The sequence below is a fragment of the Patagioenas fasciata genome, chromosome 2 (genome assembly GCF_037038585.1).
Source record: "Patagioenas fasciata isolate bPatFas1 chromosome 2, bPatFas1.hap1, whole genome shotgun sequence".
NCBI lineage: Eukaryota > Metazoa > Chordata > Aves > Columbiformes > Columbidae > Patagioenas > Patagioenas fasciata.
This window is the reverse complement of record NC_092521.1, coordinates 139,969,513-140,032,491: the sequence shown is the minus strand read 5'-3', so window position 1 is coordinate 140,032,491 and position 62,979 is coordinate 139,969,513. Positions and strand designations below refer to the sequence as shown.

The 62,979-nt window shown below is 38.6% G+C and overlaps 2 protein-coding genes across 5 annotated transcripts; one reads left to right on the top strand and one right to left on the bottom strand.

Annotated features, from left to right (window-relative positions):
* The first annotated feature begins 4,230 nt into the window (after positions 1 to 4,230).
* Positions 4,231 to 14,899, top strand: LOC136098507 (uncharacterized). The gene is made up of 5 exons (XM_065831985.2): positions 4,231 to 4,550; positions 9,090 to 9,185; positions 12,177 to 12,281; positions 13,045 to 13,140; positions 14,456 to 14,899. The coding sequence occupies exons 1-5, from the start codon at positions 4,304 to 4,306 to the stop codon at positions 14,563 to 14,565; spliced, it is 654 nt and encodes a 217-aa protein (XP_065688057.1). The 5' UTR covers positions 4,231 to 4,303; the 3' UTR covers positions 14,566 to 14,899.
* Positions 14,900 to 18,575: 3,676 nt separating this feature from the next.
* VWDE (von Willebrand factor D and EGF domains) lies at positions 18,576 to 61,475 on the bottom strand. Of its 4 annotated transcripts, XM_065832164.2 has the most exons (32): positions 61,208 to 61,475; positions 55,501 to 55,685; positions 52,396 to 52,627; positions 50,383 to 50,448; positions 49,420 to 49,679; positions 47,819 to 47,908; positions 46,491 to 46,635; positions 45,650 to 45,864; positions 45,219 to 45,292; positions 43,177 to 43,450; positions 41,558 to 41,766; positions 40,136 to 41,121; positions 38,799 to 38,935; positions 35,209 to 35,364; positions 34,270 to 34,374; positions 33,784 to 33,898; positions 31,700 to 31,950; positions 31,360 to 31,579; positions 30,673 to 30,810; positions 30,025 to 30,087; positions 27,840 to 28,514; positions 27,427 to 27,522; positions 27,246 to 27,341; positions 26,595 to 26,690; positions 25,315 to 25,410; positions 24,884 to 24,979; positions 24,332 to 24,427; positions 24,136 to 24,231; positions 22,724 to 22,819; positions 22,052 to 22,155; positions 20,441 to 20,502; positions 18,576 to 20,251 (listed from the first exon to the last, which is right to left on the bottom strand). In XM_065832164.2, the coding sequence occupies exons 1-31, from the start codon at positions 61,458 to 61,460 to the stop codon at positions 20,482 to 20,484; spliced, it is 5,742 nt and encodes a 1,913-aa protein (XP_065688236.2). In that variant the 5' UTR covers positions 61,461 to 61,475; the 3' UTR covers positions 18,576 to 20,251; positions 20,441 to 20,481. The 4 variants fall into 4 exon arrangements, with proteins under 4 accessions (XP_065688236.2, XP_065688235.2, XP_071661200.1 ...); XM_065832163.2 differs by lacking the exon at positions 18,576 to 20,251 and having other exon boundaries at positions 20,273 to 20,502; XM_071805099.1 differs by lacking the exon at positions 18,576 to 20,251 and having other exon boundaries at positions 20,273 to 20,502; positions 50,383 to 50,439.
* Between the last annotated feature and the right edge of the window lie 1,504 nt (positions 61,476 to 62,979).

Here is a 62,979-nt window from a genome sequence, read left to right as displayed (position 1 = left end):
GCATACAAGACTGGCATCCTTCAAATTAATATATACATTTCACGTAAATTAAAATAAGTCTTCATATTATGAAATCAGGGCTAGGTGCACTACTGGTGACAATCTGTTTATGCAGTCCTTAGAGACCCTTAATTTTGGACACCAACAAGAGATGTGCATGGCAGTTATGGATGAATGTTTGTACACAGCCTGTACATATACAGTATTTCTGCTCACCTAATCCACTCATGTGCATGTTTCAAAATAAACCCATATATCTTTTTCCTTCTTTTACCAGAATTATAGTGACTTTCATACATATTTTTCAAATGATACGGTAGCCCAATTGCACTGGAAGACAGATTCAAACTGTCAATGAAGAAGACTGATGTTGGTTATAAGTCCCTATTATCTGAAAGATTTGATGTGGACTTGAGTTGGGATACAGCCTTGATCAACACTACTTAACTGTATCTTTACCTGACGGCTCATATATACACAATAGAATGAACATCACATTATGCTGAAAAGTACTTATAAATGTGGATGCTAATTGTGATGCTGCCCTGATAAACAAAGTGGCAGCTCTGGATGACATTATTAGATGTAATTAAGTTCAGCTGTAACAGTGCAGCTATATTTGTCAGAACTTTGAACCACATGTACTGCACAGTGCTAAAAACAAGGTTCACTGTATAATACACCTTCTCATGTTATCTCCCACCCCAGAAAATGTACATGACTAATGAGACATTGACATTTTATTAGATTATTGTGCTTCACCACTGCACAAGCACCCTCTAAAATTTCATATCCCAATTTCATATCCCAGGTTGTGCTGTGTTACAGCTGGCTGACTCATAAAATCTCATGGCACATGAAGATCTGACCTTATACTTGAATATTTTTCACACTGTAATGAAATAAAAGTCTTTGAAATAAGCAAGAGACACATGCACAGGCTCTGGGATGGCCAGAAGTGGGGTATGGAGTGGCCATGGAGTTGTGGGAGAGCCCAGGCCTTGTACCTGCTCTGCCTCTGTGGAATCCCAAACTCCAGGTGAGCATCCTTATTCCCACACTGTATCGTCGAGCACCTTAACTCAGATCATAGTGCAGGTTTCACTTCTTCCCTGTCTTCTCCAAACTGGGCAGCAGTGCCCCTCAAGAGGCTGTTACATGTTGCTGTCTATGATACAGGCAGCTGGTATAGCAGGAAGACGTTGACACTCCTTTGTCTACTGTTCAAATAGACAAAAATGAGCCTGTGAATGTCCTAGTCCTAAAAAGGCTTTATATTGGTTTTAGTTTGAAACTAAGTATCAAATATAACCATTCTGACATGAGTGAATGAATGAATGTGAATTCCCTTTGTCTAACTCTCTACTTAGCAACTACATTAGCTGCCATCATTTTTTTAATCAGATTGTGCTTCTAAGGCTAAAACATGTTGGATGCCTGGAAGCGTTTCTGTTTTCAGTGAGAACCTCTGTTAACATGACACAATGCCTTCAAAATGCAGACATGCACTCAGCAAATTTGATAAGCCCTGAGATGAATTTAGATGCACAAAGATGGTGAAACAGTCTAATCCTTCCTACAGAAGATAAAGTTTAAACAAATTTACTTTATTCAATGAAACACCTGGGTAAGCTTATTTAATATAGTCTTTGCATTTAATTATTTCCACTGAAGGGGCACTTACTGTATTTCAAAATATGATTATTTTATTCCATATTAATTACTTTAACATCCTCAAGGGAAACCTGCAGAAAAATTTTAAAAAGGGATTCTTAATTAACCTGAGTCACCAGAAGTCATCTTTTTGGAACAGGGAAGCTGGGATATGGGACTGCAAATAAATAGTGCTGCAAAAAATCAGACTCTTCACATGAATAATGAAGAAACCTGAAAAGAATTCTGTATGAATGAATTGTTGCTAGGCATTAACATTAGAAAGGCACACTTACACATTAAACTGGAGAAAAGACAAAAATAGAAAAATAATTCTGTGAAGAATTCTATATGGGCAAAGTTATTGGCAGAAGTCAAGGAAGTGTACAGCTATTGTATAACCAGAGAACAATAAAGCCCAGAGTCAGTATCTCTGTTATTTTCTTCTCTCCTTCTGCTCTTGTGGGGTTGTCATAAACAAAGCTCTTCCTTTTGGTAAGAATTTATTCCCCAATATATTTCTGGAAAGGAATTTTACCAAGAGTGCTCTCACTGCACAATCCAATTACCCTGGTACTTGCAAGAAGGAATACTGTCTACAAAACTAGGAGACACTGTTCTCCCCACCACAACTGGAATTGTAATATGAATAGGATTTGGATGTCTGTTTTCCTAGATAGCAAATTTACAGACTGTGGTAATTTACACATGAGTACTTAGATCACTGTGGGTTTGGGATTTTTGTGTGTGTGTTGTTTTTTTCTGTTGTTGTTTGTGGTGGTGGTGGTGGTGTGATGTTTGTTTGTTTGTTTGTTCAGCATCAGTACTACATGAAAGGATATTTCCAACACAGGTTTGCACAGGATGAATGTAATTTTTTGTACGTTTCATCTAAAAGATGCTTTGGTGGCCTGGGTACAAGTAAGAGGGGAATTGTGCCTGTTTCAGGCAATAATTTGGTAGCGCTTCTGGGCTTCTCTTGTTTAATCATTTAACATGTTACTTTGCTCCTTGAAAAGCTAAATAGAGTCTCACAAAGATCACATTATGAGTGCCTTAATCTGTGCAAGAAACTGACAGCACCTCATGCTATCAGTAATAGATTTGCCTTGTATTTTACTCCCTCCAGGAACTGTATGTTTGACAGTCTGTAGGTGTGAAAAGGGATCAAAGCCAGTTTTCTAGCAGAAGTACTTTTGCCTTTTATTTTATAAAGCAATTACACAAATTTTGATTTCAAGCCAAAATGAATTCAATTATCAGATCATGCTACAGCTTCATCTGGGCAACAAATTGAACTGTTTTATGCCACTCACAAAACTAATTCAAAATCACATTTCACTGTTGCAGACCAGTTTTTTCCTTAGTTTTTTTCAAAAGGCATGAGGTTTGCTTCACTTTTCTGTAGATGCTTTGCATAGGTGTTTATACTATCTTTTTATTGCTATTCGACAATCAAACTCATCTGAAAAAAATCCCTTGGGCTCAGTCTTGGCACTGGAAGTGTGTGCCTTCTCTGGGAAACATTTAAAATTATAGGAAGTGCTTGTGAAAGACAGGAAATAATGAAGGAAAAAAGGTTTTCTGATCATCTGTGTTTGTGTTCCTGCAACTGAGTATATTTTCATAGCTGAACTATGTTGCTATTTTGTCATAAAAATGTATTCAAGCCATAACCAGAGATGGCACACTGGATGAGGTGGTAGCATGAAAGCCATATTCCTCCCGTTTTCTCATCTGCAAAATGGCAGTGAGTACAGCACATCAGTCCTGTCTCTCAAATCACCCTCAAATATTGTGTCATGATCATGGAATCATAGAATAGTTCGAGTTAGAAGGGACCTTCAAAGTTCATCTAGTCCAACCCCCTGCAATGAGCAGGGACATGTTCAACTAGATCAGGTTGTTCAGAGTCTTGTCCAGCCTGGCCTGGGATGTCTCCAGGGATGGGGCATCCACCACCTCTTTGGGCAACCTGTGCCAATGTTTTATCACACTCACTGTAAAAAATGTCTTCCTCAAGTCTAGCCTGTATCCTTTAGTTTAAAAGCATTACTCCTTGTCCTACTGTAACAGATATTTGTATGATATTCACATCTTACAGTGACTTTGAAGATGAAAATTATTAGAAGCTAGAGATGCTGGAGGCTCACAAGAGAGAGGGAGGTCACTTCCATGGCAAGAGCAGTGCCATCCTGGAAAGGGGTGGAAGGGTCAGCAAAGTCCTTCACCTGTGGGCACTTCAGCCCCACTCAGGGGTTGCCCACGGCTGATCTCTGCCAGCGCGAGGCTCTGGGACAGCATGCGGCCCGAACACCCCCCGGGCCTGGTTTATTTCAGCCGCTGCGGCCGCGTCCCGGGAGCGTCCTTGGCCGCCTGACATGCGGCCGCTGCCGCCCCGGCCCTGCCCGCGCACGGGCATCCCGCTGCCCGTTCCAACACCCGCTGGGGCTCCCACCCGCCGTGACACGCCGCGGGGGGCGGTGGGGGGCCGGCGCTAGAGTGAGGGTGAGGAGGAGGAGTGGAGGAGAACGGAGAGGGGAAAAGCGAAGGGGGCGTGAAGGACCGAGGGATGAAAGGGGAGTGAGCAGAGCGGGACAGCGGCGAACTGCCCGAGCCAGCGGCTGCCGGCGGGCGAGGCGCCCGGGCCATGGCGCGGCGGGACGGCGGCGGCCGGGGGCTCTCCTGGGGGTTGCCCCGGCTGCTGCTGTGGCTGGCGCTGTGCGGGCTGTGGCGCGGCGGCGAGGCCGGCACCCTGCCCGCCCGCGGGGCCGCCCTGCCCTTCGGTGCAGGCTCGCCGGCCGCCTGCAGCCCGCGCTGCCAGCACGGCGGGCTCTGCCTCGGCAACGGCACCTGCCTCTGCTCCAAGGGCTACGAGGGCGAGCGCTGCCAGCACGGTAACGGCCCGGCCTCGCCCTGCGGGAAGGGCGCTCCGGGGAGCCGCTGGGTGGGGAGACCGGCGGGGTGCAGTGGAGTGCGGCAGCGAGGAGCGGCCGCGGGGCGATGGCGGGAAAAAGCGAGGGGCAGCGTGGGCTGCGCCGCGCACGGCACCCGGGCTTGCTGGGAGACGGGGCGTCCCGCCGTGCATCGCCTGCCCGCGCCTGGGGCAGGTACGTGAGGGTCTTTCTTCAGGGACGTGGCTTGACCCGAACGAGCAGGACGCAGGCACCTGTGTGTGAACGCTCGGGGCTGTCAGCCTTCCCGCAAGTGACCCCTCCGCGAATGTCTGAGGAGCCCGGCTCTGGAGATGGTGTGACGGTGGTTAGATGCCGGGAGGATGCAAACAAGGTGGGGTGGAAGAAGAGGGGTAGAAACACCCAGGTTCTGGTGAGGTGAGGCAATGGCAGTAAAACTGACAGAACACAGCCAAGAGCCAGCTCCCTTCTGAAGACGCTCATTCACTTATGTGAGTAGACCCAGCTGTTGGAAATGGCTGTGTTGTGAGGAGGTTGCATTTTACCATTTGAACGTTGAGCAAACCTCCACTTACAGGATAGGGTTCTGCATCAGCTTCCTTTAAGCATTTTCTCTGTGCATGTTTAAATACTTGCCTGAGTAGGGAATGGTGCTTTTAGAGGCCTGACCGCTTTCTGAGCCAGACACAGACTCATTTGTATATCACATTTCTATAGTGGGAGGCGTAAAGCCAGGGGGAACTGAAGTCTGTTCCTGTTGGTTGCCCAGGGGAGACAAAGGATTTTTGAAAATGTCACCCAATATGAAAAAGTAAACAGTGGCAAGAAGACTTACAGTTTAAACCCTACTTAATTTAACGTGCTCAATTTCTAATTCCTTTATTCAAAAGTTTAACCACAGACCGTTGTGGCTAATTGCTAAGTAACACTCCATATCGGGAGATGTTCTTCTGCCTTACCTCTTGTCCTGTGTGAAGAGGTAATATAATTTGCATGGTATTTGTTGTAGTTCTCAATGACCTTCATCTATAATATGTTTTTTTTTTTTTAAACTCTGAAATGGGATGCTGAAAATTTCTTTCAGCACCATAATCATTCATGGGGTGTTGTTTTATGTAGAAGCTGATGCTAGCAGTTGGTGACAAATGATGTGCAGTTAATGCGCTGCGTGGTGGGAATGAATAGCTACACACTATGTGCTGTTCCAAACAACTGTTTGATCCTGGACATTTTGGGGTTTAGAGAAGGTGTGAAAGATTGTCAGAGATGCAGATCCATTTTTGAACTAGAGAGGTGAACTGTCTGGTATTGTTAAAAGAAGCACTGAATGCTGATAATGTCATCAATGCAGAAAAAATGGATAAAGGAAGTTTCATTTTCTGTCAAGAATACTCAGATAAGTTCACTTTTTTCCTCCTTTCTCTCACCAAAAACATACAAATGAGCGGTGGGACATGTCTGTCTGACTGGAGGCAGGGAAGTATTTTTCAGTTTTGCACTGTGCTTTTTGCTTGAAGTGTCATGTTCTTGAAATAGTGGGTTGAAAAAAGTATTTGTGATGCCTCTAGCCTTTTCTGGCCATTGAGATGGCTTAGAGGGAAAGGAGAAAAATCTGTTCTGTAATTAACAAAAGGTGAATTTCATTAAAGTTGAAGGCAGTTTGGAAAAAGTTATATTTGCTTTCGTTTTAAGTAGGTGATCTTCAAACTTATTTGAATTTGTGGTTAGAAGATAAATGGATGTCGAGAGAGGTTCTCCTTCCCCTCTACTCTGCCCTGGTGAGACTACACCTGGAATATTGTGTCCAGTTCTGTGCCCCTCAGTTCAAGGACAGGGAACTGCTGGAGAGAGTCCAGCGCAGAGCCACAAAGATGCTGAAGGGAGTGGAGCATCTCCCTTATGAGGAAAGGCTGAGGGAGCTGGGGCTCTTTAGCTTGGAGAAGAGGAGGCTGAGGGGGTGACCTCATTAACGTTTACAAATATATAAAGGGTGAGTGTCACAAGGATGGAGCCAGGCTCTTCTCAGTGACAATCAATGGTAGGACAAGGGGTAATGGGTTCAAACTGGAACTCAAGAGGTTCCACTTAAATTTGAGAAGAAACTTCTCAGTAAGGGTAACAGAGCACTGGAACAGGCTACCCAGGGGGTTGTGGAGTCTCCTTCTCTGTAGACATTCAAAACCCACCTGGACACCTTCCTGTGTAACCTCATCTAAGTGTTACTACTCTGGCAGGGGGATTGGACTAGATGATCTTTTGAGGTCCCTTCCAATCCCTAGCATTCTGTGATTCTGTGATGTAATTATATAGACAGATGCTGTGTTGAGTGTAGGTTAGCCTGTGGGCTAGCAAAATATGGATATAACAGAGGGAAAAAGTTGGGCAAGACTTTTTCTAAGACTGGTTGTCTCCAGCTGGGTGGCTTGCTTAGAAAAGAGTCATTCCTGCTAAGTCTTCTTGCTCAAAGTTGGATTGCAATAACGCAGAAGTGAAGTGTAGAGGTAGTTCTGGGGGACTCAACTGTAACACCTGCGAACAATCCAAAGGGGGGTCTGAAGACAGGTATATTGGAAAATACTTCAGGATGCTTGTGGCATAACCTTTCTTGTGGTGAGGCCAGTGGTATCGTGTTGTGCTATGAAGCTGCAGGTCAGATCCCTCCCGTTCACTGGAGGTACAGTCTTGCTTATTCTTAAAAGTTTGGGAGGAGTTGCAGATGTTTTGGCAAGGGGTAGAACAAACATTAAAGAAGTGTGGTTTGGAGACTGTGGAATTGAGGACAATATTTAATTTTTTCATACAGCTCCTGCCCTTTATTGAAATCCCTGCTTTATGAAACATGTGCCTCATGGAGAGTCTTTCTTCAGCTCTCTTTAAATACATGTTTTGCATGGGAAAGTATCCAGCAGTCCAAATGGTAAAAGTTAGTATTAATAGATGAGAACAGTGGAATAGGATCGCAGTACTGCACAGTGTTTAGGATCTCATTGCTGTTCTCTTCCTCCCCCCCTCCTCTGTTTCATGCTAGTGCTTTCCACCTCTGATACTTTATTTATGCAAGTGGCATCAAATTTAATGATTGGATCTTCTCGGCAGGGCTGCTCTGTTACTCTGTGTATGTGACTTCACAGTGACATTCTGATGCTGCTGCCATATTAGTATCTTTTAACATAAATAGGTAAAGTGAACTTTATAAAATTATGTGAAATAACACAGATATAGAGTTTTTCTTAAATTAAGAGCTATGGCATTTCCGATTAACTGAAACCATCTGGGAAAATAGTTATGCAGAACTGAATGCTAAATGGTACTTTCCTACACATCTGTGTCCTTTATTTGCATGCAAATATACGTTCTGCAGATACTGATATGAAAAATCCTTTATTCTTCTGTTGGATTGCTTGAAAGTGCAATAACTATATGTTAATTATATAGTTATATGTTAATTATATAATTATATGTTAATATATGTAATAACTATATCTATATGAGGTCAAAATCAGTGTCGTGTTATTCACTACTTGTCTTTTCCCTCTTATTCCCTGTTTCAAAATTCTCACCCACTCAAAGGATAAAGCAGTGCGGTGTAGAGAACTCATCTCACACCTGCAGTTAATGCAGATGAGACTCTCTGAAATACATGGGTTTATAAAATTTTTGTTTATTCTCACAGGTTTTCTCAGATACTAGGCCTGATTCAGGAATGATTTATGAGTAGCAGGGTGGACTATGGGATAAGTAATTTATTTTTTATCTGACTGGATTTATTCAGAATTTTGCAAAATGAAGATATTTTTATTTGTGCCTTGTCCAACTTGTCCAAGCTGTCAGCGATGAAAAAGTTGCAAAATCTGTGATGATCATAGATGCTTTTCTCCCAATAGATAATTACAGTTACGACAAAATTTACATTTATCTTGAATGATTTCTAAACAAACACTGTACATTTCAGAAAGGTCTCTGAGAGGTCAACTGAGGCAAAAAAAGAGGGTGGAGGAGAAGGAAGTGCAGACTTATTCCTGGAGAAATTTTAGAAAATAGGTATGATGAAGGAAGCATGTGGGTTTTTTTGCTGGAGAGGTATATGGGAATCCAGTGAAGAGTGAAGTCTAATATTACATCTGAAGAACTGGAAGGCACCACTAAAGCTGCAGCACTTTTTATTCAATCATTTCTTCTTATCACCTCTTTTCTCACTTGTCATTTCTTGATTCAATTATCAAAGGCTTCTTTGGCAGGCCAGTTGTGTTCCTTTGTTCCCTTACAATATGGCTCTCTTCTGTCTAGGGTCCAAAAGCTTCCTTAGTTTTGAGTGTTGGAATGGTGGAGTGCTCTCTGTGCAGGGAAGCTATTGCACCTGATTGATGATGTGGGATGGTAGGGCAAATATATCTTTGGAAATGCGAAGACAAATTGAGTGCTCAGAGACTAAAATAATGCCAATCTCTTATGTACTTAAGAAGTAATTTTGGTAAGCTTCACCAGTATTTATCCAAGCTTTGTTTGTTGTGTGTCTTACAGCAACATGTTATCCAAAATGCAAAAATGGTGGGGAGTGCCTCAGACCTGGAAAATGCAGATGTTCGCCTGGCTACGGGGGTAGATACTGTCATAAAGGTGAGTAGAACCCAAATAAGTGATAGGTTGGAAAGACAGGAAGTTTGAAAACAGAAAATATTCTTTTGGGGCTACTCAAGTCCAGGATCTAATGCACTTTGAAATAATGACCTTAATTCCTTAGACCTCTGACCTTACTCTGAAGAAATGCATGGCCTAGAGGATCTGCATGCTTGCAGGAGAATGGGGTGGAGTATATGTACTGAAATGTGTTGTGAGAATCTGAGACAATTTTATCCCTTGGAAAATACCCTCTTTCTGTGTTATGTGAATGTTCTGTTTAGCTCTATAACAGACTTTCTAAATAATTTAATGGGATGAGTTGCATAGATACATATTTCTGCATTAGGTGGTTGAAACTTTTGTGTAGTATCTTTTGAGTATATATTTAGGGGAAGTTGCTAAAGATATATATGGCAATGTATTGTTGATAGGTAGTGGGAGGTGACAAAAACAAAGAGCATCAAAGACCAATTTTTATGTTTTTGTGAAGCCTATCGAATATAGGCATGGATGGGAAAAAGCAATCCAAGAAAACATTGTTATGTTGTTACGAACTGATTAGACTACTGTTGATAACTTGAGTTCTGGGATAAAAGGGGAAGCAATCTTGAAATAGTTTGAGGGGTAAATGATGTTGTAGGCAAGATATCCCCAGAGAGTGAAGGAAAAGGAACTGTTTTCCTTTCAGAAGAAGAGCCTCAACTTGGCACTTTAAAAGTTTCCAGAAGTTCTTTTTGAACACATGCTGATAAATTAGTTGGGCAGTCATCACTGCACTGAAAACTTAATAAGTATTCTGTCTGACTGTGGTCAGAGCAGCAAGCAGCACCTCACAGGATTCTCTGTGTATGCTTGATGTTTATTCTGTGGGCATTTTCTTTATTTCCTTCAAATGTGTAATAGCTACAGGAGTTTACTTGGAGTGTAGCATAATTAGTACTTGAGGAAGGAAATCAGCTAATTTTTGCAGCTCTCTGGAGTCTTGTTGTTGTTGGGTTGTCTGGAGTGGGGGTTTTTTGTTTAATTTTTAATAAAGCTGGTTTTGGTATTTCATGAAGAAAGCATGACCTGAGTGTATCTGAAGCAGTAACATCTGTCTAAGTTTGCAGAAGCTTAAACTACAGCTCTGGGATGTTAACTAGACTGAATGGGAATTCAACTGCCAGTGAGAATAATTTGATTTCAAAATTGTCAACATTATAGAGGACTAAGAAAGATGAGGAAGTGTCTTCTGCTGAAGATCTGTATAACACAGTGCTGTTGTGTAATGTATTGGGAAATAACTAATCATTTTGAGTAGACATAACAGTGTTGACAGCAATGAGGTAAACTGGAGCATAGTCAGCATCATTTTCCAGCAAAAGGAATTTTTTAAAAATTTCTTAAAAGCCAACTGAAAGTGTAGGTTTGTGGGGTCTGTACAGAAGGGGGAACTTAACCTTCTCAGAAGAGCCTAAATTAGAAGCCAGGTGAGAGATACTACTTAAATTGTATCTGGGTAAAACTACTTGTATTTTTTACCATGTTATCCCTGTAAGGTAAGGGATGTGCTTGTATTCACCTTTAAGGTGCACTACTGCAGCACATGGAGCCTGGATATACAAACCTGCAGTGTGGTCCAATGTGCTATAACAGACTGCCACAGAACCACAGAATGGCTGAGGATGGAAGGGACCACTGGAGGTCACTTTGTCCAACCCCCCTGCTCAAGCAGGGCCACCTAGAACCAGTTGCCAAGGACTATGTCCAGACAGCTTTTGAATATCTCCAAGGATGGAGACTTCACAGCTGTCCTGGGCAACCTATGCCACTTCCTGGTGACCCTCACAGTGAAGCCATGATGACTATTCCTGATTATTTTCTTGTCCTTGATGTGCCTGGAAATGGTCTCCAGTATCAGCTGTTCCATTACCTTACTAGAGACTGAGGTGAGGCAGACTGGCCTGTAGTTCTTTGTGTCCTCCTTGACCTTCTTGAAGGTTTGAGTGACATTTGCTTTCTCCTGGTCTTCAGACACTTCTCCCAGTCACGACAGTTGATCAAATACAATCAATATTAAATACATTAACTTATGTTGTGTGACAGAGGTATGCAAACAAGCTTTGAAGAGCTTTTCTAGCTGTGCTGGAGTTGACTTATGTGTCCTTGCATGTTCAGCATTTGTGCCAAAAATCTGTTAGCTGAAATTACGCTCAATACTTGTGGTAGAACAGAGATTTGGACTTCTTTGTATCAAGCAGACATCCCAATTGTCCATCATTATAATGAAGGATAGTTGTTTCTCTTCAGTATGGTGAAAGTGTTGTATACACTTCCATTCATGCTTGTGAAAGGATGCATTTGATTTTACACAACAGCAATGATGTCGTATTTCAAAGATGGTGCACACCACAGTTGATACCAGTTGTATGTCTGGCATAAATAATACTTCATTAATGAGGCCTTCAGGGCTTTGGCATGTAGAAAAACTCTGGAATGAGGAGGCTAACTTAGATAGTTGATCTTTTGGAAGGCACCACTCAACTACAGTCTAGGGTCATTTGTCAAAGTAATATCCCCTTGTCGTCTTCTTGTTATGTGTAGGTTCTGCCAGATAAGGAAATATGTGAATCCTTGACCGCGTTATTGACTTACCAGCTGTGAATTGGCAAGACTGATAAGAACGTGCATGTTAGTTGTTACTGTGGTGTAGCTGATGAACAGCTGGCTCACAGCTGGGGAAGGGAGGAGCTGTGCCATAGCAATAATAATGTTTGTTGGTACACTCAGGCTAAATGCTCAACAAGCTTTTACGCACATGCTTAATTTTAACTGCATTTTGAGTTGGCATTTGCAGACATGGTTCTGTCATCCTCACTCGCTGTGCCTTGCTCTGAATAGTTGAAACTTTAGTCTTTGAAGATGTGATGATATAACAGCTGTTTAAAGATAATTATTTGAATCCCTATGCTGCTTCTGAAATGCACTGCATCTGCTGTTCTTCCACAGTCAGCTGTGAAGGTGGCTGTCAGAATGGTGGGGAATGCATCTCTGTCAATGGAGTTGTGAAGTGCCTTTGTGCTTCTGGCTGGACAGGATCAAGATGCCAAGAAGGTGGGTATCTACATTCTCGTGCTCTTTTGTACAACAACTGACTTAAATCCTAACAGTTCCTGAGACCTGTTAATAAGTCCTGATGACAGCCTGCTGAGAGGGCACTGGAAACAAATAATTTTCTAGATGCCCGATTTAAGTAGTCTCATTTTTTTATCACTGCATTCTCAATAACAGAATTCTTACTCATTTGATTTGTATAAAAAAGCGAAGTACAACCCTCAAACCAAATGAAACTCTGTCTTTCTCCTAGGAGAAAAGTTTGAAGGAACTCTTCTCTCAGTTAAAATGCCTGTATTATTTTGCTGTTAAATAAGGGTGCTAGGGTGACATTATCATGGTGTGGCTCATTCACAGTACCTTGTGTATTTACATAATGAAAATATTGAATAAAAATGTAACTGCAGTAATAAAAACATTTTAAAAGGATTAAGAGGCTAATAACTACGGAAATGTCGTTGTATTACTATAGAAATTGCCTACATTATTGGTACATGCTTGGACAAAATAGTGTCAAACTATTTTTTATTAAAGTGTAAATCTGTTAGCATTCACACCAAAATTCATAACACAGTACATATGTATTTTTTTCCATTTCCGTGGTCCTGGAAATGCCTTTGGAGTTATACCAGTTGAGTTATCTGGCTTGGAAGAAAATGTATTTTGCCATTTTGATTTGTATCATCCTGAATCTTTCATTCTGTCAGAATTATTTTATATCAGTTTTATAAATCCTGCTGACTTACCCATTCTTTTCTTCTAGCAATTTGTCCCCAAGGTTGTCGGAATAATGGAGCTTGTGTGGCGCCTGGGATTTGTAGCTGTCCAGCTGGATGGGTTGGTGGAGCATGTCACTTAGGTAAGTGACTTCTGGCCTTTTTTGTTTGCCCTTTTCTCTACTTGTTTGATTTACCAGCATTTGAACAAAGTGTTCAAATCTTCAGTGCCTAACAAAGCTACTAGGAAAGTATCTTAGGATAGTAAATGAGAGCTGCTTTTGCATACTGAGGGTCTTACAAATACGCATAAGGAATAGATGGCTTTTCAATTTGATCAGAAAGACAGAACTTTTCCACCTCAAGTAAATTAAGATTCAGGTTTTGGTTGTCACCAATTTCATTTCTTGGTATACCTTGTCAGTATTTCTGAAATATTTTCTATAAAGCAAAGACCCCAGTTGAAAGGCCTGAAAATAGCCATTACAGAAACATTATCGCTACTGATGTTGGTTAGAAGCTTCATTAAATTTTATGAACATGGAAAATTGAAACTCATTTAAACATTGCTTTTGAACTCAATATTGTGGGTGCAAGGTCTTCAGATTAAGTCCTCTCTATTTGAAATTTTTGTGTGGCTGTGGGAATCCAAATCAGCTAGTGTGAGTTCTTCTGCAATATATGTAGTAAACAAGCATTAACAAATTATACTTAAGCATTTTGCTGGTCAAATGAGAATGTTAAACATTTTTATTCATTAGTCTATCGAGATAGAGGGTGATATTAAAAGCTAAGTATGGGAGATGCAGAGAATTTACAAAATGCGTAGCTCCATTCCCTGCACTAGCAATAATGGTAGAAGTGTTTGGGTTGTTAAAGTCAAAATAATCACTGTTCGCAAACTAGATCTGCATCCAGTTTGACTTCTGTTGGTGCAGGTGCTCATAAGCAAATTGCAGCCCCTGAGTTGTTACTTGACCTGTTGTGTAGCTGGGGGACAGCTAAAGCTGTGCCTGCTCAGTCCTCCTCTGGCCTTCTTTCGGGGAGTGGAGGAACTGGAGGGGAGTGTGTGAGCAACAGCTACTGTGTGGCAACTGTTTCCTCATGGATGTGGATCCAGAAGTGGCTTGATCAAGTTTCAGTAAGAGTTTTTATTGTTCCCTCAACTTCATGGAGTCATCCATCTCAAAAATAGCCTGTGCCTTAAAGAAAAGAAATTATGGTATTTTAAATGTGGAATGGAGCACGAATAAGACTAGAGGTACTGTGGCTGTATTCCAGTGAAGACACGATGCCATAAATTGAGAGGCATTGCTTTTCAGTTCTTCCATTATACTTTTATTTATATTGTCCCGGTGTGGTCACCAGGGAACAATTCTGCTAGCACAGTGAGACAAAGAAGAAAAATGATCCTGTGTTGTGGTGAAGACGTGCCATGTATCTGTTGTCTCATTTCAGCTGTATGTAAACTACCTTGTCAACATGGAGGAAAATGCATCGCTCCAAACGTGTGCAGATGTCGACTACCATACTCTGGTCTGCAGTGTACAAAGAAAAGGAAGGAATGAAGCATCTTCAGCAAAGATAAGCAGCATTTTCTTCCTGTAACTTCCATACAAAGATTAAGTTTGCAGCAGTGGGGGGACCTAAAAAAACCCAACATGGTAACTAATTGATTTCAGATAGTTTTTTGTCTCCAATATATTAAGTAAATGCTTTTCTGTATGGAAGAAAAGTATTGCTGATTGTAACAAAGTTGTTATAAGTATCCAAGTGTGTGTAGTGTATGGCACATGTTTTCTTCTGTTCTTGTTTTGTAAGCAGAAGTATTATGTCTTGGTTGATACAGCTTATCTTGAAATGAAATTTAGTCTTCAAATAAAGTACTTCAGAGTAAATCTATGCTCTTTTTCCCCCTTCGATTGGAATTATTGCGTTATATTAATGATGTGTTTTTAAAAAGCATGTGAAACAAAATGTCCTTAATTCAGATCATCAGAAGCGGATGTTACTTCAAGTATAATTTACCATCAAGAAGCTTACACAGTTGCAGGAGGAAACTTGCAGTTTGCATCTTTCTGGAACATCAGCAAAGTTCAAAGCATCTGACCAAAATCCTGGTTATCACTTTATGTGTACTTCTTTCACCTCTACTCCCTCAGTCAGATTTGTATCTTGATCAGTTAAGCAGTATTAAAAAACAAAACACAGTGCTTCTTCAGACAGTTCCACTCTTAGTTTCAAAAAGCTTAATCCATGCTGATATTCTAAAAGAGTCCTTATCTTGACTACTTCTGCAATCATATTATCTGATCATATTTCAACTTCCAATTATTTCTTTTCCTTAGCCCAGTAAGAAGGGGAAATGTGTTTATCTTCCTTCTGGATACGAAGACATCGATGATTCATTCATATTCAAGATTTTGTTGTTACAGGAGCAATTTACTGGAAGGCAACAGATTGGCAGTGAGGAGAAGCTGTGTCTGTCACAGATCACCTGTGTGGAGGATGCTGAGGCTTGTCTTCTGGACATGTTCCAGTTTGGCCTCATTTAGCTTTTGCAGCCTTTTGAAAAGGCTGTGCATTGTTCCATGTCTCATCTGTGCTGTTTCTTGAATGCTATAGTTGAGGTTTTGCCAAAACATGCATCTTCCATCAGTCAGCTTTCTGAATGATGCCCAAATCAGGGGGGGGTTGTTTTGTTTATTTGTTTGTTGTTTTGTTTGTTTGTTGGTTTTGGTTGGTTGGTTGGGTTTTTTTAGATTTATTTTCATTGTGAAACTGGAATTTTTGGTGGGACAATTTTAACTATGCATTACTGTAATGTATTTACCTATGCGTTATTTTAATCCATTTGGTGGAATAACACTGTATCTGTGTATAAGCTCCCTTACCAGAATATGCAGCTTTCATAGGCAGAATGACTTACGTGGATGTGTTTCTCCAGGGGTTACAAACTGCTGAGCAGCGACAAGAAACAAAGGAAACAGGGTCTTCTCAGTTACCAGCCTTCTCTAAAAGTGAGAACCCCAGTGTACAGAGGGCAAGTGAAAGACAAGGGTGTAGTTCATGAGACTCCTGGTTTTCTGTGAGGAGCAGCTGCTGTTTTGTGTGGTTGAGAAGTCTTCTCCTGCCCTTGCTGTGGAGGCTGTTGCATTTGGTTCATATGAAACCTACTATAGACATGTGTATGTTTTTTGTGCTGCTTTTGCTGTGATAAACTGGGTATTTCAGACATGATGGTGAAAAATGTGGGTTTCATGCGTAGCACAATATTATTTCATCCACAGTTCTGGAGTAGGCTTTATGATGATGAAATTCTGTGTCGCAGTTCACTACAATAATAACCATGCCATAATTTATAAATTTGGAAGTTAAGATGAATACCTTAGGTGATCTACTGGTTGCGGGGAAGTGAACAGAAAAAAATAATTGCCTCAGACCCAAGACTTCAGAGTACATGAACAAAAGTAGTTAAATGCAAAGAGGTACAGTATCTCAGTATTGTTCCTGAAAAGACAGACTTACAGTAATCAAACCAAAAGTGACAGAAATGGTGATTAGAAGCCAATAGAGATATTAGCATTGATAGGAGCATGAGACCAGGAGCAGCCAGTGAGAGAGACCTGTAATTGGTGTTTCTGAGCAGACCAGAACAAATGCTCATTTAAATAGTTCCCTGTTTAGAAGTGATTGAAGTAAGTAAGCAGGAATTTGATGGCACTCAGAATGTGATGGTATATTTTAGAAGTACTGCTTGAATGTGGCACCATCTACTGGCCACAGGGTTTTTCATTGGGGTTTTTTTGTTTTAAGAAAAATAATTTAAATCCCTGCAATATCTTAAGTGAGTTTAAAAGTGAATTTTCTAGTAGTCATTTTAAAGTAGAACAGGTTCAGAATGTATTATTAATGACAGTCCAGGTCCTCAAATTATTATTTCCACAGTTCTATGTATATGTACTAAAAGAGCTGTCAGTATTCCTTGTCTTTTGTTTTGTTTCCCACTCACTGGAGGATTGAACATACTAGTTAAAGCATGTAATTTTTTGAGCTAGATGTATCGTCTTCCTGTGAAACGCTAGTTATAAATGCAGCTCAAATGTCAAGAAAAACAATACAGAGCAGGTTCCCTGATTTATTAGAGCTAACTGTAACACCTTAAACATGCTCTGATTTTCACTGAAAACAAGTGTAGGGGTAGCGCACTCGTTGTATTTTGGATATTCTTTTTACAGCATGCGTGGGAAGGTGAGAAGTGTTTTTTCTTTTTAATTTACTTACATGCACATTTTATCATTTGTAGTTTCTCTTTTGCTGTAAGTGGTTGTAGCAAGAATGGAGCTACTTGGTTTATCTGTAGAATATCCTTTATTGGCTAAACTGTGGGTGGAAGTCGAATTAAATGCTGCGTGACACCTTTATACAAGAGAAATGGCATAAACATCTTTAGTCATTGCTAACACTTTCTAACATCTATGTCTGGTTTTATATATGCACCCATGTGTTATGTTTTATTGAGAATTTAAACTCTGGATTTTCCCATTTGGACAAGTAACGGAGTGGATTATAGCCAATTTGTCAAGTAGTTTAAGCTTTTATGCTGATTTGCTCCAGCATTTGCACTGATTTTTCTTCAGGTGTTTGCTTTTGGTAAATGGAAATGTTAACTCACTTTCTATTCTCAGCTATGAGAATATATAATTTTGTAAAAGGAGCCTTTCATATGAGGTCTACTTTTTTTTTTTTTTTAAATCACAGGCAACATGGATATAAATGTAGGAAATTGAGTCCTTGCTGAGATCTGTGGTATCTTCTGTGATAAGAGTCTTTCCTTCAGAAAACATTAATTATACTGCACTTTAAAGATCTTTTCAAGATCATGGGCAAAAGTCAAGCTGCCCTTGGGAGAATTTCTGCTGGCCTGCAGAGCAACTTTAGTACAACCAGACAATAAAAGGATGATGTACATAGGTACCTCCCAGCACTATTTAGTATGTAAACAAATCATGCAAGAAAATTCAGTGATGATACCTGTATTCTGCATAATGTCCTAAGAACAATTAAGATCTTCAGTTTGGTGTAAGTTGCCCTTTGCTCCATCAGAGTGGAACCATGGCACCTACTTCACTGTGCAACCCTTCTCCCCCCTTCCAAATCCCCTAATTCTTTTAGGCCTAATTTCAGATTGCATTATGCAATTATAGAACAGTGTTGTTAACCTGTGTACACAAGCCCTCTATATGCTTCTGTCTCTTGTTAAATTGAGCAATTTTCCTGCATTGTTGCAATGTGCTTTCTAATTACAGTGAGTTTTGTTTCACGTGTATAATGGACTATCTAGTAACAAAACAGTTCCAACTAATCACATAATTACTGGGCAGTTTTGAAGTAGCTGTCTGTCTTTATGCATGTGCTAATAATTTTTCTGCATAATGTGCTTGCTGAAAATAGCGCAGTTTAGTACTGAGCGTTTTCAACTACTGCACCAAAACTCTGCATGTACTTTTGTTTGCACAGCTTGCATTTGGAAAACGTAAAAGAAATATTTTCTGCCTTTAGAACCACTGAAAAGAAATGAGAAATACTAAAAGTTATGATTAAAAAAAACCCCTTTATTCAGCCTGAAATCTGAGAAAGATATATATATATGTCAAATCAGTTTTGTGAATGGAAGGTTGCACAAACTCATTAACCAGAGTACTATTAACAGTGCTCCTGACTGATGTTATCTCTCTCTTTAGCACAACACCTCTGTAACTCACACATGGAATGGGGGTTATTATAATATGAAATTATGTGATAATGGTGTGTTTGCATTTTAAAAACATTTTCAGAACCTTGTGTATTCAAAGCATCATCCTGAGGCATCATTTCCAATAGCTAGTCAGGTTTTGTTCATAGAGATCTTTGTGAGTTGTGAGAAAGGAAACAGTTCAAGTGGAGTAGGCTTTAAATAACAGAACAGTTCCGAGAAGATCAAGCTATCAGCCACTGGGATGCTTGGTTAAAAGTAACTATGGAAACACTGAAACTGAAAATGCAAGTGGGAAATTGAAAACACTTTTTAAATACACCAGCCGGGTACTTGGAAATCCATCAGGTATCATTCTGGAATGATAAGGAGCTCCCAAAATGCCAGCTTACTTTGCAAAACGACTGTCAAAAGGTGAGTAGAAATCTAGGCAAAGAGCTGCTAACAGCAATAATATGGCAATCAGCATCTCACACTGGCAGTAAATGGCAAAATGAGCTATTTTCTTACCATTCAGAATTAGCATATGCAAATTTAATGTTGCTCAGGAGAACAAGAAGTCATGATGTTTACTTTTGGTTTAAAAACAGAACAAATTAGTAAACTTCAGTCGCTTAGCTAAAGGGATGTTTGTATCTATTACCAGAGGTCAGCTGGTTGCAGCAGAAAATGAAATGTCTTTCACAGCTTTAGGGGAAGATGATGGTGTTTCTCTTTAGGAAACCAGAAAAAACAGAATTTCATTTGTTCAAAAACTATCTGGCAGCTGGTAGGTGCTAACAGTTCGTTGGAACAATAGGTAATGGGAAAAAAAAAAAAGACTCCTCTATGATGTTTTTACAAATACTTTCTGATTTGATGTATACGGGTGGCATGATGTACCAAATTCCTCCTCTTATTAGTTTCTATGTTAAGATTCAGCATGGCTAAAAGTATTGTTGAATTTCTCTAACAGACTCAGGGACAAGATTTCCTCATATTACTAAATGCCATCTCAAAATAGGGGTATAAAAGTCATACAGAAATCATTCAGTAGCGGCACACTCAACTTGATAAGTCATGAAGTCCAACTAGACAAGTTGGTATCTGGCTCTTGGCTATGCAAGTTTGCCATAGATAAACCAGAATTATTCTGTGTCTGGTTGACTGTTAACGAGATGTGTCCTTGCTTCCGCTGGTAGTAGCCAAACTGTGGTCTAGGTTCCCGCTCCCTCCTCACTACTAAATAGTCATTATAACAGACTGATGCAAATATGAGACAAAGAAAAAAAGATAGTTCTGCTTTTTCTTTTGTACACAGCCAAATAATTTGTATTTTTAAAAGCAGAAAGTACCGTTCACAAGGGAAGAAGTTCTGCCTTCTTTCCTAGAGACACACAGCAGCTGTTGCAAAGGAAACCTCATAGTCCAGTTGGCAACATCAAGAAACTGCAGAACTTTGAGTTTGCATCATTCATCAAATCTGTGAGCACACTGAAGAATCAGAGGCTGTGGGGATTCTGCATGAGGTAGCAAAAAAATTATAGAAATATACATATGTTTTAATGACTACAAGATTGTTGTTTTGAAGTTCGCCAAAACAACATAACTGTAATACAAATCTTTTAAAATAATGCTTCCGGATATTCCTTTCATTTAAATAAACTCTGTAATTGCCTTCAACCTTCTTGCTATTTTCAGTCTCATACCTCCATGCAGCATTGCAGTTTAATCAATACACGTCTTTTCTTCAACCATGATGCCTTTGTACCTTGAAGAGAAACATAAATAAATGTTAAAAGAGACTTCAATAATACAGCACATTTTTACTATAAAGTTTAAGGAACAATTTTAATGAATCTCTGCTTTCCAGATATGCAGAAACACAGCATTAATAAAATTTGTGCATAAGTTGTTTATTTCTTTAAGAAAATGTGCCATTTTATTCATTGCATGATACAGCACTGTCTGACTGATCAATAGTGTATTTTCTAGATTAAAAATATACTAATGCTTTGCAAGATGTTTTAATGTGAACATTGAAATCAAAATTATTTCTTTTTTTAGGTCACATTCTGGAAATCCATATTGTAAACAGCAGTCTTATCTTTAGAGGAAGTGTAGTTTTATATTTTCAAAATGTGTATGAGCATTTATTAACTGGTTCAATATCCTAAACATATTTGCTCCATCTCCAGCAAGTTACCTGCCATCTGACCACAAATGGTGTTGGCATTGTATATTGGACTTGATAAAGCAGAAAAAAAAAAAATCTAAACTCCAAGTAGTTTCAATGGGAGAAACTGAGGCTGGATGAAGGTTAAAACTTTGCTATCTTCCCTGGTTTTTACCCATTTCTCACTAAAACTGCCTGCACATTTAGTAGTCACATTATAGGTTTTACATTAAAAGACATATTGTGGCAAAGTACTAAAAAGAAAGGAAACTCGGGTAGGATAGAGTATACTATTTTGGCTGCAGCAGGAGAGTAAAGAACTAAATCATACAGGTGTGAACAGTGGCATGTAAATAAAGATGAATGTAATGGAGCAGCACCAGCATGCAGTGCTAAAATCAGCTCTTCTATGGCCCAGCTCCACCAAAGGAATTCTGCTGGCACCAGAGAAGTGTCTAAATATGTTGAAATGAAAAGAAGAGAAACATCACAGACAATGTGAGAAGAGTAGAACGCCTTCTACTCCAGATATGACAAAAAAGTTCATTGTAATGAAATGTTTAATTAAATTACTTCTGTGAATGACTGTCAGCACTCAAGGAAAGGAATACAACAGAAGATCATGTGACAAAACAGAGAAATGGTCATCACTCACTGTAATGCGAAAAAGTAAAGCTATTCCTAAAGTTACACTTGGGAATAAGGAATGTTTATATAAAACAGGGATGAACTGACCAGGTAGTTTGTTAGTTGAAAAACATCAGGGCTTGACCCTATCCAAGCTAAGAAAGTCAGCAGTGGGATACTCCCCAAAATGGGGCCAGAAAAGAGAATAGTGGTTGTTACTAAGAGAACAGTTACCAATTCCTAGAGCAGCCACTCAGGGAATGACAAGAAATAATCAGCTTAATTTGAAACAAAGGAAATTTACTTCAGGTGTTGAGAACAATTCGGTAAGTATTAGAGCCTATAAATTACTGGAATGGCCCTCAGGAATTTTATTGATTTTCCCTTACTGGAGACTGAAAGGAAGAAATAGGACAAACTCATTTGGTGTTTTCATGCTGCTTCATTGGACAAGGGTGGACTAGAAAATGGCTCTTAAATCGCTGTATCTGTGATGGTGTCTTGACTCTACAATTACCTGAATTTTCTTCCCACAGAGTACTCCAGTATAACCAGGACGACAAGAGCAGACGTTGGGCAATACACACTTGCCTCCAAAGAGACACTTCTGGTTGCACACAGCTAAAATCAGAGAGGCACATACACTGCTTTATTCATGAAAACAACTTGATGAAGGAAAAGTGGCTACTAGCTATATGTTTATTCTGCCTGCTTATAAGAGCTGAGAACGTGGTAGATATTTTCACAGGGAAACACCCCTCAGAGTAAGAAGACTTCAAAGTCACGTAGAACCAACAATGTTCTTACGCCCATTCCATCCCCCTTACGCTTTGATATAGATTTAACATGGCAACATGCTGAGGCATGAATGAACCTGAGATAGGGACAGGAGTAAAGGTTTGTGTTTTTTTTAAAACACCTACTATTTCAAGTTATTGCAATGGCCTCTCAGGGCTGTTGCAGCAGTGTACGGCGTTAGAGGAAGCCACCATATACTGCCATGGTCCCAGATGACCATCGTGTTCTGGAGGGCTTCAGAACGAGCAGAGGCATCTCTACTGTTTGTCCTGCCTTTGACACAGATTTGTGTCAAAATACCACCAAGGTGCAGGACTTCCAGGCACTATGTATTGCTGAAGCAGTCTTAACTGTGCTGAAGCAAAAGGTTTACAGATCACATCATTCTTACGTGTTTGACACTGGATTCCTTCCCACTCTGAAGGACAATGACATGTACTCGGCCCAATGCACTCGCCACCATTCTTACATTCCTGAAGACAGATTGCTGCACAGACATCATCACAAAGTTTGGTTACATCCCAAATGATTACTTGTACTTATTATTTACACTTCAGGGTGCCCACAAGAGGTTGAGTGCTTTCCATACACAAGAGTCGCATCATCTTCACTAAATATCCGTCTAAGATCAACAGGATATTAAAGAAGAGAAGCAACCAGAGGCAACATAAAGCCCTGCAGCCTCAGCATGCATTGAGATGTTCTGATGCATCACAGATTGCTAGAAAAGCCTGAAATACTGAATTAAGTCAGCATCAAAGCACCACTACACAGCTTTCTTTGTTTTTTCCCAGTCTAATCTGCCATTCTAAAACCCACACCTTAGTGAGAGATCTTTTGTCTGTCATGCAGTTTAACACACGGTGAATTCATGAACATTGGATCCAGAGTTATTTTGTATGACTCATTTTTCTGCACATTCTTCCCTGCTTATTAAGCCATAATCTAAACCCCTATTATTTCTCATTGGTTAACTGACTATTAGACAATCAAATCTCTCTTCCACAGTGTCCAAAAATATCTCACCCCTGTCAATATCAGTAATTTTTTTTTTTTTTTCAGTAAAACTTTCCAGCAATTACAGAAATAAATACTGGAAAAATTGTTTTTCCACCATGCCAATACGGAGCTCATTGGCCATATTATTAATAACATCTGAGCCTTGGGTGAATACTATGACAGACACTAACACTTTATCTCTCGGATTTCTACCACCCATCCTCATGCTGATTTTCATGCATTTATCCATGCTGCTTCCTTTTATTTATGCCCCATCGATATCTTAATTAAGATACAATGTGACCCACAGCTGTGCTACCATCACAGTCCTATTCCTACCTTTCCTAAAGAGCTTGTGCCCATTGCATCTTCTATTCCAATCATTTTCCACTATGTGTTCACAGTTTTCCAATCTTTAGCTGTACTTCTTTTTCTATTATAACATATCTGCTTTATGTCCTACAGCACAAATTTAAATTCTTTCACTTCATTGAGTCAGGTCTTCACAGTTTTATGTATTCAGAAATACAGATGCTTCTTATTTAGAGATGAATTAAGAAAGAAACAAATACTATTTGCAAGAATTTGAAAGAAATTTTGGTCTTACAATTTAGCCTAAGAACTGCATGGTGTTAGTCCTCCACCCTAAATTTTGCTGCCAAGTTCTAGAGCATTATTTTTTCAATGAGTGTATATTCTTGAGTTCTTTGGCACTAACTTCATACTACTTGTGTGGACATAGTCGTCCTTTAGACATATACTTCTTTTAAGGTATGGTTGTCCTGTTAACTAAAAAATACTTACGTGTGTTACATCTTTTTCCTCTCCATCCTGAAGGACAAGAGCAAAGGTTAGGCCCTACACACCTTCCTCCATTCATGCACCTTGGCTCACAGACACCTTAAAATAAAAAAACATTTGCTGCTTAAAACATTTAACTGATTACAGAATAATTTATTGGTTACTTTCAAATGCTGGAAATATTTTAACATTGGCTTACCTTTTTCACATCTTCTGCCTGTGTACCCATCAGGACAAGCACAGACATTGTTTCTCATGCAATGACCACCATTCTTACAAGGAGGGCTGCAGACAGCTAGAAAATATAAACAGGAGAAAAAGGCTGTAATTTGCATTTTGTTTCCCTTTGAGATATCCTTCTAAGAAGCAAGAGTGAAACACTAAAATTCTGATAGTTCACACAGACATCAGGTCTGTGTAGTAAAAATTATGTTAATGTGTATTGGTGCCTATGTCAATAGTAAATACAAAAATCAGATAAAAAGGGGTCAAGGTTGGCAACTGTATGTGTACATGAGTAACCAGACTATACAATGCAACTGGTTGAACACTGCTCAAACGTTGAGTGGAAGATAAGGCACATTTAGAGTCTTCCTTCTCCTTGCACATTAACTAATCAGGATAAAATCTAAAACATAATGTAATCTGTTTCATACCAGTATGTTAATTGATCGTGGATTTTGTGTCTGAAGATAACAATGTTTGCTCACAGATTTTCTCAGCAAAGGGGGAAAGGGCAAAAAAAAATTACCATTCTGACACTGGGCACCAAAGAATCCACGTGGACAGAGGCAAACATCTGGCTTAGTACAGGAACCACCATTGCGACACACAGGGTCACACATCGCTGTAGGAACAGGATCAGGAAGAGTGGGAAGCATGACAAGCCACATGAAGTCTATAAAACAAGTGCTTCTGTTGCAAGGACAGGCATTAAACACCTAAGAGAGCTGCAAGGTAGCACCATTCACTTAAAGTCTTTACACAGAATCTTGGGATCAATATTAGACCATCTAGAGATGTCAGCAGCAGAACTAACATGCAAAGACGAGGGAATGCGGGGGCTCTGCGGCAGTCAGCAGCCACCCATCGCTGGTGTTTGAGCCATCTGGTTCCAAATTTCAAACTACAGGAGGTCCCATGGACGCTCTCCCAGAAACATGAAAGTTGCAAGAGTGTTACCTGTGCTGCATGTAGGTCCGTACCACCCAGGTTTACACTGGCAGATGTCTGGAGTAAGACATTCACCACCATTTTCACAGTGTCTGTTGCAAATCACTACCATCCAAGAAGTTGGGCAAACACAAAGGGAGAAAGAAATATGTTAAAAATTATGCTTGATGTATTTTTCAGTTCTTTCCCAAATATTAACACTGGAAATAACATACAATTTGCTTACTTGAAGATAAATTGCTGAATAAACTAATCCAATCTCAAAGCCATAAAAAACCAGCACCAGACTATAAAGGTAAATAAAACTTCTTTCCATCTAATTATCCACGATCTGGTTATACTCAGTGTTTAAAAAACTAGAAAATTTGATGGACTCAAAAAAATTTCACTTAAGTGTTCTCCATCACTTCAGCAAGTGCAGCTGCATGTACAGCATCAGGAGACAAACAAGTAAAGACGTTAAAATGTCATGGCTGTGGAAAACATTAATCATTTCTTCAGGACAACATCTCATTCTCTTTAGTATTGCTTAACAAAGAGCAGCATTTTTTTTGTGTCACAATTGAAGCTAGAACAAGAAAAACTGAGAAGAAAGAGTCCTGAAGTTTGAGGAGGAGACTAACAAAGGACTTCTTCAGTTCAGGGTGAATACAGTGGCACGTTCAAGTGAATGACATTATAAACAGCACGTCTACATTTGGACTGTCTGAATGATAAAAATTACCAGTATGAAATCTACCCAAAATTTTGAGTTGCCAAATTGTGGCATGTAGAATTCGATATGTAAAAGAGAATTTATGTGAGACTAATTCCAATTTTTCAGCTATGATCACAGCAAATTTTCAAATTTGCATGCCAGGTGACAAAAAAAAAAATCCCATAATATGATTCTGAATTCAGTTTTCCTGTATCCTAGTTTTTCTGGCCCACCATTCACTGACACCAACTTCTGAATGTACCTCAGCACCTAGACATTTTAAGATGATAGAAGTTAAAAAGCTGTAAGGACATATTAAACATCTGTGTTTGTTCTGAAGGTAGTATCACGTGCAATGTGATCAATGTTTCCATGTCATGAATCATAAATAATAAACTATTTTCAATTTCTATGGTACCTTATATTTTCAAAGGTACATGCCAACACTATCTAACTAATGTTCAAAAAGCTCAAGTATTGGAGCCTTAGACATTAGACAGAATGCATCAAAAATTTAAACCGTAATTTCCTTTCTTGCTCCTGAAGAACAGGAGAAAAGATCTATATTCTTCTGTCATGTTTTTTTGCTTACTTGTGTCACATCTTGGTCCCACAAAACCATATGGGCAAGTGCAGAGATTTCTGGCCAAGCATGTGCCTCCGTTTTGACAGGGTGGATTACAATGTGCTGCAGATACAGAATTATCTTGTTCAAGAAATCACCTCTAAAAAGATGCATGGTTAAGTAATGCTTTAGAAAAAAGGGAAATGTTACTAATTGACAGTGAGCAAAGAACTGGAAATAAAATAAGGAGAAGTATGCAATGCCTTTTTACAAGAATAACTAACAAGAAGAACGTAATTCCAACAGAGGTGGTCACCTGAAGAAATCTGAGACAGTTTCCAAATAAGACTTCACACTCTTTGGGAGTGTTTAACTTAGAGGTATCTACATTCACTGCTGAACGCCTCTACTTATTGTGAAAGCTAGATTTAGGAATACCTAATCACAAGCACCATTTATGGTATATATATATATATGTGTATAGATATATATATATAGATATATATATATATATATAAAAGTAGGGTATATACCAACATGTAGCTCAAAGAGTTCTGTTAATCTATAAGTAAAATGAACACACCTCTTTGCTGTCAGAATGAACAGTCATGGAAGTTTTTATATTTACAGCATTATTGGGGTATTTATGGATTCAAAAGCTAAAGATATTCTACTTACCTTCCTCACAAGTAGAGCCACTGTATCCTGGCAGACATTCACAGACATTGGGCTTAATGCACTTCCCATGGTTTTTGCAATCAGGTCTGCATAGTGCTGTGCAAAAAAATCAACAGTGATCTTCAAATCATTAATCTGTGCATATGAGTTACCACAGGCTAAATCAAAATGCCATACTCACCAGCCTGACAGTTATAACCAGCATAACCAGGCTTGCATCTGCAAATATTGGGTGCCACACACTCCATATTTTTGCCACATGTTCGTCTACATCTTGCTGAAAGGCAATCAAGAAAGAAATAAGCAAAATGCAAGTGGCATTGCAGCACAACTGTGTCTTACCAAACATAATAAATCAGATCACACGGAATCCATTAGGTCCCTGTCTGTAACTGGGGAGCCTGAGAAACATCAGAAAAATATTTTTAAGTGCATCCATGCAACTAAAAGCCTGCAGGCTACGCCAATATTAATAATGAAAATTAGAAAATGTGATACTCTATGCATGTCATTGATTACACAATGTACTTTCAAGTTATAAAGATGTCGTAAGATTCCTTTCTGCAAAGCACTTAGTGCAGTTATTTGTAATACCTCTGCAAGTGAAGCCATCTCCGTAATAACCATAAGGACAACGACCGCACTTGACGCTTCCGTCCTGACTTGGTTCACAAGGTACACCGGGAAAACAGGGTAAATCACTGCAGGTTACTGCTCCAGGAATCGCTACTTCACTCAGTTCTTCAGGAGGCATTTTTGGTGCGACAGTGACTTCAACAAGGACAAAAGGCAAAGGACTCGCTTTATGCTTGACTGATAGGTGCTGAACTCTCTGAGTATTTCCACCTTTGAACACTTTGCTTGGCAAAGAAAGCCCTTTGTTTATATTTGTTCTGCTGCTAGAAGTCTTCCTGCTGGGCTCAAAGTAGCTGTAGGCCTCAGCTTGTGCCTTTGTTCTCTTCTTGGGTGACACAGCATGGCTTCTTGAAGATGCAGTCACCACAGCACGTACTGAAGAACTCTCTTCAGTGTTAGGAAGCTGACCACTGATGGTGTTGGGAGCATGAGCAATGTTTCCAGGAACAGGTTGTACAGAAGCACTTCTCTGAGAATTAAGTGACTTCCAAACAGTGATTATTTTTGCTGTGGAGGCTGGTGGAGTGCTGCTACTGACCATCTCTGTAGAAATAAATCTCCCAGGGACATCTGTAGAACTGGGAATATAACTTGAGATGCTAAAAACCTTCTCAAAGGATGAATATTGAAAATCTACAAAATGTTAGAAAGAAAGGGGGAAAAAGTATGTGACTATTAGAGACTATTTTTTTCCTTCTGAAGGTGGGGAATATCTTCTGAAGAGAAAAAATGTATAGCTCATTCATTCTGTGCTACATCAGAATGCACATATGCAGTAGAACCTAAGTCCTAACTAGCACAACTGGAGAAGATTAAGGTATTCTGGCTATGTATGTCCTTTCCCACCCTCACCATGGCCTTTTCATGGCTGGAAGATAAGGAGAAAGCACCATATTTATGAGGCAGACAGCAGATTTTTCCCCTACTGTGTCAATAAACAGCTTTACTGTCAGAGCAAGTTCCCAGCTCCGTATACTGCTTCCAACTAGGTAAATGAAACAGTTTAAATAAAAGGTACTGCTTATGGTTCACCAGTGTGTATAAGTGCTAGTAATAAGCCTAGAGTCTACAAGCAGATATTTAATCAAAAGTATATACATGCTTATACTTACTGATACACCATGTACAGTATTTTAGGTGAGTAATTCACCACCTTGTAGCAAAAGTATTACCATGTTTTAGTCTCCAAACTTTTTTATCAGCTTTCTTAAAGTTTCTGCATGAGTTTTATTAGTAGGATATTTCATGTGTTTTATAAACAGAGACTGACTCAGCCTCCTGATTGAAAGGAGCACAAAGTGAATGAAACGTTTATAATATTCTGCTCAGGAAAAGGTGGTGGTCTGGTGGGTTGTGGGAAGGAGTACGGCACTGTTATCTCAGAATGGCAGAATGCCGTATATGTGCTTTTAGCATTATGGGGCAGAGGAGGAATGAAACTGGAGGACATTATCAAACCTAACTTAAGCTCTGTCACTAACCCCATTTAGAATGGTGCTAGAAAATGGTCTTCAAAAGGTTAAACTTTCCTGAATCTTATTACAGAGTGCTGTCTCCAACTGCTCAAAAGCAAACCATTTTGCCCCCAATGAAGAATTATCCAGCACTGGCAGCGAAGCAAGAGTTTTCCTTCCCCCTCACTAACAATTCAGAGATAAAGGGAAAAGACACGAGAATTTCCTGCAAAAACCCCCACCAGGCACAGAGCTGGAAATGCCAAAAACAGCGTTTACAGAGTTTCAGAATTCAAATGTTCACTTGCCATATCCTTCACCTTTGCTTTGAGTTAAAGTAGGAAAATGGCATTCAACTTAATGCCATAAACTTTTGCTTATCTCGTATAACAGATGTCCCTATCCCCATGTTACCTGTTTCATGTCAGTGGTTAATCACAAAAACAAAAGGCAACAATAAGAAAGTCATATATCACACTGTCAATAAAATTACTTGACTGACCTAAGGGATTTGTTGATACTGACATTTCAGGCTCATTTTTCAGATCAGAATACAGCCCCAGTAATTAATTGAATTGAACTGAAAAATTCAAGTGAATAACATAAAACTGACTAGAACCTTTATTTGCCAGCTATATCCTTATCAGTATGTTAATCAGAAATTCCATTTTCTTGATGAAAAAAATCACCTTTATTCCCTCCAATTTCTCCTGTGGTATCCTTTCTTTCAACATTGGCATCTTCAAAACTTTCTAAAAACAAAAGACGTAAAAGTACATTAGTAGTTACTTTTGCTTCAACTGCAAATAAATTACAGAGTTAAAGTTTTAGTACATAAAAATAACTCAAAATTCAGTAAGGAGATAAAGAGTAAAAAATGTTTCTTAAAAGTTTTCAACAGAATATTTTAAAAATACAAATTATTCAGTAATTGCATTGCAAATTAAGAATTGGACATCGTATGTGGCAAGTGCCTTGATCTGAGTAAAGATTTCCATGTTAAGCAGTGTAATAGAAAAATATTTTGTCAATAATTGCTCATATTATTAAAATAATGCAGAAAAAATTACATTTCATTGTATTCTACTCTGATATAGAAGAACTGGAGTAGTTTGTATCTGTTTTTTCTAGACACCTGAAAAAGTGTTTTACAGCTATATGACCCAGTGAAGTTTGATGTCACCAACTGAGATTCTGTCCCAGCCATCAACAGTCAGAGCCACAGTCCTGTTTTGCCAACTACGGAAAAGAGGTATGAGTTACTGTTACAAACATAAAGTGCAATTTTATCTGAATGAAAAGATAACAGCATTCTTCTGAAAAACAAATAATTTTACCATAACATGACTTCCCATCTCCCTGCAGATTACTTGGGCACGGACCACAATAGTATGAACCAAAAGTATTGAAGCAAAATACTCCAGGGAAGCAAGGAGTGGATACACATTCATCTACATCATCTTGACAATTTTTACCTGCATTGAAATGCAGAATTTTTTTTTTAATATTGTGTCACTAGACTTTGATAGCATGTTTATAAAAGATAAAAGTGGAATGTATGCAGCTACTGAAATACAAAAAGGGCATCTATCAAGTGCAACAAAGTATTTCAGTACATCTAATAAGTACAGCTGACTTTTGCTATTCACGTTTTTTCATCTTATATCAAGTATTTTGCTTATTGCAGAATATGGAGAAGATGGGCTGTGGAGACTACACATTTATCTGCAGGCATAGGAGGAATCACACAGTAACCAAACTCATCACTCCACAGTTTCACCATGTTGCTGAGTTTACCTCTGCAAACAATGGAAATTTGCTTTCATAATATAAACATCTATTCTATTCATGCAATACAGATCCTGAAGTATGTCATATAATTTTATCACAAAATCATAAAGTTTCTTCATACTCAACAGTAAGTTATTTACAACCAAAAATTTTAAAAATATGTAGACATAAAATTAGAAACTCCTGTTTATCAATAGACATGACAAATATGTGTAGATAAAGTAGCAATTTACCTTGCAGTCCAGGTGGACATTCACAGTAATAGCTGTTTATTCCATCCACACATCTGCCAATACCACACTGGTTAAGTTTACAGTCATCAGTATTCACTTGACAGAGATCACCTTCAAATCCAGCCACACACACACAAAGATATCTTCCATTTCCAGGTGGGAAATTAATGTTTGTCACACAAGAGCCATTATTTAGGCAATCACATGATTTTACACTGACCTACAAGACATGCCAAATAAGATGTTTTTTTCTTTTTTTAAATGAACTAGCAATTAGTTTTGTAATTAAATATCTTAAACATCTTAATTGTATGTGTCATTTTACTGTAATATTCATTACCTCTATTTCTACCTTAGTCTTTGCATTGCAGTCATCTGTCAAAGAAAATGTTAATTTATGGGGATTCATTGACACAGCTTTCCACAAAAGTAGACCTGATGGGGAAAGACTGGCACCTTCTGGACCAGAATCCAAAGTGAAATGAATAGCAGAGCCCTCTGGATCTGAAGCCAAAAACTGATACACTAAATCTTCTCCATAAAAAGTCTGTAGCATACCCTGAAAAGTTTCAAGCACTGGAGGCTGGTTGTCTGTAACAAAGGAGATATTTCTCTTTTAAGCAAAAGTGGCAACATATGTATAAAAATTTAAAAGGAACATATATTTCTACTAAGGAAGTCACATGTAATTATATCTCTTAAATCTGATGTCATTTGAATGGCACATGAAAAACACACTATAATTGTAACAACATAACCAAGGCATTGTTTATACTATGCAAAAGCTTGTAAAGATGCATTGCATCTATACATAGAAAGAACTCCGAATTTAAGGAATTTAAACACTATATTTTAACTACACAGAGAGAATTTGCAGATCGAAGTATAGAAAGCCAAAAAATTCAGATTGCTGTTTCCTTTGAGAAATGAACAGATATTGAGGAGCAATACTTGAGAATAGGCTGCAGTGACCATCTTGGCAAAACTGTGCATGAGGTGATTGAAGAAGTCATTCACTCACTGTTCCTCAGAAGGATTTCAACCACACAATGACTTACTGGTAAGATATTTAGATGCCTGTACTGTTGAGCTATAATCAATCTGGCACGAGTAACTAGATTTCTAGAGGCATCAGGTGAAAACAAACAAAAAAAACCCCAGCACCAGAAGAAGTTCTGTAAAAGAGAGAAGCAGAAGCCCCGAGAATAGGTTTTGAAATTGGGACATTAGGAAGGTGATTAAAATTGCTAAGTTTTGGGTTTCAGTGATCGCTTTTAAGCAGGAACCCACCCACTGTGGCAGAAACCATGGAAGGAAAAGAAGCCGTAATCCATGTCCCAGCAGTTCGATTCTGACACCCTGTTCCTAATGTCATCCAATCTGGAAAAGAGGTTGTCTTCCTTGGTTTTGGGGAATTGCCTCTGGTTTACTTGTTTCTGACTTTGGCAATATGGAATTCTGGTCCATGGCTGTAATATGGGAGAAAATCCCTTGACTTTCTGACTGCTGGATGAGTTTAGTTTCATTAATTTTTCATTCTTTTGGAATAGGTACAGCTACCTTGGCTTTTGGTACAAGTTTGAACTAGGAAAAGATTCAGGAAGACAGGCTGCAAAGTCCCACTCATACAGGACTCTTCCCAATCCTGACTGAGTCTTGCTGGCACGCTTACCCATGAAAACACCGATAGAACTCTTGTAGTTGAGATGTTACAGACTTGGGTTGATGGAGGAGGCTGGATAGCTACTAACAAAGCCCCAAGAGACATCCCACTTGGTGAAAGGACCAATGTGATTTGCATATCTGAAGGCCGAGATCCGAGCCAGAAGAGCTAAAACTTCTAGGCTAGAACTTTGTACTATGGAGAAGGAAGAATCTAGATTTGAGGTCTTTTCATAGTGAGGTTCCTAACTGGACTAAGACAGCCTTGGCTATACTTTCAAGTAGCTATGCCATCAGTGTGAATTATGTCCAAATATTAAGTGGTTAATAAATAAGACATGCATATAAGTCAGTTTCTTCTGTTCTTCTTAGAATCTGAGTGATTTGCTGGAAAATATCTTTTATACATAAATGTTGAAGACAAACATTTGGGGATGTAGCTGTGCCAAATATCAAAAGACTGCAAAGTGCTAATTAGGCTGAAAGTGGTTAATTTTCATTAGTTATTTGTGATGTCTATAGGGTGCAGGGAAGCCTTACTTTTACATGTATGTTTGGAAAACAAAATATAATTTTCAGAAATTAGGAGAAATGTCAAATGAAAACCAAGATCAAATTACAAGCTGAAGCAGTGGGTACTGAGCTTTAAACAAACACTTAAATAGTTAAACTTAAAACTTCACTATTTCCATACATTTAAAAATACTAGTAGATTTTCAACTTCTGGCTATTAAAAAAATCCCCTCTTTAGAACTTACTTACTTTCAACAACTGACCATGTTAACTTTGATATGTCAGGTCTGCAGAGTAAGCAAGGGCTGGTTGGATTTGTGTCACCTTCACCGTAACAGAGTCCATCTATGTTGCATGTTTTATCCTTTTAGAGAAATGACAATGCGATTGTTTAATTTTTGGTTACCAAACAGTAAATCTGGATGAATTTGTAAAGCGTAAAATAAAATTCAGTCTATTAATCCCTACCACTAAGCAACTTAAGTTGTTTTTAAACCTAAACAATTAACATCATATTTGTTTTTATTTGGTAATTACACAAAGTGCTTTTCTTTTTTTTTTTTTCTTCAAAATTGCCTCATTCCAGCTTCTCTTTCTGTGCTTATCATTTCTATGCATGGAAAATCCCTGTTGGAAATGAGAACAGGGTATCTTCTGCTGATTTTTCTAGATTTTTTTCTGCTTGAAAAATATGTATATTGTCATAATAAACGTGGAGAGTAATTAAATATTTACCTTTAATGTACATAAACCAGATTCCTGTGGTTCACACATCTGACAGGCTCCATCATATAATATCAGTGTTTTAGAGTTGCTATAAGTGAATCCATCATTAGAAATCTGCAAGACGTATAGTAAAAATGGATTAATTCATACAGATATCAATGTATCACCAGTGTGGACTGCTAGCATAATATTCAATTTCCTGGTAGACACATTTAGCTGTTTAAACCCTTATAAGAGCCAACAGAAATCTAATCAATCCTGTTAATAAGACTAAGCAGATATTTGACCAACCGCATGTATGTGTATATTTTAGGGTGAACTGAATACTGTCTAGGCTCTATTGACCTTATTGATTCCATCTGCATGAGATCTCAGATATCTGCTTCACACAGAGATTCACATGTTGAGATCGAGCTCAACTCATTTTTCCCATAAATGTGTCTAATGTCATTTGAAATGCTTTTGGGTAACTACCTGACCTTTAACTTCTACTCTTGAAGAACATGTGTCTCTGTAGGTCATATATATATCTATCAATCCCCTTTTAGGAGAGCACTCCCAAATGGCACTCAACACTTAAGCTTAGGTGAAGAAACTGAAACCCCAAGTTAAGCAAGCTGAGTTCCACCCTTACTAACCTGTTTCGCCAAAAATAAGACAGAGCCTTACATTAATTTTTGCTCCAAAACTTATTACTTTTTTACATGTACAGCTGCCTGGACACTATTTAAATTGACTTTTTAAATGAACTCTAATGAGGGCTTATTTTTGGAGTAGGGCTTATATTTTGAGCTTCCTCAAAAAACCTGAAAAATCATGTCATGGCTTATTTTCAGGGTAGGTCTTCTTTTCAGGGAAACAGAGTACTACTAAAAAGGATATCTATGTAATATATTTTCATCTTATCAGGAATACTTGTAAATGAATATTTTAAACTTCTGCGAGTACCTTTATTTGCCACCTGGCAATGGGTTTATCATCAACCAGATCCATGACATCAGACTGCTGGTCATCATTCGGTAACTGGCAGCTGACAGTCCTGGCATTTTGGAAGGCAGCTGGCATACTCAGAGCTTCTCCAGGAATCCATTGGCTATCCCTATACTAAATGTTAAGGGAGAGTTAAATACATTATGAAAATATTTTGATGAGGAAAAACAAAACAAAACCAACATATATATTGCACAGTGTTTGAACACAACTGTCTCTGGACTAGAATGCAGGGGGAAATATTGAATGCCATTACTTGCACACAGAGATATCTATCTGAGCCTTTTACTGTGGAAGAAAAGGCAAAGAAGTCTTTCCTGCCACATGGTGATTTGGCACTGAATTGCCAAGGATGAACAGTTCTTCCACTTGGAGAGTAAAGGGACAGTTAAGCAGCGGGTGATCCTCTGCCAACACTGATCTGATGTATCAGTGCATCTATTCCCCTCCATTTCTGCTCTCAGGAGAGGACAAGCTTTAGTCAAAGGAGCAGATAATGTTTTTGGCAGGGTTCTAGTATCATTCTGGGTGCTGGGGTGTTAGGAATAGAATCAGTTTTACAAAATGTTCCTGAAAGGATGAATCAGTTTTGTAAACTGCCCCTGAAAGGATGTTCAAGCATATTGTGTTTTACCTAACAAGGGATTTGAGTATACTCTTATCAACCTAGCTTTTATCTTAGCCCAAATACGCATAGAGTGAGAAGAAGTACATACAGTATCTCCGGAGGTTGAGCAAGTCAGCAGTTATCTAGCTATAGAAGTAGTACGCCTGTGCAGTACCCAAAGGTGAAAAGGACAGAAGTGATGAAGACTACTTACTTCATCCTGAAGACCCCCTGAAAGACCACCAGAGGACACTGCGCATGATCAAAATAGTTCCAAGATGTTGCAATTGATGTTGCAATCAATGTTGAGTAACTGTTATGTATCTTAATGAATATATGAATATGTATGTGAATGGACTGTATAAATACTGTGTAACTTAAACTGACCGGGAAAGCCAGTTTTGGGTGCGAACCCCTGGTTTCCCAGCGCTGGAATAAAGCACCGCATATAACTACGTCTGTGGTTATGTGTTTTGATTGCTAACAGGGGGATACTGGCAGTTTGCCATTAAACCCTTGCACAAGCCAATGGACTACACCATTAATCCTGTAAACTTTTATTCAAAACTACAGTGAGGACAAGTCATCCAAGGATCTATCTTCAGAGTTCAAGATGACAGAATAGTGATGATAATATTATTTGCCTAAAGTACTGATGTGGAAGCAGGGACAAGTACACTGAAAATAAAGTTAGATGGAAGTAAAAATCCAGACATACTAAGAAACAAAAGAACAGCAAGGTCAAAATAATTTTGAGCCTGACTAGGTTATACTGAGCTGGCACATTTTTTCAGTTACTGGAGCCAACTGAGACATTTATTCTATCCTAATCCTGATATGGGAAGTCTTCTGCTGATAAGGCTTTGCATTTTTTTTTCCTTTACAAACAGAAAAATAAAAGCTTTTGCTGAGAATACATATGAACTATTTTTTTTTCCTACTAAACATTTTGGTTTTCTTTCACCCTACACTCAGTTAAGGAAATGACAGCAAGGGTGTGTAAAAATGTAACAACTAAACATTTCTAAATATGTAATTTTGAGACATTAGTACCATAACCTCTGAAATGTGATGCAGAAACCTTTTGTTATTAGCTGGAGGCAATTTCAGACAGATTTTTTTCAGAAATACATTAATCTTTCAATAAACAATTAAAAAAATCTTCAGATTTACTGGCTTTCTAGCTTATTATGTTCATAGAAAAACTTACTTCTGCAGTTCAATACAAATAAGAAGGAACTAAAACCGTATTTAGTTTTAGAGAGCTTAAACACACTCTCATCCTTTACAGAAATCTCAGTAAATTCTGCATCTGGGTAATCACAGGTTCCTTGGCCATGTCCTACCCAAACCTCTACTAAGGGATGTGCAGTAGTCCTGGCTCTGTGAGGTACTTCAATACAGAATTCTCTGCATCACTTCTTTCAGCATCATGCACAAGACCTATGTCCTTCCTAACATGGTAGGACAGCCCATGGGCAATGGATCTGATTTAATCTTTCAAGAGTGGAAATACAAAAAATAAGAAATTCAGTGTGTATGAGCTCTAAATTCTGCCAAAGCGCCTCTTCTTTGAAATTTTGATCATTTAAGTTTAATAGCAAAATATATGGAGTCCTATACTCTTGTGAGTCCATTGACATTAGCATAAAGGCACTATAATGCCGTCTTGAAAATTGAAAAAATCAAAACTAAAAATTAAAAAAAAAAAAAATATCCTTTCTTTTGCATTTTCGAGGAAAGAACCCTAAGCTTCCTCCTTAACTGCAGGTAACAGCAGTGGTGTTCCTTTTCTAACAAATAGAAGAGTTTTTTATAGTTAGGAGCCAAATATACTACAATAAAGAGTGTTCTAGCAGAATATCTTGCCATGAGTTGAAACTGAGACATTTCAAACTGTGATAAGTGAATTCCCAGTGACTGTCTCACTGTGAGCCTGGTCCAAAAGTCTTGTAACCTAATGGAGTGTAAACTTACTCTCCACTTTATAATTTCAAGCCAACTTGCAGATGAGTGGATACATGTGTTTTAAGAAAAATCTATGGCCAGCATTGCTTAATTTGTCAAAATAATTTTAGCATCTGCTGGAACTAGCTAAGGAAAACTATTTTGTCTCAGGAACAAAAGGTTCCCATTGAATGGTTCCCCTTTCACCATGTCCCCCCCATCATCTCTATCATCCCATCAGTGAAACCCAATTTTACATGGAAGCTTTTTGTATTCTAGTGTCTAACACGACATAAAACCTTGTAATTGTAGATAATTTATTCCAGGCTAACACTTGTAAAATGCTTGTAAATTTGCCTTGAGCAAATTCTAGGTCTGAGGAACAACAGTCTCTCTACACAGATTCCTCTTAGTTTACAGTGCAACATTTTTAATCTCCTGTTCAAACCTGGGGTATGGAGCTGACACATATCATTAAATAGCTGTGGTATTCTACCCCAGGGAAACAGACAACACATGAAAAATGCCTTTCTCTTTTTGTAGCAGATATATTATGTTTATAAAAGGGCTATTTTGAGCATTAGATTTGAGACAGGAATCTAGTAATGCTTTTAACCTAACTTCTTTGAAGTACCTTCTTCAAAGAAGTGATACTTCAATTCTTCTCCTTAAGCACTTCAGAAAAACGAACCACAATATACTGGTTGCTACTAGCAGGGCTGCCCTCGCCCTTTTCTAAATGGATAGCTGCCATATGGTGTTATCTCCCTCTTGGCTGCTGAACATTCCCATTATGTTTTGTATTTCTCTTATCATGGAGGAAATGGCCATCTTGCAGAGACTCAAGTGTCTGCTGCAAAGCGCTGAGTGCCTTTGCTTTAGCTTCTACTAAAGTATTGGGTTGTACCCACATCAATGAATAATATGTTAGACATTCTGACCCTCATTCTCTGAGAAGCTTACAATGTAATTTTTACTATTCATGGAGACCTACCTGTAATTTGATAATTTCACATTTCAGATTTAATGACTCCCTGAAGCCGTGTCCAAAAGCTCTCACTGATGTGCAGTCGTACTGTCGAATATCGCATAGCCCAGCATTCTCCAGCTCTGTAATTTCTGGAGCCTGGTCTTCAAAGTAGAAATTAGACAATGAATGTCAGTATATTAACTCATTCACATGCCTTTACATTAATCAATATGTTTATTTCTCTATCCAACTAAGAAAAGCAATGAAATCTGAAACCAGCTGAAGAAAGGCATAAACAGAAATATTTTTTTACTGTTAAAAATGAATCTTAATTTGAAAGCCAGGCTTTTTGTCTTCTCTTGGAGTGTGAATATTATGAAGCAGAGAAAATATTCATCTGATAACAAACACTTGTGAATATGTGTTTTGCTTTCTCATCCATGGTTCTTTACATGACACTTGCAGCACAAAATCTAAATGAAACTCAGGCCCTAGTAACAGGAACTGTAAAGGTTATAGTTATGCAGTAACTTATAATAGGAGCTTTTTGTTTAAAGACTAACCAAAAACACCTCAGGAATTATTATTTCAGGAAATAAATTGACAAAGACTGGAACACTCAAATAGTTTTTATGAAGCAAAACCAGTTTGACTTCAAGAGGAATCAAATATTTTTATTATTATTATTCTGTTACCTCTTTCTCTATTTGCTTTCAAATAGGTTACTAAAACAAAAACAACATTTCTAAACAAAACATTAGCAGATTTTGTTTTGAAAATTTTTTTACTTCTGTGGTGCTTTTCATATTTTTCTCGTGTACCTCTTAACTGAATTTTAGTGAGTCTTATTTACTGGAAAAAAAAAAATCCTGCCCAGCTCTATTTGCTGCACCTCTGTTTTCTTCAGCATCGATTCTGCTCCCACCACATCTAACAGTTATCTAACATCACCAAAGAGAAAAACATCCCACTTACAGTTAATAAACAGGATCACATAGACTATCAAAAATTATGGAATGGATGGATGTAGCAGATCTTTCCTGAAGAAGACAGTGTGCAAGAACATTGCTAATCTCTTGAGGCAATATTCTAGCTTGCAAACTCGCCAAGTCATCAATTTTTAAAATATGCCATATCAGAAACTAAGCCCATGTTTTGCCCTTCAGAAGCAAGAAGGTTGAATAGAAAACAATTACTGCTGTATTAAACTGAAGCTAAATTGCTGGATAATGACCAGGGCCACCACAGGGAACCTCTGTCAATGTACAAAGGCAGGAGAAAAAGGCAGCAAAATGTATGTATATTGCACAAACACTGAGAACATTATTTAAGTAAATTTCTTTGTTTTCCCCCTCACTTACCAGACAGTATGCTGCAGTCATATGAGCTGTAGCCTTGAAAACACACACAGCCCCATTCTGTACACTCCCCATTACCACTGCAGAGACTGGGACACTTCAATGCCATAAGCAGACTCTCAACTGACCCTTCTAGTTCCTGTTGGTTATAATTTATTTCTTCTAAAACTCTCTTCTCACATTCATTCTCTAGAAGAGCTAAGGAAGCTTCTGCCCAACTGAGGTCATCTTTCAGCAGCAAATCTTTAACACACATAACAATCGCATCCTCTATTCGCCGGCCAAGAAGGCCACCACAAGATCTTCCTATACTGGAATTAGCTATTGCATGCTGGCAGAGTAACAAAGCGCTGGACTCGGTGAGGCCAGAAGGTGTGGGCCAAGAAGGAAGAAACTTTTGGTCTCTGTCAGTGGCATGGTCCTCTGGAAAAAAATAACTGTATCCCTCCAAGTCTGTTTGGCTAAGACTTTGGAAGAGAAATACCGGATGGTATTCATAATAATTCTGGCGCTTCTGCCTGCTTGTAACAGATTGACTTTCGTGAAGATGACTACTGTAATGGTAAGAATTTCTTCTAATGCCTGAGCTTGAAGTTCCTTCGCTTTCTATACCAGTATTTCCCGCCGAGGTTGCAGAGACACGTGTGTTTACTAGCGATGTTTCATGAAGTTTGGTTTGATTATCCTCCCCCTGCAGAAATGTAGATGAACCCATGTCATGTGCAGATGAACGTTTCTTTAAGCCTCTGACAAGATCAACAGGACCAAGGTACTCAGCAGTGACATCCAGTCCTGGTATCAAGGAAAGAAATCTACCGTTTTCACTATCTTTACAAGACAGAGGAAGTTCTGATCTAAAAACTGTGTCTCGTTTATCCACTGATCGATATAATCCAGCATCTTCAAGTGCACAGTCACAGAAGACTATTTTTCTAGAAGACGTTAAAGAAGCAGGAGTTTTGTCAAACAAGCTCTCTCCTGGTGAAATTCTGCAGAAGAAAAAAGAAGACGAAACTGTATCTGAACTTTCTTGCCTACTTTCACTGTTTTAGTAAAGCATTAATGTTTCATTTTCTTTTTGTTGTTTCATACTTCTACAGAATAGATCACAGAGTCTGCAGTACACAACTATATTTAAGGACTTCAGTTAAATCACAAAACTATGAGAGTAACTTGCAATAGAAGAACTGCGAAGAGTGGATCTTCTGTGTCCAAAACCTACTCAAACTAATATTACTTAAATACTAATTTGGCTCTTCAGTTTGTATTTGCTCTGAAACTTATTATGGAATGTATCTATGACATTATAACATTAATTTTAAAACTTAGGAAGATTTCTTTTTACTTCAACAAGTTTTCAAGAGTGCAAAGGAAATGTTGAACCCAAAGTGATGACATTCGACTGAAATAGAAAAATTGTATTACCTCCACTCCTTAATAAAAGAAGAAAGAATATTAGTATGGTCTGGGATTTCCACTCCACTTGCAGTGTGATAATCATTCTCTGCACTTCCATCAAAGGTGCCACAGAGTCCCATTGTGTGTCTGTAATCTGCACTGGGTGCCCTAAGTGTTATGCTCATGCCCCATTCACTCACATCAGCACGAACGAAAGCTCCAGAAGAAAACAAAACCTACAAAGAGATTGGTGATACCATCATGAGAAACGTTATTTTTATTTTACCTAGTAAAACCAGGTATGTTTATTGGCCAGGAACAATTCAAAAAGGCCAGGAATACAAAGACATTCCATTAAATTCTGGCTCTAACTGTTCTGGAACAAATTTCATTATTCCTTCTTCTTGTGAAGCCCTGCAAATAAAAACCCTATACATCTCAAGCTCAGCAGGCAGTCAAATGGTACACTATAGGTCCATAAACTTCATCCATCATTAGCAGGTGTATTGTGGAAGGTCAGTGACTGCAAAACCACAGAGAATCAAAGATCAGCTAGGCTGCTCACTCTTCACATGCTTGCACACAGACAGGAATGAATCTGTTAATACAAACAGATTATTTGGCAGCACCTTTCCCAAATTTCTTTTTGTCAGCTACATGATTCCCTGTGTCAGTAGCTTAATATAGAGTCACTGTCTACCTGCAAAGCTCATCCTAAATGTTCTGAATAGCTCAGAATAGTAACAAATATATACTATTTAATTGTAGGCAACTGTACAATCTCTTGAAAGAAATACTAGAAGTCTCAAGAACAAAATCCACCACAAGTTTAAATGCTGTCTCTATTACTAACTTGCTGTATGAATCTGAGCAAGTCACTTAATTTTTCTGGTTCCTCAGTATCTTTTTACTTCCTCTACTGCCTAACATCACCTTAATATTTAATATCTGAGGTCTTCAGATGAAATGCTTCAGATAAAAGTTAAATATTTAAAATATTCTTATACCACAAGCCAAACCCAAGTTGAAAACGCATATCTGTTTTCATGGCTTGCCTTCCAGATCAACAGAGTGATTAAAGAACTGTTGAGGGCTTCATTTTTACATTCTGCTTTATTTGACATTCAGTGCAGTCATAAAGGAATTCTATCTACAAAGAAAAAGCTACAGGAAATTACAAAAGCAAATGGGAATGTTTATCTGAGGGCCACATTCTCTAGAGAAACCACGTACACTTGTAATACTGTGGATGTCATTTGGCGTTCTTAATTATCTATATGCGCAGCCTTTCTATATGACAGTGGAATGAGCAAAACGGAGCATAAAGAGATCCCATTTTGGAACATTAGGGCTGCTAAGTATGTGCATATCAAATCTGAAAACTTCACTTTCCACACATGGGTTGTATACTGTGATTGACAACATGGTTCCAGAAAGGTATGCATGTTGATGCATCCTTGTTTTTGAGGACAACACCTTCACTTACAAGCAAAACACTGGCCAAAGGACTAGGATTGAAAGATAAATGTTATGCTATTGCTTAATTGCAGAAAATAAAGCATATTTTAGTTCTGCAGTTGGTGTGAATTGGTAAAAACAATTGCTGAGATAACCATTATGTCCGCAAGCCATTATTTACTACTTACAGTTACTTTTCTTCCTAGGTAGGATTCAGTGATTTTGACATTGCTTCCTGTTGTGTCGCTACTTATTACAGATAAGTGTGGCTGTGACTCCCGTAGCTGACCACTGCACATGTCAAATGCAATTATATCACTTTCTTCTTTGGCAACAAAGCCGCAGTTACAGGATGCTGGGTAGTGAAGACTTCCACAGTCCCACTGGCGAACATGAACTTCAAAATCTCGAGATGTACTCTTATAGAGAATAAATGTTCCTTTTTTAAAATTGTCATAGAGTCTGGAATCAAAAGAACAGTGTGTGATATCGCTTTAGTTATAAAATAACTATATCATCATGTGTCAGCAACTTTATCTAAATCACATTTCTAATATTTGGTGAACTTTGATACTGCAACTCATCTTCCTGAATCAGAAAAACCAAACAGCACAGCTCACAAACCAACACACAACTATGTTCTGAAGCACCATCATATCTCACCATGCATAGCTCCAAAATAAAAAAAAATTAAACTTGCTTTACAGCAGAAAAATAGTGAGTAAAAGAAGGATCGTAAGTGGAGTATCTGTAGACAACGGTTGTAAATGGAAACACAACCATGAAGCCACTGCCATTCTTTCTTTTTTATTTTTTAACAGCGCATATGAGGAGGAACTGGAGGGTACTTCTCAACTTCTGTGTTTCTACAGCAGTATATCTATGCAGCAAGAGCAATAAGATACATAGTAGTGTGCATGTGGGGGGCAGCTGCTGAAGACTGCATAAGCACCCTTGACAAAATGATTTGGAAAGTCACATACTTTTAAAAAGGTCTGCTCTGTTAAGCTGGAGATAGGGAGCACTTACTCCCACAGATTTGAAATTGATTTAAGATGGAAACCATAAAAAACTACTTCCTTTTTTTTTTTTTTCCTTAGGGTTAGCCATCTGTTCCCTGAAGCAAGGTTAAAATAGCCAATTTAATGATTCAGCAATAAGAAGGAAAACAAAATGAAAAATTAAAAGAGCCCAAATTTTTGCTGCAAGTTTAACAGCCCCTTGGCTATAAATGGCATTTGACAGTTAATTGCAGAATGGCGATTTGCTTTGTGTATAATAGGGCAGCAGACAAACTGCAGATGGTTACCCTACTGGGACTGCACAGAATTATCCATGATTCAGTAAGGACAGTTCCTTTTCTATTTGTTTCCCCTGTTTCTAAAATAAAGTAGTAACAGACTTTATTCTTAAAAAGAAAGTTCTTTCCCTGCAGCATCATTGCTTCATAAGAAATCTTGATCAAAATGCATCCATGGTTAAAATGCCCAGTGAATCCATCCCTGTAATTTCCACTGAAGGACAAATTGCAATATCAGCATAACCCCAGTGACTTTATTATAATTATTATTATTACTAGTCACAGTGCCATCAGAGAAGCAATTATAACTTATCTTTTCCCCTCCTTTATCAAGCTCACAAGAATAGGGTTGTGAGCGGAACATCCAGTTTTGGAGGCAATATTTCCTCCTCCTCTCACCCTGCTACTTGAAGAAATGTGCTTCTGCTGAGCAGAGAATATACAGGTCCATGTGTGGCACCTGTGTTTATTTTGACACCTTCCATGGATTAGAAACACTTTGAAAGACAGAAGCACACAAAAAATATGCCAGCTGTGGCCAAGGAAGCTGTGTTCTCTTCAGAAAGAAGGTCAGTGATGTGCAAGTGACAACAGCAAGTCCCTTTCAATGCCATTCATGAACTCAGCACAATGTTACAGACAGCAGATAGCTTCTAGCAACTTGATCCATACAGGGATTCAGATAATGACACCCAGAAATAAGGAAAACTATGCTGGCATACTTCTCTAAAAATGGAAATAGTCTATTTGCTTCATTCTTCTCCCACAACCTAAAACTTGCATTTAGAAATACAAACATTACAAACATCATTGTGACTGGCAAGCTTTGACTAGACACAGCATGTTTATCCTTATTGTGCAACAAAGGGTATTAAAAATAAGCAAACAAACAAAACCACTTAAAATGAAGAGCAGCAATCCAGTCATTACCTGCCATCAAATGTAATTATATGAGGGTCAGTAAATGAGTAGCAGTAGGCAGTGGGTAGATCCTTTACTGTAATCTTCAAAACAAAGCAGCACATAGCCATGTCAGATTAAGAAATATACTCAGGCTTTTTTATCTTTATTTATCTTATCATACTAGTTTGCTTTCTAACCCATATGTTATATTATAATTTTAACCAATCTAAGTAGTTATACTTGTATTCAAATTTAAACAAAAAAAACCCCAACACAACAAAACAAACTTAATTCTAATGAAAATGCAGAATTTGAATGAAAATAAAACAATGTAAAATTGACCACTTAGAAATCTTGATGTGAGCTAGCATATCACAACTAAAATAGATGCTTCATTTACATCAGCCAAATTTCTGGCCAGTTGCTTTTACAGAGATATTAACATGAAGATTTTCAACCTGTGTGCTTTCTGGAACATAGCCATTCCACAGGAAATTCTCACTGGATACAGGTTTGACTGCAATTCTGGTAATTCTGTCTCCATCCTGCATGAAGTCTGTTACAGCAGTGAAATAAATTACAGCTTGACTACAGATTCCATCATTGCAGGGTTTGTGGAGAAGATCCACATGACAAGAAGAAAGAGCCAAGTTTAAACCTAACTGCTCTTTACCTGTTTTAATGAAAACACAAATTAGTGAGTTTTACTCTAAACAAGTCACATTTTGTATACTACTGTTAATATAGATACTAACTTATTTACAAGCATTTTTGTAAATGAAAATAACTATACATTTTCCTTCATACACGCATCCAAGTAAATGGTTTTGAATATTCCAGTTTTGATAGCCAAATGAAAATCACTGCAGTCTTGCCAATGTGACACTAAAATAGTTGTCTGCATAGGCAAGGCTCCTCCTGGGGCTCTCTGTACTTGTGGTTCAGAAAGTACTACAGAAAACAATAATAACCAAAAAAAATTAGGACTTCACAACTGCATATACAATACTTGGAACACAACAAGTAAAAGTGAACGGAATTATAAACTTTGCTAGTATTACAGTATTCTGTCCAATATTCATAGCTGCCCAAACCACCTGCCGACTTCAAGTAGTAATGGATTATTGACACACATTCTTCCATACTTTCAGCAGCAGTATATACAGCCTCTCAATATTTTGTTTTAACATTTTAGGAAGTATTTTACAATGTAACAGCTTCTCCAAAGAAGCAGACCAGCAGGAATATTTGGAAAAACACATTAAACACAGAAGATGCAACAAAAATCAGAATACTTACCTTCGTCAACAGTTTTTAATGTTAGTGAGATTTTGCAGTCACTTTCAAGCTGGCTAAATTCAGGACAAGGAATAGGAATGCTGCTTTCTATTGCCAGTCTGTATTCCTTCCCATCTTCTGATATATCGTATGTTTCCGGATGTATCTAGCGCAGAAGAAATTGTACTTAAAATGCAGTCTTTGTGGGTGAACTACGGTATTGCTTACTAACCAGCTAGGAGTAAAGTATAAAATACTAAAAAGACTGAATGCCATGGCACATGGTCTGATCCACGGGATCAGGCTTATTTAGGTGGTCTGAAGAGCAGTGAAATACTGGGCATAAGATGAGGACACAGCAGCAAGTCTTGAGAATAAGGGGCAAAGATAAGGAAAAGGCAAGAGTAAAGATTACCTAGAAAGGTAAGGAATTAGCAAACCACATTAAAACCACAAAAACGTATTCTCTAGGTGGTCACTTCTGGAAACTAAAATCCAAGCAGTTTGGTGTATTGTCTGGAAGGAAGCAGGAGGAACCTACAGGCAACAATGTCCCAAAGGAATTTGGGAGTACTTTAGTTCTCCTGGGATTCCTCTCTGTAAACTTAAAACACAAGTCACTATAAATACATGACAAAAAATGCAACTAGAGGTAAGTAACAGGGGCCTACAACAGGGCATTGTACACTGGGTGAAACAGGATGATTCCCCACAGATAATCATGTACAGTATGTCTTTCTGGGACTGGGGTCCTTTTCCTGGCCAGCAAATTGGCCCCTGTAGCTATTGCCACAGTAAGAATTAAAATAAGTCTCAACCCTGGCCCCTGACCAAGTGGCATGGCACAGCTCATGTCCCAGTTTCCTTCTCTAAGCCCAGACTAAGTTGGTCTCACCCATCCCTCACCCCATGGCCAGCAGGGAAGAGGTCCTGGCTGTCCTGTGAGAACCTGTTGGCATGGGCCAAAATCACACCAGAAAAGGCAGGAGCAGTGAAATGCAATGGAGAACAGTGTGCCAGGGCTCACATCTGAGCTGTGGTCCTCCTTAGGTTACAAATAACAGCAACAGAGTCAACTCTAGCTGCTGGAGATTGGGGCTTTCACTATGTTGTTACAACTTGCATGAGTTATCAATTCAGCCTTCCAGCACCTTGAATACACAGGGATCACAGAAACAGCTTTGACCTTTCTGCTTTTTGGTAAATTTAAGTTCACTACACTCAACAACATACTCTTTTAATTCACAGTTACCACATTTTGAGTGCCTTCTAGTCTTAGGACGATCTGCTGTAGCAACACTCAAAAAGACTACTACAATAATGCAAACATTATTTTCTTTCAAAATTACCTTAATGCCAGCAAAAAATTCCTTGCTCTCAACAGAAGAGCTTTGCATATCCGGTTTCTCCACAAAAAAAGTAGAAATGCTACAGTAAATCTGTAGAGTAAAACCAAAATAATAGAATACATTTTTATTATGGTAAGATAAAACCCAGTCATCACAGGTCAGCCTAATGGATTTGTCATGCCCAGTCTTCTGTATGCACCAGAAGATAACAGTTGCCAGTGGTGTTGCTTAAGAAAAACACAGAAATAGACTGAGCATCCTAAGATCTTTTCCTTGCATGCCCCACCAGTGGTGCAGGGACTTCTTGAGCTAGAGGCTGCATATAAACCATCATGTTTAACAAGCAACTAAGTCTCCACGGACTTAACAAATCCATTTTGGAGAATTTCTACACCTCATGACATGTTGTGGAAATGCATTCTATACTTTATTACATGTTAGTTACTCCTTTTGCTTCATTTCACATGTGTTGCCTTGAGAGCCAATTAGATCTTGGATTCTGTAAAACAAGCATCCCCTCCTCCTCCTCTTCTTACTTATACTTTTTTCCTGATGTTATGGGCCTGGATAATCTATTTCAAGCTGAAGAATTTACCATAATTTCCCTCTATTGAATTAGTTCCATGCTATTAGACACTGTGGTTTTGATTTGGCTTTGTAGTTTTTGCTTGTTTATTTTGATGTATTCCTTTTGAGATGTGTTGAGCACACATGCAATATTTGAGATCCTGAGAAAACCAAGGATTCATAGCAGCAGCAGGTAGTTTATGACGGTGCCTTTCCTTTTGACTGCCACTGAGCTAATACTGTCAGGCAACGATTCAAAAAATCCCCAGAGGATTTTTGAGGATTAGCACTTGCTCTTGTTGTCCATAAGCCATTCAAGCAGCCTGGCTTTGACTTGAACACATGTGCTTTTTTTGGTTTTGATTTTGGCCAGGAAAAAATAACCTGTATTTTTATGTATACAGGTAGAAATTTTATTGATTTTCCAATGCTTAAGCTTTTCAAAGTTACCATGAAAGCCTAGACCTTGATTCTGCCACCATGCAAGTTAATGCAGGTACTCCCACTGTTTTTGATGGCAGAGATTAAACCATTTAAATCTGACACTAGAGACAAAGCCATCAAGCAGCAGCTCATTATTGATTCAGAGTAATCTATCCAGTGAATCAAAAACACAGCTTCTCACAGCCTCTAGCTCTTACAGCCTCTCAGATGCAGTTGTGTCCAAAAATCCTCCTAATTTACAGTATCATACAAAATCACAGTAGAGGCTGAAGAAGATGCAACTTGAATGACCATTTATCTCCTGGAGACACACTATAATGCATTAAGTCTCAAAACCTCAACAGCAGTGACAATTATATAAATCTTCTATGGTATTTTCAGATTCATATGAACACATGTGGTGTAAATAACAACTAGAGGCAATATGCTTCTATCAACAAAAATTATACAGCACAGTGCTGTGACTCTGTCTAACAACTGTTAGTATCTCTGAGCATTTATGAAATCATATACCTGTAGATAAAATAGCTATCAAGGAGAAATAACAGATTTACTAAGATACAAAGACATCATAATTATTTTTAACATACTCTGTCTCCAAGTCTGACGTTTATCCCATCTAGTTCTAGAAGTGAGAACGTATGAACTGCTGTCTCATGTTTCAGTTCTTCTTTGATACCTTCAGGAGAAAGTCTTGACCAAGTTACAATGAATCCGACCGAGCTGTTTGCAAAAGGAGCATCAAAAGTACACCTTAGGTAAATGCTGCCTTTGATCAACTCTGCTACAACTTCAGGAATGGCTGGTAGTGGTGGTGACACAGATGGAGATGATGAAGGAGCCAGGTTACCTAGTCAAACAGAAGTGCTGTTTGCACATTTTATTCTGTGCAGAAACAATATCAGATGAAATGACACTGACATACATTTTGTCAATTAGTATGCTAATAATATTTACCTTTTTTCATATGTGAAAACATTATATAATTGCTTAGAGAATCAGAGAAAATGTGTATGTTCCTTTTATTAATTGTTAAAAGGAGAAAAACCCCTTTCTCAGCTGTTAATTATATTCTAACCCATAGGAAGGTGATGAAGAATGGGGAAAAAAAACAAAACCAAGGGAATAAAATGCAGTTAATTATTTTACCAGACAGGAGAGAGCAACATGCAAAGGAATTTGCCTGACAGAAGAGTATTTACTTACAAAGAAAAGGGGAAGTGGGGAAAGGCTAAGTAAAAATAACAGAATGAGCAACAGTACAATTTGTAGATTCATCTTATATTTGACTTCCAAAGAGTCAAAGTAATCTGTAAATCGGCATTATTAAAATTACTTTTTTAACATTTTGGTACTTATTCTGAATACCATGATATGAAAGCGTTTGCAATCCAAGGTCTGAGATTACCTCCAAACTGCTCATTTTGCAACAAACCAGGCAAAATACTTGATAACATGAACCTGTTTTTATTCAAGACAGAATATGACTAAATGTTGACATTATTGGGTCACAGATGCACATAAAGACTTGAAAATCAAAACAAGCTACTTACTGCTACAGACACCTTGAATTTCCTTTCCCTCAGGACCACAGATCTGTGGGTTTGCATCTGTAACAACTAAAAATTGTTCTTAAATTGTATATTCACACACATACAGAGTACGTACACCCATGCTCTTTAATTATTGCTGTTTGTTAAAAACACACCAAATATCACAAGACACCAACTGAAGTGTAAATTAGCAGAACAGAAGCAATCTTGTAATAGCATTCACATACAATTATGGTAGGAGTCAGTAAAAAGCCTTGCATTGGAAATTACAAGTAGATTGGCTACAACTAGGTGGAAGGGTACAGAACATTCTATCACTTCTACATCTTTTACTGCAGGTGTACCCAGCTATAATATATAGATCTTGTTAGCAGATAAAAAGGAATTAAGCCATTATCTTGAATACAGATTTTGTTTCCCCAAGACCACATCTGAATGCTTATTCATTAATTGTAACCCTAGACAGCTAAACTCAAAGCAGGCAGACCTACTTTGAAAAAAAATCATTTTTCGTGCAGTGGCCTAAGAAAAAGTGCTTGTGCGTTGCTCTTATTTGCTACTTTGAGTATTATAAAAGAAAACCCCAACAAACCACACTTCTATTAAACATTTATAACAGCAGTTAAAAGAGGTTAGTCACTCCACTCAAGCTAAGGCAAAAAGGCAGCAGCCAACACTGAAAACCCCCTTCACCAAAAAGAATGAAGAACAGGTTTTGATGTTCCATGCTTCAGTGATACAACATTTGAATTCCTTAGCATGTTCAGGAGAGACTGAAAATTTGCATCAAGTGTTTACAGCTGTCCAGTGCTACAGAGAAAACACAGTACACATGGTAACCTAGATACAATAAGAAGCACAAGAGTACAATGCACTTCATGTGAAAACATCATCTTAAAAGAGGGCTTTTAAACCCCAAAATGTGTTTCAGATTTACAGTATCCACCAGAGCCAAACGAGACTTCTGTTCCTTGCCTATTTGTTTTGAAGCAGTAAAACTTAGCTAGCTCTCTGCCTATGGTTTTTATATCCTCGCTCCTCTTCATGAGCCATCATCCAAAGCAAATGCAGAGTCCTATAGTGCAGGAGTTCTTCATTGCTTCAGATACTTGCAGGCTGAACTAGCCCATTTCTGGCATTTTTTGCTGTCTGTAAACCATTGGAGAATACCTTAACAATTGGACCTAAATGTATAATGATGGGTCAATAAAGCACCAGAAAGCCCACTGATAGTTTTGCTCTTGAGCTTTTGCAAGCACTCAGTAATAAGAGAATATGACTTAGAGCAATAGAGTATATGATGCATTAAAATATTGCTAGCATTTTCATAAGAGTGTGTTGTATCAACTAAGAAGAATTTTCTACTACACTAAGTTGCCACTATTTCACAGTATTTATAATTGTAAGGATTTGATCATGCCTTCCTCAATGGTTGGACTCAGTGATCTTAAAGGTCTCTTCCAACCTAAATGACTCTAGGATTCCTTAAGTTATCTAAAACATCTGGCATAAATAACAAAATACTGAAGTTTTGAGCTGCAAACATTAACACACTTTTGCAGCACCAGAGTCCAAGACAACGTGAGACTTTGCAAAAGGACTCCGCTTCAGTTCTTTCTCATAGTGCTAATAAAGTGTGTATCAATAGAGCACTTCTGTGCTAAATCTTGTCTAGCAACAATGTGTATACTCTCCAGAACAATTATGAAAGAGTTACAGTAAGAAAAATATTCCTAACACTAAACAATAATTGATATATGTACAGTTTGGTCAAGTTCTTAAAATCTATTCTGACACACAATTCTATGCATAGTCAGTAACGGAGAGTTGCAGAGTATGGGTGCCATGTAGGTACTCCGAATTTTGACTTCTAGGTAGTGCCGTATCCTCACCTCATTATATGGAAAATTTCAATTAAGAAGTTTGCAGAAATTTCTGTTCCACCAAATACCCGTGAAACACACTTACTAAAAACACAGATGTCTAGTTGAGTCAGAACACGCATTTTCTCACCTTCTGCACAATACCCCATGCATCCTTGGGTGGGCTGCAGTAAATAAACAAAGAAATCTCCGCAGTTCCTCACGCTGACAGGGATTCGGAAAAGACAGCAGTCTTTTGAAGCGCTGAAGAAAAACTGCCATGTAGCACAAGCTGTTAAGTGTTTGATCTCACCAGGCCGAGGCATGGATTCTGACTCCCTCAGAGACAACCAGACAGGGGCTTGAGTACCACAGCGATTCATCTTCAGCACCAGAGGAAAACATCAAAAAATGGTTAATGCTACATCAAACTATTGCTGTGCTTTAATGAGAGGTACACATGTATTCCATTAATTTCCTGCATGAGCTTTTAGCAAAGTTTAGACAGCATAACAGAGGGATCACTTACATTACTCCTCAAGGTCAAATCCAAATATACACAAAAGAGACTTAAGTCATTCTTTGAGTCTTATTAATCAGTGTTTCCAAAGACAGGTTATAATTTAGTGCCTGAAGAAATTAACTGGGAGCCACATGCGAGCGTTTAGCCCAAAAAAGCTAACAGTTGTGTTATGGTTTAGTGGGTTGCTCTGTACCCACTAACCTACAGTAACTGTGTGAATGCTATCAGAGCACAGCAAATACAGGGTAGAAAAAACATATACTGAATATCAGCTAAAGGTGTTAAAGCTGACACATTTTATAGGCCCTTTGCCATAGACACAAGGCTCAGCTAACCTCCTGGATGTCATTTAAGAGATGAGGCCAGCTGGCACTGACTTGCAGCCTAAGCCAGAAATGCAAGACACCTGACAAGCCCTGGCTACCTTTCAACTCCCCACCTTCAGATGCAGATATGCTTGTAGCAGCCCTCAAACAAACACAGGGACTTTGTAGCAACCCTAAATCCTTTGGTGTTTACAAAGCAATGGGCTTCACAAGGTCTGTGGTTCGGATGTCAATTTGACAGGTGCTTAAGAAGGGTTGTTGTTCCCCCTCTCACAAATACAAGCCTTGTTCAGTGTTTTCCCTCATGGAGTGAGAAATGTGCTGTGGAACAGTCCCCTTCACCCCCACCACTGTGGCTATGTGAGGTCTTCAGATCAAGGAAGCTGCCATGCAGCTCACTACTTAACAGTAATGCCAATCACACCAAGTCTGATTTAGCAAACACCAGAGTTTACCAGTAGAATACAGAAAATTAAATCCTGAGAAAAGGAGGCAAAGAAGGAATCTGGTTCATGGGTTACCAGAATGAGACAAATATTACATCTGTCTTTCATGTGCTGCAGAAAGTGAACTGAAGAGAAACATCCAGAAGGTCCCAGCATGTTAAAGCTAGCATTCAGAAAATATTTACATGAAAACTATAAACCTGAAATTATGAGATTTTGAGAACCTTTTCTTCATACAGTGCCTCAAGTATTCCTTTCTTTGACCTGATAGTGAAACAAGGCCTCAGACTACAGCAGACTCATTAAGCAATTACTCATCTCAAAAGTACACTTTCCTAATCTAGAATATCTGAGCCTACCATCAATCCATCAGACAGACAGAATTAATGAGAAGTAGACAGAAATGTGATGGAATGTTTAACGGTCTGAACCTTTGCCAAGGATTAAATATTGCTATAATAAAAGTTCTCCTAAAAGGAAAGAAAAAAGAAAACTTCCCAAACAAGACATCCATTTTACTTTGGTTTTAATGATTTGACTTTGAGATTTCAAAATAAAAGTTTTTGTCAACAGATGCAAATAAGCAGATGTCAATATATGAATTTCATTTGCTAAATAAGTTTTGAAGCCATGTCTTTCCAACAGTAATTATTTGGACTCCTCTGTATAAGAATGGTAGCCCAGTTTTACTAAATATTTACTAAGCACTGAGAAGTTTGGTCTGATTTCTGAAACATTCCTAGATGATATGGGTCAGTATCTTGCTAGTCTAACCTCTGTTCTGAAAACAATTATTTTTTCTCCTTGTTTTTCATGGTGGTTCTTTGTGTAATAGTATCCATTTTGAGATAATGCAACTAGTTAATTATTTTGTTTATATTAAATCCAACTGAAAGAAAGTCCTCTAGGAATCATACCTTTCACTAGTTTTGTGCAGTATAAAAGCCCAGGTAACAGTAGCCTCCGCAACATAGTCCTCTGAGTCCTTGAGTCAACTACACATTAAAGCTACTTGTGGGTTTATACTGCCGTCAAGATTTAATTAAAAATAAAATCTAATAAATAAAACCAAGAGATGCTGCTATAAACTCAATTTAATGTTATTAGTATATTTTGACTATTTCATATTCCTTTAAAAGTGTTTCATTGTTGGGTTTCTCTGGTGGGTTTTTTTGTTTGTATTGGTTTGGGTTTTTTGGCTTTGTTTCGCTTGGGTGATTTTGTTTGTTGCTTTGTTGTTGTAGTTTTTGTTTATTTGTTTCCATAACAGACTGTGACCAGGCTGTTTAAATTATTTAAAAAGTCACAGGTGAATACGCTAATTACTTTAAAAAAAAAAAAAAAGAAAAAAACACACAAGGAAATGTTTTAAAATAGGAAATTACAAAGCTATATCTCCTCAGGCTGTAACTATCACAGAGCTGTTGGAATGACTCCAAAATCAAGCATTACCAGTCTTAAGTATTAAATATTCCAAGCAATTCTTGAGTCTTAGGGGACATGCAGATGACAAGGCAACTAATCTTCAGTTAGCTGTTAGTTCAAGTCATTTAAGAAGTAATCTCTTCCCTCTAACATGATCACTTTAAAAGCTCCACAGTTATTGGATTCATGTGGCTGCAAATCTTCATACAGCTTTCACATGTTTTTCCTAACAGACTGACCATCACACAATTGCAGATTTACAACATGACATCCCTGCTATGCTGCCACTGAGAAAATCTTCAGTAGCGACTATACATGACAGTTTTTGAGTGCTTTAAAAGCAACGTAATTCATCATCCTCTGCTATTGCACATTCAGTGCAAAATTTTCAACGTTTAAGACTTAATTGTCCAGTTAACGGATTTTAATTCCTCCACATCACCCTCCATAACTGTATTCTTTTTTCATACCTACCCCACTGAAATATTCTTAAGAAAAATATCTATTTCTCATAATCAAATGAGTTGTAACAATACCTCTACGCACTTGGTCGGCATCTCAGCAGGCTTATCAAAAATCATAAAGCGATACCATCCTGGTGTTAGGGAATGGTCACACAGTAAATCATGAATAGCTGATTCCTGGAGGTGGGATGAATCAAAATCAACACTTCGGTAAGGGCTCTGCAGGATCTGATGTCCACCAGGAGAGCATTCAAGAACTGTGGAGTAAGACTATTTTGAGTATCAGGTGTGTTAGAAAAGATGTTAAGTATTTTTAACTGGAAAATATGGATATATCACAATATGACGTGAAACTACTTTTACTGAAAAATATATTTAAATCTTAGTAACAACAACAAAGGGGTATGTTAGCACTCTAAATACAATTCATCATGTGGTAACTTTACCTTCTTTAAGTGGACAATAAATGGAAATTAATAACCATATTAGGCATTTATCCCAGATACAAAAACAGTGGAGAAGACTATGTTTATACTTTCTCTCTGGATTTTGACTTTCTGGTTCCACTGATGTTTATAGAACCTAACAACCTGAATAAAAATGAGGTGTTAGATACATGAGAGGATCATAATCTTACCTCAGGAGGAGTAAGGATTATCCAAAGATCTTTTGTAAATAGGCTACCACTTTACAGGGTTCCTACGCATGAAATGAAGAATTCCCTCACATGGATGAGAGGTAGTTGCATATAGTTTGCATATACATGCAAGAGTGTGTACAGAAATGGGCAGATACTTAGTTACACATTTTAAGTCAATTTGCATTACTAACATGCAAAATTTTAATAAAGTAAATACAACTGACAAGCATATTTTTGGACAATTAAGTGACTTTGTGGCCTCAAAGCAAAATCTCAAAATTGCTGGTAGGTACAATGAAGGATCAAAATCTGAACAAGTCTTTACAACAGTTTGTTTGTTTGTATGTTTGTTTGTTTGTTTGTAATGCAGACTCATTCAGAAATAAAGCATAATGCCACAATTTCTGAGTCTGTTCTGGCAGCTGAGTTGACTCCTGTCAAAGACAGTGACAATAATAGTTCTGTCTAATGGCATATTTGCCTGCAACATACTGAACAGCCACTCTTGCTCAGGAATGTGCTTGCAAAGTGAAAGTAGGGAAGAGTAAAGTAAGAGAATGTTTATAAAGAAATAACATTTAAAATATACAGATCTGTTTATGTTGCTTTTAAAAATGGATACCGATGATGACTGCGGCTGGAATGAATGAATTTTTTAAAATGCAGCTGTAAGCAAAATTCTGCATTTTGAATGTTAATAGTCTGATCTTCAGTTGTCACTCCCAGGTTTGCTGTTTGGTTGTGGGTGTGTGGGTGTGTGTTTTGTTTATTTGTTTGTTCTTTTTTCTTTATTTGTCCCATATTTTGCATGGTGCAATTGTATAACTGATTACATACATATTTGGGTTCAAATCGTGCAGTATTATGCTACCTACCACATTCTTTCACATCATTATACAGATAACCACAATTATAAAACAGTTTCAAAATCAGGTAATTCCCTTCCTTTGAATGGAGAAGATACCCAGGAGAAAGAACAGACTTCATGTCTTTCAAGCACAGTGTGAGAATCCTATAGTCTTTCAAAGAGCGAAGATTTAATCTGATATGGCTTTAGGCTACCCAGGCAGGTAACAATAGCTTTATCTTCTATCCTCTAAGGACAGCTGGAAGTCAATGTGATTGACTGTGCCACCACTGTGCTTCTGAGTTGCTTGTAGTAGCCTGTAGGCTATTCGTGTCCATACAAGCTGACCTTACTGAGACTTTATCCCTCATTGGAATTTGAAGAAAAGCCCTTAAAGAATCACAGGTCAGTCATGTGTGTTATTGAAATGTTTTCCAAGCAGGCTTCAGCACAAGCAGTTTACGAATCAATGTGAAAGTTTCTTCCTGTCTTCTATTTTTTATTGGAGTTCTCCCTTTCATACAGCATCCTCATTAGATTTCTTTCCTGTAACTGAATCACTCCTGAAACAATTAATATCTGTTACCTCTTCCATTAATAAATCAAGCCAGACATGAGACAAGTCTTTATTTTCTTTTCCTCCACAGTTTAATTAGATCATCATTTGATAAATCTTTAAAACAGCTGACTGTACTCACTTGTAATAGGGTTATAAATCCTACTAAAGATCAAATACGTTTTTTCTTATTATGCACATCACTTTAAAGTGTCACCCAGCTCTTTGTGTATTCTTTTTTCCTTTTTAGAAGTATGCTAGTATTTCTGTAGCTTTTGCTTGGAAATGTTGTGTAACACTGGTTAATTTTTCCTTTTATTTTCCTTACCCATTCTGCAAAACAACTGAAAACAACTACCATCATCAATACTAAAAATTAAAATATTTATTACACATCTGAGTGTGTAGCTGATGTGCTGTCTGAGTCTAGCAACAGCAGAAACAAGTAAACCTATCATATTTATAGACACATTCACAACACTGAATATTGTGTTCTTCATGAAAAAGTTACCCCTGCAGAATAGACCCCCTCAAATCACAGGCATTTAAGAGGGGAGATGGCTAAATTTTTTCACCGAAATAATTATTTCCTTAGCTAAGATTCATAATAAAAAGAAAAATAAAACTGATATATGCATTCTTTCAAACTTCATTCTCAGAATTATGAATAACAATTTTGCTGTAATGCTCCAGAAAAGCTTTGCCTGTGTCTAACACCCAGCAATCTGCAACCTAATGAGGCAGGTCTGACAAAACAATAAGGAGCTGAAAACAGGGTCTGGTGCTTGAAAAGTGCTAAGGAAGCTTACCCACAGGGCAAGCTTACCTATGGGCTAGTACAGGTGGAACATTAAAGCATAGGAAGGCATATATGCTACTGTTGACTTACAGCATCTTCATCCACAGTCACAAAACACTGACATGTCCTGATACAAAATGGAAAATTTATGTTAGTTTTAACAGAATTTATAATTTAAGAATTATTATTCTTGGTGGAAATCTTTCCATATATATGGGACTATATTTTTTTTATATTTTAGGACCTTTAAATGTATTAGTGATTTATTAACTTGAAATGTAAATATTTGCTTTAGACAATGAAGTCAAACTTCTAATTATGAAATACACAAATGAATACTTAAGACTGTGCAATTCAGCCTCCTTTGAAGATTGGACCATTGGTTTAACTTAACCTAGTGGAGACACACATGATAGACTATCAGGAGAGATTTATTTCTGGGAAGTCAAACTCTTCCATTTTGTTTGGAGGTCCGATTACTACATACTGTCTGCTAGAAAAGCAATCTGGCTTGGGAAAATATGCAGCTGTTTCCCTAAAATTTGAGGAGTTTTTATCACATTCAGTGCGTCTTTCCACAAATACTCTATATACCATCTTACAGCTCTCTACTGTTCTTAACTGATGCCTCTGCAAGTCAGGAAGAATCTGATTCCATATTTGCTTTTCCCTGACAGTCTTCAGAATTAATACAGTGAATTTCCCTGGATCCATCACAGACTTACTTGGTCCTGCCAGATAATGAGAAATGTGATCTTAAGCCCCAAAAGAAATAGACTTTTGCAATATCTTAAACACAAAGATAGGATTGTGCCGGAAGATGAGTAATAGGAAGTGCTTCACTGGATCACAGCTACTGCTTACAATTGAAAGGCTGAGGCCTCATTATTAAATCCAGTCCTGAGTTTATATTAAAACTTCCTTGTTCAGTGAGGCTAGCACATCTCAGCATTAATGCAGCATTTCAGATACTGTGTACCTGGTCTGTTTGCTACCCAAAATTCACTGTAGGTATTCGTTACATTGGGTTATCCTGAGAGGTGTTTTTTGGTTTTGTTTTGGGTTGGTTTGTGGGTTTGCTTGTTTGGTTGGTTTAGTTTTTGTTTGTTTGTTTGTTTGTTTGTTTGTTTCCTGTCTGCTCTCTATATTGGGCAGATTTATCCAGTAATCTACCTGAACAGATTAAAATACACAGACAAGTACACATAAATCAGGCCTTTTTGGGAGATATATAGATGAAATCTCTGAAGTGACAATGGTATCTGTTTCTAGAGGATTGTCTTTGAAAAGCCACAGTTATTTAAGTTCTGTTTAGATGATTTTAGGCAGACCATTGATTGGGCCATGCGTCAGGTAACTGCACTCTTGCACTTAGTGGCACTTACTGCCAACACACAGGGATTTGTACCACAGCTGCCACAAACAGGGTCAGGTAACAGGTACTCTGAACAACACACATTAACCAAAAGTCAAAGAGGTTCTTGAAAGACACAGCAGCCCATTTTCCACAGAGATATTTAAGTGGCTCCTGACAACTGCCTATGGGGCAGAGGAAAATGAGTTCTGTAAAGGAAGGACTTTTCAATTCCCTGTTCACAACTCTGTTCCCATCCATCTGCAGGGAGAGGCCGATATACGATTTTCCACCTGTTCTTGGGCAAGACCAGAATTACAGGGCAGTCAGGGACTGAGGAGTGTTGGGTGTAAGCCAGAGATGAAATGGGAAAGGAGCCACACATAGAGCACAGGCAGTCAGGGGCACAGTGAGAGGACTGGCAACTCAGTTCCTCAGGTACAGAAAGTTTATTAGGTCACATCTCCTGCTGTCCAAAGGCCAGGATCTTGCAAATGACTACAGATAAAAATATATTGTCATTAGCAAGTGCTTACTCCAATCCTGAATGTGCTTTTTCTTGCTCCTACTGACTGCAAAGGATACAGTGTATCAAAATCCCATGGCAGCAATTAGAACTAAGACTGCATTTAACAGAAGTGCTCAGATGTATTTGTGGATTTAAACTCTTTCAAAGTACTAAACCAGAAAGGAATTAACTTTTAGGAAGAAGTTTAGGGGAACACTTTTAAAGAAGAACATAACGATGAACGTAACTATTTACCTAAAAGATACTGTTTGTTTGGATGAGACACATAAAAGAAAACGATCACAAATGTTGAAGCAATGACATGGAATAGGAGCATGAACACTTCTGTATGTGGAACCATGAAGAAAATAGATTCAACATGCACACATTAATATATCTGTATAAACAGCATTATTGGAATGGGTGTTAAAACTGCTCAACCACTCATGCCCACAACCTAAATGATGCTTTGTAAAGGTAGCAAATAGTTGCACAACCTTAAAAAAATGTAAAATATATGCATATAGAATATTTTCTAGTAGTTCTCCATATGTTATTGTAACTACTATTTATGTGGCTTTTTTTCTCTGAAATCTGAAACAATACAAATATGTTTTTTGCACAGGTTTTGCAAAGCATTTTGCCAAGGTCCCAGGTAAGGGTGTGCTAATGAATCGCACGTGCTCCAGCACTCACAGAAAAGAGAGTGAGGAAGAAAGTGGGAGAACTAAGATTCCCGTTCTTCGATTTTCACTCGGTAGGCTTTCCCTGCAGGTGCACTGTGCCAATGACAATTCCTATTTTGTCAGTTCATAAAGTTAAGCCTCTTCCACTGAAACTACCTACACGGGACCATCGGGCTGGAAAACAAGCGATGTGCGGGCACAGGGCAAGGACGTGACCGAGCCGTTCCCCGCCCGAGGTCGCTTCCAAACGCGTCGGTGCTGCGGGCAGGCGCTGCTCTCCCTGCGCTGCGCTCCGCCGCCGTCTCCGCGCCCTCCCGTTCACCTGCCGGCGGAGATGCCCCCACCCGGGGCCGCTCGCCCTTCTCGGTGCCCGGCTCGGTGTCTCTTACCTCGCCGGCGCGGCCCCGCCGCCGCCAGGCAGCCCAGCACGGCCGCGCAGAGCCAGAGCCGGCGGGCTGCGGGGGCGACCCCCGCCATGACCCCGTCACTCCTCGCTGCCGCCCCGCTCGCTCCGCCGCCGCGCTCCAGGGCCGGGCGGAATCTCCGCTCACTTCTGGCGGCTCCTTGCGCCCACCCGCGCCTTAGTGCCGCCCCTCCCTCGTGGGGGTCCTCGGCGGGGCCCGGCCCTCGGCCCGCCCCCATGCCGGCCCCCAGCCCGGCCCTGCCGGGGGTCGCGCTGCGGGTGTCCGCTCCGCTCCCGCGCGAACACAGCTGGTGCCCGGTCAAGGCGGGTGCGATCTGGGCATCCTCTGCCCCGGTTCTCCATCGGGGGATGTCATCAGCGGGCAAGCAAACGAAAGAGCGATGTTTGTCGGAGGCTTTACGGAAATGCTTTTCTGTAGCCCAGACAGACACAGAACTGATCGGTGTCATGAAGGAGGAACGTCCTACTGTCTGTCCTTGGACTCATAACTGTATTCATTTCCTAATGTGCAGTAAAATGCTGAAAAAGAGTCAATTTCACATAGTTTGCCATTAATGCTTTGGTAAATGCCATAGATCACCAGGAGTGTTTTATATTTCTGCTTTAGGAATAATTACAACCTGCTTTGTTTGATAACATTAATGCAGAACAAGTTTAGCAAATATTTAGCAGTTTTAAGCACTTAAGTTTCAAGGTTTGCTTGGTGATGCTCCTCACTGGAAACGTTTAGCAGAGGACAAAGAAGATGACAAATTTCAGCATTTAAGTTTTGGTAATGCTAGTGTTTTTCCCTGCAGGCCTGAGGTTGTGCAGACATTGAACTAGTTTGCACACACAAAGCTATACAGCAGTCCACAGAAATGATTCATGTTCTCTGTAGCATATGTAGCAAACATATGAATGTTGCTGGTGTTAAACACAGCTTACCACCATCCACCAAGCATCTGCAAGGGTAAAATGTTCAGAGAGGACTGCTTCCAGGAGGTGCTGACCTGAGTGGCTCTGCAAAATGGGTTTCCTTGCAGAAGGAGGTATCAGCGCTTGGAGTTGAGGAAGAGATGCTGTATCATTGTGTGGACACTTCAGTTTGCCTTTGTGCCTGAGCTCTTACGCTGGAAGAAGCAGTTCAGCTCCATGATAGCAGCCTAAAAGGAATAGCTGGCACAGCCTGGGAGTTGAATTCAGTCTTGGATTTCTGTCAGTTCTCTGACGCAGACACTTTTCTCCTAAGCATTCATGGAAATTTTAACAAAGAGTTTTCTTAATTGGTTAGTCAACTATCTGGGTTGTTACTAGATAGCCTTTTATCCTGAAAAGCTGTACATTGGAAATTAGTTTGGGTTTGGTTTATTTATTTTTTTTTCCCCAAACTGTGTGTTTATAAAGAAGACAAAAGGAAAGAAAGAGGTATTTTACAAAACAAGTTAAAACATAAGGACCTGGAAAGAGAGACATGAGAACCTTTGACAAAATTTAAACACTGAACTACTTCTTTGACCTCTGTTTATCATGATGGAGTGATATTTACAGGAGGATTATCACCTTTCATCATGGATCATGCAGGAGACCGAAACAGGTGGCAATAATGGCTGATGGAGTAAAGATACCTTTCATCTTTTCGCACTGCTTTTCCTCTACCAGCTCTGTCTGCTACTATCAGCCTTGTAGCCTCTTAGAGCGACAGAAGAGCAAGAGCATATTGTAGTCAAAGAGCTGACAGCTTGCCAAAAGCTTGGC

Bases quoted from the DNA above. Each gene is read 5' to 3' on its own strand.
- LOC136098507 (XM_065831985.2), top strand. From the start codon at position 4,304: ATGGCGCGGCGGGACGGCGGCGGCCGGGGGCTCTCCTGGGGGTTGCCC. The intron at 9,186-12,176 runs GTGAGTAGAACC...GTTCTTCCACAG, and splicing joins GGGTAGATACTGTCATAAAG to TCAGCTGTGAAGGTGGCTGT. The intron at 13,141-14,455 runs GTAAGTGACTTC...GTCTCATTTCAG, and splicing joins TGGTGGAGCATGTCACTTAG to CTGTATGTAAACTACCTTGT.
- VWDE (XM_065832164.2), bottom strand. From the start codon at position 61,460: ATGGGGGCGGGCCGAGGGCCGGGCCCCGCCGAGGACCCCCACGAGGGA. The intron at 27,523-27,839 runs GTATTACAAATA...ATTGCCTTTCAG, and splicing joins AGATGGCTTCACTTGCAGAG to CAAGATGTAGACGAACATGT. The intron at 25,411-26,594 runs GTAAGCAAAAAA...CTTGGATGGTAG, and splicing joins GGGACCAAGATGTGACACAA to TGATTTGCAACAGACACTGT.